Source organism: Chiloscyllium punctatum, chromosome 33, assembly GCF_047496795.1.
Source record: "Chiloscyllium punctatum isolate Juve2018m chromosome 33, sChiPun1.3, whole genome shotgun sequence".
Classification (NCBI taxonomy): Eukaryota; Metazoa; Chordata; class Chondrichthyes; order Orectolobiformes; family Hemiscylliidae; genus Chiloscyllium; species Chiloscyllium punctatum.
Window position 1 is genome coordinate 22,174,678 of NC_092771.1, and position 72,089 is coordinate 22,246,766.

General features: G+C 43.8%; 1 protein-coding gene across 1 annotated transcript in view; it reads left to right on the forward strand.

Annotated features, from left to right (window-relative positions):
• Nucleotides 1-70,446: 70,446 nt before the first annotated feature.
• The window catches only part of LOC140458481 (nuclear receptor ROR-alpha A), a 915,004-nt gene continuing 913,361 nt past the window's right edge, over nt 70,447-72,089 (forward strand). Inside the window, exon 1 of the mRNA XM_072553141.1 lies at nt 70,447-70,776. Within this exon, the coding sequence (XP_072409242.1) occupies nt 70,620-70,776 (157 nt within the window). The 5' untranslated portion in view covers nt 70,447-70,619. The remainder of the gene's footprint in view (nt 70,777-72,089) is intronic.

Genomic DNA, 72,089 nt, shown 5'->3' on the forward strand with positions numbered 1-72,089 from the left:
CGGCACATTTTCGGAACAAATTATTCAAAACAATTCTGAAAGATAAGAGGAACTGTCACTTAGAAAGGCACCGATTAATCATGGCTAGGCAGCATCATTTTGTTCAGGGAAGGTCATGTCTTACCAACTGAATTTTTTGAGGAAGTAACTAAGGGAGTTGTGGACAGTGAGAGTTGAAATTGGGTATATGAATTTTACTAAGGGATTTGACAAGGTCCTGGAGGACAGACTGATCAGAAAGATGAAAGCCCATGGGATGAATGGTGGACTGGTGAATTGCTAATTGCCATAGTGACAGAAATTAAAAAAAAGTAATGGTCAATGGATGTTTTTTCAAACTGAAAGGTGTTTGCAATGGCATTCCACAGGGCTCTAAGATGGGTAACTCATTGTTTGTTGTATATATTAATGACTTGGACCTAAGGATTCAGTTTAAGGATACTGGATCAGCCATTTAGGACTGAGATAACTTTGATCTGATTTGTTATTACAGCATGTATTGAGATAGAGTGAAAAATATTGTTTTGTGTGCTAACCTACCTTACCTAAGTACATCAGGGCAATGCAGAATATAGAGGTACAGCTACAGAGAAAGTGCAGAGAAAGATTTACTCTGATATATAAAAGGACCGTTTATAAGCCTGACAACAACAGGGAAGAAGCTGTTCTTGAATCTGTTGGTACAAGTTTTCAATCTTTAGTATTTTCTGCCCAATGGAAGAGAGTATAGCTGGATGGGATGGGTCTTTAAGGATGTTTCCTGAGTGGGAAGCATGGATGGAGCCAGTGGATGGAAGGCTGGTTTGCATGATGGACCAGACTGTGTCCACAACTCTCTGTAATTTCCTGTAGTCTTGGGCAGAGCTGTTGCTATACCAAGCTGTGATGCATCCATGTAGGATGCTTTTTATGGTTCATCCTTAAAAATTGATAAGAGTTGTTGTGAATGTGCTGAATTTCCTTACCCTCCTGAGGAAGCAGAGGTGTTGGTGCGCTTTCTTGACTGTTATGTTGATGTGGATGGACCAGGGCCGATCGTTGGTGTTATTACTCCTAGGAACATGAAGCTCTCTCCACCTCAGCACCATTGATACATTCAGATTAGGAGAAATTTCTTCAGTGAGAGTGGGGTGTCTGTGGAATTCTCTGCCCACAGGAAACATTTAAGGCCAAAATATTGAAAGTTTTCGGGAAGGAATTAGACTTAGTTCTTAGGGCTAAAAGGGGAGAAAGCTGGAACAGGGAACTGAATTGGATGATTAGCCATGATCATATTGAATGACAAAGCAGGTTCTATGAGGCAAAGAGTCTACTCTTATTCCTTTTTTTTTGTTAAATGTGTGAGACATAATTAGGAAATTTGCAGATAACAAAACGATTGGTCCTGTAGTTGATGGTGATGAATGTCATGTTGATGGACTGCTGTACTGTCAGAGGTTCTGTCTTTCAAATGAGGCACTGAAGCAAGGTACTCAGATTGGTGTGAAAGATCCCATGGTTTCAACAATGAACCTAGGTATTTTCTCCAGTGTCTTGGACAATATATATTTCTTAAGCAACATCACTGAAATAGAAATGACTATCTGGTCTTTGTCACGTTGTTGTTTATGGGAGCCTGCAGTGTATAAATTGGGAGGTATGTTTCCTATATTACCCCAGCTTGGCCCATATCCCTCAAAACATTTCCTATTCATGTATTTATTCAAATGCCTATTAAGTGTTGTAACTGTACCTGCATCCACCACTGGACATCCTGATGTTGTTGAAAGGGGCAATGTAGGTGCAGGCCTATCTTAATACACGGAGGTAGCCTCAGCCCTTGTACAATGTTGGCAGGTCACCTTGACTTGCATTGTCTACAGTGATTGAATGTCCAGAGCAGATGGTGTGCTCATTCTATGTGTACAGCACCTCTTGCCTTGCCTTAGGGAGAGAATCTGGAGGCACAAGACTGATGCCAAAGACAATATCTGAAAGAATAAAACAGGACATAAATCTTAAGGAGTAGAGGTACCTGGACATCAGTCCATGATCTTAGGGTGTGGTATGGATGCTCAAAACAGCGACACATGGAATTAGTGGTATGATCGGAAAAGTGATCTGCTGACACAACACAAGCTGATCTTAGGTTGATCCCCAATTTTCAACGCGGGCAGAATCACATGAGGACTGAATTTCATTGCTAGTCTTGGCTTACTGCCTCGGAGTGGGGAGAAAAATATCTAGCCTGCATCTTTTATTAAGGGGTGCCAACTCCAAGATGGCATTCTTACCCGAATGAGCCAGTGGACTGAGGGGTTTGAGTCCCACCACCGGGAACTGAGCACAGAATTGGAGGTAAGATTCCGGTGCAGTATTGAGAGAATGATGCACTGTCAGTGGGTGCAGATGGGAGTTTGAACTGATGCTGCATTTTCTGTTCCAGTGGACATTAACGATCCTGTGACACAGATGAAAACATAGGAGAATCCTTTTTTGGTGGTCTGACCAATATTTATCCCTCAAGCAACATCACCGAAATGGTTGATCCAGTCGAGAACTGTTTGCAGGCACTTGCTTTTATGTTTCTGACATCACAAGAATAAATAAAAGCACTGAAATGTCTGTGCATTGATGAAGCCGCTTTGTTCTAGCTGTGAAAAATTTAAATATCTGTGTCAATCAAAGGGTAGCAGCCAATTACTGTGGTGCAACTGCCTTCATAGTTCTAATACGAAAGATTGCCCAAAAATGTCAAAACAAAAGGTGGAACTTGAAAGACAGAAGCTCAGCAAATGTCTACACTGTGTTTTCAAATCAGTCATCTGTCAAAGAGTTGTGAGTTCAAGGTATACTCCAGAGATGAGTCTATAATCTAGATTGCCTCTACAATACGGCATTAAGCAAGGCCTTGGCTCATGGATTAGACCAGGCTGCATCTCCAGGTTCTTGGTTTGGTCTCAGAGAGCTCACTTACCCTGAGTCCACCTGGATACCTACAGTATCACTGCCTTGCTTGGTTTGCTGTGAATTTGTGTGCTTTGCACTCCCCCATCCCTGTCCCGGGCAGAGAGGAATGTGCCTTTGCAAAGGAAGTCTGGAGAGAGATGCAGTGGATTTTGTCCAGGTTCATCCCAAGCAGCTCCATGATACAGTGCTCTATGATCTGTTCCCCAAGTCAAGACGCACACCAAGACAAACATCAACTCCACCTGGAGGACCATCAACTGGGTAAAGACACTCTTTGGTTCTGCCCGAAACTTGTTGGTTTTCCAGAGCAAGGGGTATAACTCAACTGAGTGTAGCAGACTGACACGTTTCAAGGTCCAGGACTATATGCTGAGGGATGCACTACAGCTTGGGGCATTGCTGCTAAGGCTCAGTGGAGAAAGACCACTGTCTGAGGTCTTCCTGCTGAAGTTAAAAGGGGATCCGTTCAGTTGTCAGACCCTCCCAGTGCCTAGACCATATGTAAATATAATCTTGCATAGTAGGAAATGTCTTTTATTGTTTGCTGGATAAATTCAAGCTCCAATGTTTGTTTCTTCATATTTTACCAGACAGAACAAAACTGCTTTAGTCACTATGTGTGTGTGTGTATATAAACATATTTTATTATAAAATAAAGTTTACTTTTGATATAAAAGAAAGAGATACCTGGCTCTCAGTACTGCCATTCAATGCAGACACAAAGCCAGGAAGTTTGTTCTGGTTATCTGCAGATCTCAGTCACATCAAGGGAGATAGTCTTCAGCCAGGAGTCCTCCTACTGTAAGTCAATGACAGCCTCTGATACCAGTCTTGAGGGGTTGGACATGGGTCAGTCAGCTACTCAGGCCAGTCAGAGTCAGGATGCTCTCAACAAAAGATGTGAGACAGCTTACCACCCATCTTAACGCTCTCTTCTTGGCTTCTTTTGTAGAATGAGCAAGGCAGGGAAGACCGGAGATAAATGTGGGTGGTACCAGTTTGCCAACTCAGGAGCAATTGGCAAGAATCATGCAGGGTGGCTCTGGATTGGCAGAGCGTTGTTTGGGTCCACAACATGCTGTTAAAGATGGCAAGGGTGCAAGGCATTCTGGTAAATTCCAGAGGGTGGCGTGCTGTTTCAGGAACTGTGAGTGATAAGATGTGGCTGGAATTGGCTTTGAGGAATGCCATTGGGGCAGGATAGGTAGTTAATGAGGCGAGCTCGGCAAGATATGGTCAGGTCTCACAGCAGAAAGTCCCAACTCAATTTGTACTTCACCAATAAAAAAGATAAGATTCAGCCCACCAATTGTGTTTCTCTCTTCACAGATACTCCCTGGTCAGTTGGACATTTCCAGTATTTTCTGTTTTTATTTCAGATTTCCAGCATATATGGTATTTTGTTTATGTGCTAACTGGTGTACTATTTGGAGTGGAAAACCAGAAATGGTCCATGAGAGATTGTAAGACTTTCTGACATCAGTGCAGCTAATGTTGCATTTAGGTTTAGTTACATTCTCCTGGAATTACAAAGAACAAAGAAACTTTACAGCCCAGGAACTGGCCCTTCGACCGTCCAAGCCTGAGCCGATCCAAATCTACTGTCTAAACCTGTTACCCAATTCCTAAGCAGCTGTATCCCTCTGCTCCCCACCCACTCATGCATCTGTCCAGAAGCATTTTAAATGAATCTGCCGTACCTGCCTCTACCACCTCTGCTGGCAACGCGTTCCAGGCACCTACCACCCTCTGTGTGAAGTACTTGCCACGTGTATCCCCCTTAAACTTTCCACCTCTCACCTTGAAAGCGTGACCTCTCATTACTGAATCCCTCACCCTGGGAAAAAGCTTGTCTCTATCTACCCTGTCTATACCTTTTATGACTTTGTAAACCCCAATCAGGTTCCCCCCTCAATCTCCTTTTTTCTAATGAAAACAAACCTAACCTACTCAACTTCTCTTCATAGCTTGCAACTTCCATACCAGGCAACATCCTTATAAACCTTCTCTGCACCCTCCCCAAAGCGTCCACATCGTTTTGGTAATGTGGCGACCAGAACTATGCACAGTATTCTAAATGCGGCTGACTTGCCAGCTCTTATACTCCAAACCCCATCCAATAAAGGCAAGCATACTGTATGCCTTCTTGACCACTCTATCCACCTGTGCAGCAACCTTCAGTATACAATGGAGCTGCACTCCCAAATCTATCTGCCATCAACTTTTCCCAGGGTTCTTCCATTCATTGTATAATTCGCTCTAGAATTAGTCTTACCTAAATGCATCACCTCACATTTGTCTGGATTGGAAACCATCTACCACTTTTCTGCCCAACTCTCCAGTCTACCTGTATCCTCCTGTATTCTTTGACGCTTTCTGCTACTCCACAAGTCTTCATGTTGATTAATCTTTTGCAGAAACAAGAGCTTGCAGTCATTTCTGTCCCCTTTAGAGCGAGTGATTGAACGTCAAAATGATTTAGGTGCAAAATGTGGGATGGAAAGAACAGCTGATGAAGAGCTTATGCCTGAAACATCGACTGTCCTTCTCCTCGGATGCTGCCTGACCAGCTGTGCTTTTCCAGCACCACACTCTTTGACTGTGATCTCCGGCATCAGCAGTGCTCACTTTCTTCCTGGAAGAACACCTTGACAGGAATCAGTTAGGGAGATATGCAATTATAGGCTATGGTGCCTCAGTGGTTAACACTGCTGCCTCACTGCACTATGTACCTGGGTTCAGTTCCAGCCTCGGGCGACTGTCTGTCTGGAGTTTGCATATTCTGCCCATGTCTGTGTGGGTTTCCTCCCAAAGTCCAAAGAAGCACAGTTTAGGTGGATTGGCCATGGGAAATGCAGGTGAGAGGGATAGAATGGGGTGCTCTTTGGAGGGGCTGAATGGCCTGCTTTCACACTGTAGGGATTCTATAATGTCTATGTAATATTTTACTTTAAGATGAGCTTCCAACCAAATATCATCTAGACCTCCTACTTTCCTAACATCACCTGATTCCGATTCTGCTAAATCTCACATACTGATGAAACCTTTTTACATGCTTTTGCTATCTCTACACTCAGCTATTCCCCTACCTAGAGAAGGTGAGGACTGCAAGTGCTGGAGATATTAGTCGAAGAATGTGGCACTGGAAAAGCACAGCAGGTCAGGCAGCATCCGAGGAGCAGGAGAGTCAACGCTTCGGGCATCAAGTCCTGATGAAGGGCTTATGCCTGAAACGTCGATTCTCCTGCTCCTCGAATGCTGCCTGACCTGCTGTGCTTTTCCAGTGCCACACTTTTTGACTCTATTTCACTACCTGTCTGGGATAATCCCAAGAAACCTTTTAAGATCCACCCTCCATAAAACTGAGTTCATCCAAACCTCTACCGCTTCTATTCTAATTCATATCAAATCCCATTTGCCCTTCTGCTTGTTGACCTATATTGGAACCCAGCCCTGCAGTTTTCAATTTTAAAATTCTTACTATTGTTCACCAATATCTGTCTGCCGTATTCCCCAGTTTGACAGCTTTCAGTAATGACTGCTCTCCTTCAACTCTGCCCTCCCTAAGTAATCACCTCCACTGATGGACAGTGTGATTTCAGCTTGCCTAAGTCTTGAATAGCCTCCCCACACCTCTCCGTCTCTTTGCCTCACCTTCCTTCTTCCTTAAAACCTACTTCTGTGATTAAACACCAGCCCTCCTACCTTCCTAACTGGCTCAGATTACACTCCCGTGAAGTACCTTGCAATGTTCTGCTGCATTTAAGGCCTCACATAAAGGCAAGGTGTTGGTGTTGGAGCAGTTTCTCATTTAAATCTCCTTTACTTTCTAAAGTAATTTCATTTAAAAAAGCAGAAGAATTGATATTTCACCATTTCCAAGACCTTAATTCATTTTATTTGGATAGTGTTTCTCTTTTATTCACTCACAGGATGTCAGCCAGCCAACATTTACCGCCATCCCTAGCTGCCCTTGGGAAGATGCTCTTGAACCGCTGAAGTCCATGTGCTGTAGGTCGACCCACAATGCCCTTAGGGGAAGGAATTCCAGGATTTTGACTCAGCGACACTGAAGGAACGGCGATATATTTCCAAGTCAGGATAGTGAATGGCTTGGAGGGGAACTGGCAATCAATAATCTTCCCATACAGATCATTCTGCTATAACACACGTTTCATTAATTCAAATTCACTGTAACGTAATTGATGAATTGGGGACACTGTTTTTAAAGTGGGTGTTGGCTGTATTGTGATTATATTGCCAACACTTTAAACGCTGTTTCTAAACTGTGATTTTCCTATAATGTGGGGTAGCACAAGAACACAACCATCATGTTATAAAAGAACTACCTGTATATCTGCTGTCCTTGTCCTTCGAGATGGAAATGGTCGTGAATTTGGTGCAGTCTAAGAATCTTTGGTGAATTTCAACAGTGCATCTACTGTCGCTACTGAGCATTGGTGTTGGAGTGTTTGTGGATGTGGTGCCAATCAAGCGGGCTGCTTTGTCCTGAACTTCTTGAGTGTTGTTGGAGCTGCACCTATCCCGGCAAGTTGGGGGGGGGGGGGGAGTATTCTATCACACTCCTGACCTGTGCCTTGTAGGTAGTGGACAGTCTTTGAGGAATATGGGAGCTATAGCTGCAGGATTCCTAATCAAAAATCATTGGTCAAAGTCTGTGAATTTAAAATACTTTTGATGATTGTCTACAGATGCATTTTGAGAATCTGCACATCGAAATGTGCTGTGATCACAGATAAACAAAAGGAAACAGCAGCCAGGTACCTTATCCTTAGAAGTAACTATACTTAGAGAGTATAATTAACTCTGTGTGCATTAACTCATTGCCAAGTTGATAAACAGTAAAGTGAAAGTTCTACCAAACTATAGTAACAGATACAGAAACAGAAAGTGGTGCAGAAATTCAGCAGGTCTGGTTTTTCTCTTCGGATGCCAATGGAGTTCCTCCAGCACTTTCCAATTTTGTTTCAGATCTCCAATGTGTGTAATTTTTTGCTTTATTATAGAAGGAGAGGTGGCCGTGTATCTGCATTACTAACCAGGTTTGGTGGGTGAACTTAAAATGAGCTCAATCGCATTGCCATCTCTGATTCGGGTATCACAGTGTCGGAATCTCTCCTTGCTTTATTAACAGTGTAATTAATTGGCTGCTTCACAACACCCAGATAATTGAGATAGCTGCAGGCAGATCCAAATTAGAACTGAATCAATCATCTAGTTTTCCTCTGTGTAGACCTTTTTTTTTAATGATCTACATTTAACTGTCTATTAACCAATAAATGCATTCTGGTATGTAGACTGACTAGTTCAGGAAAAGAGCATTAAAGATAGTATTCCCCACAGAAATCATTCTTAATCATTACCATCAAGCTGAATGTGAAAATAATATCAGGCCTAGGGATTTTCATTCTCAGTAATGCACAAGTCAATTCCAGATTGGTTTTGCATAATCTAAATTAAACTGTGATATCTCTACAGTAATATGCTAATTTAGATATGTGTCCCACTGCAAAGAGGTTATTGTATTATACCCATAAACAGTCTTGAATATGTTATAGACTTAATAGTTCAAAAGGACATATGATAGGGTAAGGAGTTATGTTGGAATGCAGAATAATTGGGGTCTCAATTTTAAATTTCTTGTCTTTGCACTCAAGTTGCTAAATCTGTAACCTGCTCCAATGCTACAACCTTCTGAGCTCTCTACAGGCCTCCAGTTCTGAATCATGAACATCTCTGGTATTAATCACTCCACCACTGGAGGCTGTGTCTACGCTTGCCTGGATCCTAACCCCTGGAGACCCTCCACAAAGCTCAACGTCTCTCCTCCTTTGAGAAACCTCCCCCACCACCAAGGTTTTGCTCAGAAGTCTTAATGTCTCTTTATTGTCAGATTTTGTCTGGTCATGCTTTTTATATTCTTTCACATAATGTCACAGAGTTCTTTTACTAAGGAGTCATACAGCACGGAAACTGATCCTTCAGTCCAATGCCGAACAGAATCCCAAATTAAACTGCCTGTTCCTGGCCTACATCCCTCCAAACCCTTCCAATTCATGTACTTATCCAAGTGTCATTTTAATGTTGTAACTGTGTCCACCAGTTCCTCTGGAAGCTCATTCCACACACGAACCAACCTCTGTGTGAAAAGATTGTCCCTCATGTCTTTATTAAATCTCTCTCCTCTCACCTTGAAAATATACTGCAAGTCTTGAAATCCCCCATCGTAGGGGAAAACACACCTACTATTAACCCTATGTTAAAGGATGCACTATAAATGCAGTTGAAGGAGATAATGCTGGACAGAAGAGAGTATAAATGTCTATGGGAAATGTGCGAAAAGTGCCAAGAATTGCAGGATGAGAGAAAATAGTTGTTAACTGTTATTTAAGTAGAACTTCTCTTATCCGTAAAAATGTACCTGGAAATCTATTGTCGGGCTGTAATGTTGCGGCTAAACAAGACATTGGTGAGGATCCATCTGGAGTATTGAGTACAGTTCTGGTCACCCTGCTATAGGGAGGATGTTATTACATTGGAAAGGGTCCCAAAAAAATTTGCAAGGATGTGACCGGGACTGGAAGGTTTGATTAAAAGGAGAGGCTGGATAGGCTGGAGCATTTTTCCCTGGAGCATCGGATACTTCGGAGTGACCTTATAGAGGTTTATAAAGTCATGAGGAGCATAGATGGGGTGAATAGCCAAGGGCTTCTCTCTAGGGTAGGGTAGGCTGAAACTGGAGGGTGTAGGTTTAAGATGAGGAGGGGATAGATTCAAAAGGGACCTGAGAGGCAACTTTTTCATGCACGGATTGGTCCATACATGGCACAAGCTGCCAGAGGAAGTGGTAGAGATGGGTACAGTTACAACATTTAAAAGACATTTGGTCAGGTACTTGGATAGGAAAGTATAGGATAGTTTAGAGGGATATGGGCCAAATGCAGATAAATGGTACCTGCTTTGGCTTTCTTGTTAAACACTGGTAGGCATGGACACATTGGGTTAAAGGGTCTGTTTCTGTGTGCATGACTCTATAGCTCTCTGCAATTTTATCTGAGAGAAGACAAAGGCCTTCAAATCAGGTCCAGCACAAGTTGACAGAATATAGGGTAGAGCCTCCAAGATGAAACACCTTACTCCCAAAGAATAACTAGCAGTTAATTAGAATGGCCTCAATTTTACTCTAGTACCTAATGCAGTAATGTCCCAGCCAATGAGGCAAAGAAAATAATGTCTGATTCTCGGGCAATAAAGTTAGTCAAAATAGAACAAAAAGAAATGTAAATTGAGAATAACGATTGGGCTGCTATTCCCAGTGCACTACGAAGGGTATGCTGCATTGTCAGATGTTCTGTCGTTCAGGGGAGACAGCAAACCAAGGTCCCTGTAAAGGATGCTATGGCAATATTTCACAAAATTGTAAGGGAGAGTTCCAAGGGCATATATCAATGTCTGTCCCCCCTCAAAACTATCATTAACATCGATGATCTCACTTTGGATGGAATCTTATAGAGACCTAAAGCACACCGATTGCAGCAAGATTTGTGGCAGAACTACGCGAGAAGTCATTGAGCGCCATTTTATCTTTGGGAGTAATCTCCTGCATCACTTACATGTTTGTCGAGCAGTGAGGCACGTTTCTGGCTGAAGTTTTAACATGAGTTTAAAATTAAGGAGGATTAAAACTCATTAAGCACCTTATTAGTTTGCATCATTACTATTCAGCTTCCTACCTTACTAAATGCATTGAACTAGTGAATTGTTGAGAGTGTTTAACAAGGAAGTCAAAGCAGGTACTTGGCTACTACAGCTTGCTGTGAGCTATGAACCTCCACATTGGATATCATGCAGCAACAATCTCATCTGCACCTTCTCCAGTGCAATCCCATCCTTCTGATTGGGTGGCAACCAGAACTGCACACAGTATTCCATCTGTGACTGAATCAATATTTTGCAGAGAAGTAACAAGACTTGCTTGTTCCTATATTCTACGTGTTAGCTAATGAAGGCAAGTTTCCCATATTCCTTCTTCACCACCCTGTCGACTTGTACTGATTTGGAGGTGCCGGTGTTGGACTTGGGTGGACAAAGTTAAAAATCACACAACGCCAGGTTATAGTCCAACAGGTTTGTTTGTAAGCACTTGCTTTTAAAGTGCTGCTCATTCATCAGGTGGTTGTGAAGCTATAGATTCTGTGTCTTATGAGCCTGTTTTGCAACCACCTGATGAAGGAGCAGCACTTTGAAAGCTAGTACCTCCAAATAAACCTGTTGGACTAGAACCTGGTGGAATGTGATTTTTACCTGTACTGACACCTTGAGGGATCTCTGGACTTGTACACTCATGTTCATTTGTTCCTCAGTACTCCTGAGGAGCCAACCATTCAATGTGATTTTCCACCCCCTATTAGACCTCCCAAAATACATCACCTCACACTCATCGGGATTAAATTCCAACTGCCACTGTTCTGCCCAATTTACCAGCACATCATTGTCAGCCTGAGATCATCCTCCTCACTATCAACAACATCAATTTTTGTGGCATCTGCAAACTTGCTAATTATAGCTTTCGCATTCACATCCAAGCCTTCAACATGCATAAGAAATAGCAAGGGTCCCAGCATCAATGCCTGTGGTACACCGCTGTCACAGGATTCCAATTTGCCATTCTCCAGTCATTTGCCATTTCACCTGTAGGTGGCGAAATACTAAATATCTCTTCCAGGTCCCCAACAATCTCTTCCTTGCTTCCCATAGCAGTCTGGGATACATCCCATCAGGTCCAGGGGATTAATATACTTTGTGCCCACTAAAATGTCTAATACTTCCTCTTTACTAATCCTATCATGCTCTAGAATCTCACCATCTCAGCTGAAATCTCGAGCTACATTGTCTCTCTCCTTTGTGAATACAGATGAGAAATATTCATTTCAGGCCTCACCCCATGTCCTCTGGCTCCAAGTATGGATGCTCCTTTGGTCTTTAATAGGCTCCAGGCATTCCCTGGTAATCCTCCTACTCTTAGTGCAATTATAAAATGCCTTGGGGACTTTTCCTTGACACTGGCTGCTAAAGATATTTTGTGACCCCTCCTTGCCCTTTTAATTTCTTTTGAAACATGCCATACACTCATTATGCCCCTGAACAGCCTCCCCTGTTTTTAATGCATTATACCTGACACACACTTCTTTCTTTTTCTTTATCAAACATTTGATATCCCTTGACATTCAGAATTCCCTGGATTTGCTGCCCTTGCCTGTCACTCTTAGAAGAACACACCGGCCCTGAATTCTCATTGTACTACCTTTAAACAAATCCCACTTTCCAAATGTTAAGTTATCTGCAAGTCTATGTTTGCCGGATCCTGCCTAATAATTTTGAGATTGGCCTTCCCCCATCTTAGATGCTTAACTTCTGCACTATCCTCATCCCTTTCCATCATGACTTTAAAACTTACAGAGTTATGATCACTATTCCTGAAATGCTAGCCATTTGACACTTCGACCACTTGACCGGATTCATTCCCTAAGATAAGGTCTAGTGCTGCCCCATCTTGAATAGCCATGAGGTGGAGGTGCTGGTGTTGGACTGGGGTGGACAAACTTAAAAATCACGCACCACCAGGTTATAGTCCAATTGGTTTATTTGGAAGTACAAGCTTTCATGGCACTGCTCCTTCCATCAGGTAACTAGCGGCACATAGAACTTACTATAAACTGTTTACTATGACAATGATTCTGGATCACTAGCTACTCAACAAAGGAGCAGCACTCCAAAAGCTTGTACTTCAAATAAACCTGTTGGACTATCACCTGGTGTTGTGTGATTTTTAACTGTCTCTTTTAGGAAGATCTACTGATTTTTAACCATCTCTGTTAGGAAGATCTATGTACTGGCACAAAAACTTCCACTGGATGCACTTTAAATATTCCAGCCTGTCTAATCTTTTCACACTAAGGTGGTCCTACTTAACGCCAACAAAGTTGAAATGCCCTTCGGCCACAACCCTACTTTTCTCACACTGTTATCATTTGCCTCCATATCTGCTCCGCTATCTCCCTCTGACTGTTGGGAGGCTTGTAGTATAATCTCAGCAAAGTAATCGCCTTTCCTTTATTTCTCAGCTCTACCCAGATGGCCTCATTTGAAGAACCTTCAAGGTTTTCCTCCTTATTTACTGGAGCGATGGTTTCTGTTATCAATAATGCGATCCCCCACCTCTCGTATATGGCCATTCCCTCCTGCCTGAATATTCTATACCTTGGAATGTTGAGCTGCCAGTCTTTTGCTTCCTTCCTTCAATGGCTGTAACAGTATCATATTCCCATGTGCTGATCAGTGCTATAAATTCTGCTGCCTAACCAGGCAGGCTCCTTACATTAAAAGGATCCTCCCATGTGCTTTATCCTGCTTGTGTGCTCCTTGCCTACTGGACTGTCCTGGTATTCCTTCTGTAAGTGATTGGATCTCGCTCCCGACTTTACATCTACTCTGTGGCCCATTCCCCTGCTGGGTCAGTTTAAAACCTCCCTGACAGTGTGAGGCAAACCTTCCAGCAAGGTATTAAAGCCATTCTGGTTCAGGTGAAATCCATCCGGCTTATAAAAGTCCCACCTACCCTAGGCACTGTCCCAGTGATCAAAAAATGTAAGCCCCTCTCTTCAATACCATCCCTTTAACCATGCTTTCTGTCTTCTTATTCCAACACTCAGGAGAATGTGGCATTGGAAGTAATCTGGAGATTACAACCTTAGTAACCTTTCTCATTAATCTAACTCTCTAAACTCCTGTTGCAGGACTTAGTGTCATAGAGTCATTGAGATGTACAGCATGGAAACAGACCCTTTGATCCAACCCGTCCATGCTGACCAGATATCCAAACCCAATCTAGACCCAGCTGCCAGCACCCAGCCCATATCCCTCCAAATCCTTCCTATTCATATACCCATTCAAATGCCTCTTAAATTTTGCAATTGTACCAACCTCCACCACTTCCTCTGGCAGTTCATTCCATACCCGTACCACCCTCTGTGTGAAAAAGTTGCTCCTTAGGTCTCTTTTATATCTTTCCCCTTTCGCCCTCTAGTTCTGGACTCCCATGCCCCTCATAATTTTGTAAACCTCTATAAGGTCACACCTCAGCCTCTGACACTCCAGGGAAAACAGCCCCAGCCTGTTCAGCCTCTCCCTGTAGCTCAAATCCTCCAACCCTGGCAACATCCTTGTAAATCTTTTCATTTTCCTTTTTCCCTCATGTCGTTCAAACCCGACTGCTGACTGTTCACCATCCCCCTTCAGAACGTCCTCCAGTCTCAGACGTCACTAACATTGGCAGCAGGGGAGCAACATACTATTTCAGAGTCTCGTTTGCTGCTACAGAATTGCCTGTCAGTTCTCCTTACAAACAAGTCCCCTATTGACAAGGAGCTCCCGGTTTTTATTTGCCCCTGCTGTGGATCACAATGGCTGTGGCTGCTGAAGGGCCACTAACACTATCCAACATGGTCTATCAGTTTGAGAGGGGAATGCCCATAGGGGCATCCTCCACTGCTCGCCTAGTTTTGCTGGTGGTCACCCAACGTTTTTCTGTAGTCCGTACTGGTGGTACGACCAGCTCACTAACCATGCAATCCATGGTGTTCCCAGCCTCAGGGATGCTCCATAGTGAGTCCATCTGCAACTCCACCCCTGCATACATTGTCACCATGGAGACTGGAAGTGTCTCTCATTGTCCACAGATTGCAGGAGCATTCCATGGAACCAGGTTCTCTGCCATTGTGAACCTTAACAAGTACAAACAATAAACTCGGAACCAATTACTCAATTTTACCCATTCCTCACCAAATTGCATGCTCTGCTCTTTCTCTCTCTCCCTAAACTAGCTAGAACAACAAAAAGTAAGGACCTTAATCTCTCTCTCTCCCAGAACTACCTCACTTCATCCCTAAAGCTGGAGCCTAAACAGCCAACCCTCTTGCATTGCCTCAGTTTTTGAGTCCGGATGTCACCTCAGGAGCTCTGCCTCTGGATTCAGTGGAGGATTGCTCTGCTCTGCCCCTATTGCTGCCCTGACTGAGCTTCATATGGGCCCTTCCCCTTCAGGCTTTTATCTGAAGCTGTGCTATCACTGTTCACCCCAAAGTGCTCCAACTTGTTGTAGAGTCATAGAGATGTTCAGCACAGAAACAGACCCTTCAGTCCAACCTACCCATGCTGACCAATATCCTAAATTAATTTAGTCCCATTTGCCAGCACTTGGTCCATATCCATCTAAACCCTTCCTATTCATATCCCATCCAGACGCCTTTTGAATGTTGTAATTGTACCAGCCTCCACCACTACCTCTGGCAGCTTATTCCAGACACACACCGTCCTCTGCATGAAAAGGTTGCCCCTTAGGTCCCTTTTATATCTTTCCCCTCTCACCTTAAACCTACGCCCTCTACATTTGGGCTCCCTTACCCTGGGGAAAAAGTCTTGACTATTTACCCTATCCATGCCCCTCATGATTTTATAAAGCTCTATCAGGACACCTCTACTTCCAATGTTCCAGGGCCTATTCAGCTTCTCCCTATAGCTCAAATCCTCCAACCCTGGCTTGGAGATGCCGGTGTTGGACTGGGGTGTACAAAATTAAAAATCACACAGCACCAGGTTATAGTCCAACAGGTTTAATTGGAAGCACATGATGAAGGAGCATCGCTCTGAAAGCTAGTGTGCTTCCAATTAAACCTGTTGGACTATAACCTGGTGCTGTGTGATTTTTAACTTTGTCCAACCCTGGCAACATCCTTGTAAATGCTTTCTCACACCTTTTCAAGTTTCACAACCTCCTTCCTACAGCAGGGAGACCAGAATTGAGTGCAGTATTCCAAAGGCAGCTTAACCAATGTCCTATAAGCCACAACATGACATTCTGCATCCTATACTTAATGGACTGGCCACTAAAGACAAGTATATCAAATGCTTTCTTCACCACCCTGTCTATCTGTGACTCCACTTTCAAGGAACGAAGAACCCCTTGTTCTTCTGGGTGGTCGAAACCAAGGATTTGAAAGATGCCGTGAACAGAGTCTTGCTGAATTGCTGCAATGCCTCTTCTAGATGATACACACAGCTGCCCCTGTGCATTGGTGGGGAAGACAGCGAAGATTTATTATGGTGGATGGGGTGACAATCAGCCTACTTTGTCCTGCACTAGGTGGAGGGTTGCTGGAAATGCATTCATCTGGCACGTGGGTAGAATCCCTTTACCATCTTGACTTGTGCCTTGTGTTCAGGCTGAGAAAGTGAGTTACTGTGGGCAGGATTCCTAGCTCTTTTAGTTATAGTATTTATATAGCTAGTCCAGATCAGTTTCTGACTGTGGAAGTTGATTGGAACAAAAAGACCAGCATGGATAAGTTAGGCTGAATGGTCTGTTCTTGTGTAATGCAAATTCTGAATATATCATTTCTATCAGATTCCCTCTCCTCTACCTTCCTTCACTGGCAGTGTAAATTGGATACCTTTCTCTAACTTGCTGCGTTCACTGTGCCTGTCAAAGAATCCTTGCTACAAGTCTCAACCTTGGGATTAATGAGAGTGATTCACACACAGACCTTAATTATTCCCTGATTTTAACCACTGTTTGCTGCAGATGGAAATATTTGGTACAGGCGCCTGCCAATAAGACTTGCAGTTAACATGTTACCTGGTTTTCAGAACACTGGGTGGCATTGTTTACTGTTAGAGCCAAGTTTTGAAGAGAACGACCTTAACAGCACAGGCTGTAAGATCTATGCAGCAAAAGTCATAACAGTGAGAGACATGTATATTTGCTCCACATGCAGTATGCAACGATAAGAATGAGGCAGAGAATTCTAAACGTTTGGGTCCAGTAGCAACACTTTAATTGTGCGCTCCTTTATGGTATCTGAGAGCTGGTTGCTATCCCCCACGGCTTAGAACATAAGAACCAAAAGCAGGCCTAGGCAATTCAGCGCTGAAAATGTGTTGCTGGAAAAGCGCAGCAGGTCAGGCAGCATCCAAGGAGCAGGAGAATCGACGTTTCGGGCATGAAACATTTCTGAAGAAGGGCTCATGCCCGAAACGTCGATTCTCCTGCTCCTTGGATGCTGCCTGACCTGCTGCGCTTTTCCAGCAACACATTTTCAGCTCCGATCTCCAGCATCTGCAGTCCTCACTTTCTCCTAGGCAATTCAGTCCCTCAATTCCGTCCCTCCATCTGATATGATTATGGCTGACCTCATCTCGGCTTCAACTCCACTTTCCTGACCACTCTCCAAAACCCTTCAACCCATTACTAATTAAAAGTCTGTTCATCTCCTCCTTAAATTTACTCAAATGGACAAGTGAATTCCACAGATTCATGACCCTTTTTAACAATAATAAATCAAATCAAATGTAAAAAATTGTAACATTTACACTTGTTACATAAATTTTAAAAATGGTGTTAGAGCGATCGACAGCGCAGAAAAAGGCCCTTAAACCCATCGGATCAGCGAGACTTACGGATGTCTAGCTCTCTCGCGCTGCATAGTAGGATCAGAAGCTGCATATCAATGAGGTGAGATGTGCTGTTGATGAACCGATCAAAAGCCATAGCCCCCATTGCCAGGCATCTCACTGCTGCCTTAGTGAGAGTCTTGTCTCAACATCCGCAACGTTGTTGGAAAATGCAACGAGTTGCTCTCGATGTTGAGAGTGGTCTCCCTCGACTTCTCACGCAATTGTCCCAATTTCCTCCATAGCACCATAGCATGCTGGCCCTTCTCACCCTGCACATTCACCAAGGAAAACTACAAAAATCTACACACTCGGTCTGTTTAGTACGAGTACATAGAATGCGATGAACTGTTCAATTTCAATTATTGCAGTTGGTCCCTCGTAACACCACGAATATCAAAATGAGCGTGTGGGGTAAAGTATGTTGTTCTGTGTCAGATAACTTGCTCTTACAAATGTTAAATTTTAAAAAAATCTGTTCTAAACAAGCTCTAATTGGGGGAGTTGGATACTCCAGTGTTGAAACACAATTCGTTGGCAAACAATGCAAATGACAGCTTTCAAGTTTTGAGGCTAAACGTATTCGATGATCTATTCTTGGTTGGGACGTGACTATTCAATAGACCAGATGTCCTTAAAAAAACAACTTTATTTTTTTTTCAACAAAATATGCTTTTCAAAGTTTGGCAGGGTTACTTTCACTTTAGTTAGCAAGATTTAAGTTAGTCATCCCTCATACCAAGAAGATATATTAAAGACCATCCAAATAATACTGTCAGTTTACAGGGGAACCCCATGCTGAACCTTGGCTGACTCAAATTTTCTCTCATGTCAATGACTATCATTGCTGTTACTCCTACTTTTTATCTGTCCCAGTGGAGATGTAATCGATTGCTGAATATAAACTCTCTGGAACGGGTTCATGTGCCACACTAGTAGTGACACTATTTCTGAGCTACAAGGCCTATGCTCTAGTTCCACCTGCTCCACAAGTGAAACAGCAACTCTGGGCAGATTGATTAGAAAATGTCTATAATCTCTCTGAGTTAGATTAGATTGAACATTTATTCAGTTGAGGGCTCAGGTTTGGATTGAAACGTATACCTGGTTAAGAGCTTATGATCTCAGGCTAACGTTTATCGCTTGGCCTGATAGTTAGAAGAGTCCAAAGTTAGAGGGCATGGGTTTAAGGTGAGAGGGGAAAGATTTAAAAGGGAGCTAAGGGGTAACATTTTCAGACAGAGGGTAGTGTGTATATGGAATGAGCTGCCAGAGGACATGGTGGAGCCTGGTGGGCATCTCGGATTGGTGTATGCATTGGAAGAGTTTGCCCCAAATGCTGGCAAATAAGTGTAGATTTATTTGGGATTTCTGGACGGCGTGGCTGAGTTGGACCGAAGAGTCTGTTTCAATGCTGTACATCTCAATGACTCTATAACAGCTTCAGCTGAAGATTAAAGTCAGTTGAATGTTAGGATCAGATCCTGGAGTGAGGGCAAGTATCTTAGTAGTGTTTTGGAGTCACCTACCCTTGTTCTTTTTGAAGTAGGGAATTACATCTGTTGATGCTCCACATGTAAATGTGGTGGTGAGGAGAAAGAATAGAAATGGAATTGATGCTTTCATTTTTCTATCAAATGCATAATTTCTAAATCTAGAGAACTTTAACAAATATGACCAAAGTCAAAGAGCGTTTTGCATTTGGAAAGCACTTTTCAAAAGCTTGGTGTATCCCAAATGTTTAGTCTCCTTGTAGCTGGTACTCAGCAACTCTCACTGCAGATGGATGTGAAGACTTCCTGATGGACATTAAGGAGACTGCAAACTCTCAAAGGCAAATGCAACTGCGTTCAGGGCCAGGCTGAACATATCACCACACGAAGTTTCAGTAACACCACAATCCCTCTTGAAAGCTCCTTCAGGCTGCAGATTCCAAAGTGAAGATGGTCAACACAGACTCAAGTGACACTGAAACTGGCACAACTGTTTAATTGTGTTCTCTTTGTGTAATTGTTTGTTCATTATTAAACCTAGTGACTATAACATGGGATCACCTTTAACCTAATCCATCTGTCAGAAAGCTGATAGGATTGATTACTTTATTGGCCATGCATCTGCCTTGCTTTCAATGGAGAGCAAAATCCGAATGACTGTAACATCAGCATGCGTTCAATCCTGCAGGCTTACAGAATGCTGAATCAGGTTAAAATTATTCCTTACACTGCAACATTGTTCATTCTCATTTGCATATGTTGGAATGAGCTTCTCGCATCCTTGAAGAACTCACATGAAAGACCTCTGATCACATCAGGTTAAACCACACAGTCATTACAAGTGGAAATTAATTGGAAATCGACCCTATCTGAAGATCCACTCGACAAATTACTAGCCCACTAGTTGGACTGCTGAAGTTTGCCAAAACAGACAGAGCTATTTTGGACCAACAAACTGTAAATCCCTCAAACTTTCTTAACCCTGACTAATGCACCTAACCCCATCCCTGAATACTATGGGCAATTCAGCATGGCCAATTCACCCTAACCTGCACATCTTAGGAGCAGCCAAAGGAAACCCAGGCAGACATGGGGAGAATGTACAAATTCCACACAGACAGTCACCCGAGGCTGGAATTGAACCCAGGTCACTGGCGCGGTGAGGCAGCAGAGCTAACCCCTGAGCCACCGTGCCGCCATCTTTAGACTGTGGGAGGAAACCGGAGCACCTGGAGGAAAACCACACAATGTGCAAACTCCGCACACAGTTCCCTGAGGGTGGAATTGAAACTTGGTCCCTAGCATTGTGAACAATGTTATTATTGTATGAATCAGGCAGCACTGCTAATCACTGAGCCACCATCCTGCCTGATCTATACTGATATGTCTGCCTTTTTATAAATTCATTCATGGGATGAGGGTGTCACTGGTTTGGCCACCATTCATGATGAAGAGCTTTTGCCCGAAACGTTGATTCTCCTGCTCCTCGGATGCTGCCTGATGTGCTGTGCTTTTCCAGCACCACTCTAATCTCCAGTATCTGCAGTACCCACTTCCACTCAGCATTTATTGCCCATCCCTAATGGCCCAGAGGGCAGTTAAGAGCCAACCACATTGCTGTGCGTCTGGAGTCACATGTAGGTCAGACATTCCCTTCCCGAAATGACATTAGTAAACGGATAGTTTTTTTTTCCAAAAATTGATTCGTGGTTATCATTAGACTCTTAATTCCAGATACTTTTTGAATTCAAATTCCACCATCTGCTATAGTAGGTCCACAGAATATTGCCTGATTCTCCAGATTAATAGTCCAGGCATAACACCATGAGGCCATCATCTACCCTTTTCTCCAATGCTCCCCTTCCAAACCATGGCACCTCCATTAGACTGCTTCATGCTTATGGGCCAGGCCTTGTAGTGATTTGCCATTGCCTTCTGCAGGTTGGCTGACTCTCCTGTTCTTGCTATTTATACTGACCCAATTCTCGCTCCCAGGTCACATAGTTTCCAATTGCCTCCCCCTACTATCTCTGCAGTACCATAACTTATTTTTCCTAACCATGATTCCTGCTGGTTAACCAACTTTCTAATCATGCTGCTATATTTTCTCTTGCACTCCAGGCCTGAATATTTAAAACAAACACTTGTGGGAAACCTTCTATTGAAAGTCTTCTGAAAGCCCATCGACTCTCCACTTACCTGTGTGGGTGCAGCCCCATCAATATGCAGAAGCACAAACCAGGACAAATCAGCCTGCTTGATTGGTATATTATCATCGCAGTGACATCACTGAGTATCATCTACAAGATTACCAAAGCTCTTCCAACAGCATCTTCCAAACCCATGAACTGTACCATGACCTATAGATACACACGAACACCACCACCAGCAAATTCCCCTCCAAAACACACTTGGAAAGATATTGCTGTTCCTTCACTGTCACTGGGTAAAATCCTGGGACTCCCTCCCTAATAATTGGCACTACTACACCTTACGTACTGCCAGAAGATTAATGGAGGCAGATCACCACCACCTTGTCCAGGGCAATTAACAACTGGCCAGATATGCCAACCCAGCCAGCTAATTAGCCATCTCTTTTTTTTAAAAAAATGCTGTTAAAATCGATAAACTTGGGTTTAGGATGAAATGATATCTGTGTTGACTAGATGTATTAGTTGGGTTGAGGGAGAATCGAGAACAGGGTCAATTTGTATTCATGACGCTGCCAAGAATCAACAACGGTTTAATATTGATGGGTATAGGGTTCCTCGCAAACTTCAGATGGCTGAAATTAATAAGGCCCGACAGCTCATAATGGCCTCAACAGGTCTATATGCAGCAAAGCGCAGAATCTAAGCTAACGCCAAAAATGTACTCTTTTTATGCAAGAATCATGGAGTCATAGAGATGTACAGCATGGAAACAGACCCTTCAGTTCAACCTGTCCACGTTGAGCAGATATCCTAAATTAATCTTGTCCCATTTGCCAGCACCCGGCCCATATCCCTCCAAACCCTTCCTATTCATATACTCATCCAGATGCATTTTAAATGTTGCAATTGTACCAGCCTCCACCACTTCCTCTGGCAGCTCATTCCATGCACATGCCACGTTCTGTGTGAACAAATTGCCCCTTAGGTCCTTTTTAAATCTTTCCCCTCTCACCATAAACCTCTGCCCTCTAGTTCTGGGTTCTCACACCCCAGGGAAAAGAACTTGTCTACTTACCCTTTTCATGCCCCTCATGATTTTATAAACTTCTATAAGGTCACCCCTCAGTCTCTGGCACTCCTGGGAAAACAGTCCCATACTGTTCAGCCTCTCCCTATAGCTCAAATCCTCTAACCCTAGCAACATCCTTGTACATCTATTCTGAACCCTTTCAAGTTCCTCAATATCCTTCCTTTAGCAGGGAGGCCAGAATTGCACACAATATTCCAAAAGTGGCCTGACCAATATCCTTTATAGCCACAACATGACCTCCCAACTTCTGTACTCAATGCTCCGACCAATAAAGGAAAGCATACCAAACATCTTCTTCACTGTCCTACCTACCTGCATCTCCACTTTAGCATAAAAAGTTAAGGAATCTCAGTCCATCAGAAGGGTACAGCCCCATGTCAAAATTAGTGGACTTTACAACACAAGAATGAGCCAGTGAACCAAGTTGTCCATGTTTTCCATTAGCACAAGCAGGTGGTGTACTCACTGGAGCTTCCATGAATGAGAGGCAACCTTATTGAAAAATATGAGATTCTTAGGCATCTTCACAGGGTAGATGCTGAAACACCTTTTCTTCATGTGGGAGAGTCTGGGAACCAGAGGGTCCATTTTCCTAGGGCGAGAGGGGAAAGATTTAAAAAGGACCTAAGGGGCAAATTTTTCACACAGAAAGTGATGCGTTTATTGAATGAGCTGCCAGAGGAAGTGGTGGAAGCTGGTGCAATTAAAAGGCATCTGGATGGGCAAATGATTAGGAATGGTTTGGAGGGATATGGGCCAAGTGCTGGCAAATGGGACAAGATTTAATATAAGATATATGGTCAGCATGGACAGGTTGGACCGAAGGGTCTGTTTCCATGCACATTTAAGACTGAGATGTGGAGGAATTTCTTCTCTCAGAAGAGAATCTGTGAAATTCTTTACCACAGAAGGCTGTCAAAGCTGGGTTATTCAAGGCTGTTTGAATGGAGTTTTAATCAGAAAGGGAATCATGGGTTCTGAGTAAAGGCAAGAAACTGGAACTGAGGTCTATCAGATCAGTCGTGACCTCATGAACTGGCAGAATGGATTCAATGGACTGAATGATTGACTTCTACTTGTAAATTTTATAATCATCACATCTAGCCACCTGTTTCCATGCACCTTGCATCAGTCTTGATCGACAAATTTGCTTTAATTTCTGTCTCAACTGCTAACCCTGAAACTGAATTCTCTAGCCTCACAAGTCTCCAACTTGTTCTAAGTTGCTCATATTTAATCTGGTGCCAATGATACTTTTGTTGTAGACAAATAGCCTCTTCCTAAACCCTTTCATGCATTTAAACATCTCTGTCACATCACTTGGTCGTCTGCATTGTTCAATAGATGAAGGACTCGGCTTTTCAAAACGCACAATACAGCAGATGCTGAAGATCTCAAAGAGAAACAGCAAATCCTTGAAACATTCAATAGGTTAGGTTGCATCTGCAGAGAGCAGTAGGTGAAGTTAACATTTCAGATTTACAGAGTTTTCCAGTATTGATTTTATATTTCTATTTCCCATGTTACAAAATGTTAATTGCACACCTCTACCCTCTCACACCAGTGACCATGTTCTACACCCTTTGCAGAGCCTCCGAGGGAACATTGCTTCCGATATATATTTGTTCAATGAAGGCAAGCGATGAAGGACAGAGGCAACAAAGAAGGAAAGAAAATGAAGCAAATCCTGCATTCCAATTTCCACTCCTTCTGTCCCAGTGACTCACAGATTCGTGGGTCACAAAATGGCCTGTCCATGAAGACCCATGTCAGGAAATGAAGACCCAGAGTAGAAGCCACCCTCAAATTACGGTATAGCTATGACAAAAGCCAGGAAATTACACTAATCTATAATAAATACCAAGTTACTCCCCAGTGGAATTATTAGGCAGGCTTTTCCAGTTCAGGATGTAGCAGGGCCTAAGCTGGGAAAGTAACGTAATTAGGCAGGGATTGTGGTATTCCAAAATCCCACTGCCCTTCCACCTTCACCTGAATTCATTTCTGCATCACTTTCCACTGTGAGAGAAACCAGAGCACCCAGAGGGAACCCACACAGACATGGGGAGAATGTGCAAACTCCACACAGACAGTCACCTGAGGCTGGAATTGAACCTGGGTTTGTGGCACTCTAAGGCTGCAGTGCTAACCACTGAGCCACTGTGCCACCCAGTGAATAGCGATCCAGAGACCTCAAACATTCCTCTCATGTTAAACCTATCACACCTGGGACCATTCTCATGAACCTGCTCTGAACACAGTACAGCCTTCCTGAGATATGGGGCCCAAAACTGCACACTATAATCCAAATGTTGACTGACCAGTGCTTTATAGAGCCTCATAAGTGCATCCCTACTTTTATATTCAACTTCTCTCAAAATATATGCCATCATTGGAATTGCCTTCCTAATTACTGACTCAACCTGCAAATTTACCTTGAGAGAATCCCAGACTAGAACTCCTAAGTCCCTTTGCACTTCAGACTTTTGAATTTTCACTCCATTTAGAAAATAGTCCATGCCTCTATTCTTCACGCCAAAGTGCATGACCTCACATTTTCCCATGTTGTACTCCATCTATCACGTCTTTGCCCACTCTCCTAACCTGTCCAAATCCTTCTGCAACCTCCCTGCCTCCTCAATGCTACCTGTCTCTCTACCTATCTTTGTATCATCTGCAAACCTAGCAAGAATGCCCTCAGTTCCTACATCTAGATCATTGATGTTTAGGGTGTAGGTTTGCTTGCTGAGCTGTAGGTTTGATATCCAGACGTTTCATTACCTGGCTAGGTAACATCATCAGTGGCGACCTCCAAGTGAAGCGAAGCTGTTGTCTCCTGCTTTCTATTTATATGTTTGTCCTGGATGGGGTTACTGGGGTTTGTGGTGATGTCATTTCCTGTTCGTTTTCTGAGGGGTTGATAGATGGTATCTAGATCTATGTGTTTGTTTACGGTGTTATGGTTGGAATGCCAGGCCTCTAGGAATTCTCTGGCATGTCTTTGCTTAGCCTGTCCCAACCTCAACCGTAAACCTCAACCTGAGCTACAAACCTTCACAAACCTTGCAAAAATCATTGATGTATAAAGTGAAAGGTTGTGGCTCAAACACTGAGCCTTGCAGAACACCATTTGTCACTGGCTGCCATTTTGAGACGGACCCTTTAATCCCCACTCTCTACTTTCTTGTTTTACAAGAGTGCTACCAGAGATGGCAGATACTAGAGAAGCTGCAATGTTCGTCATAGAGCAGAGAAATATTAGACTTCATAGGGTGTTCAAAATCATATATAGTTTTGATATAGTAGATAAGGAGAAAATGTTTTCAGTGCCGATAAAGTAAATAAGCAGAGAATACAGAACTAAAGCCAAATAAAAAAGATGAGATGAGAAACATTGTGTTTTATTCTAGGCAGAAAATGTTTGTAATTTAGAATGGGCTGCCTGAAAAAGCAGTGGAAATAGTTTAATGCTACCACTGTTAACGACTTGAAGAGGAAGAATTTGCAAGGCTAGGGTAAAAGAACTGGAGTGTGGGACTAAAGCTCCAAAGAGCAAGCAAGATTAAGGGGTGACCTTATAAATGCTTATAAAGTCATGAAGGGTATAGATAGAGTTAATGGTAGGGGTCTTTTTCCCAAGGACAGGAAGTTTCAAGATGAGGTGGGGGGGACATTTTTAAGGTGAGAGGTGAGAGATTTAAAAAAGACCTGATGACCAATTTTTTTTTACACAGCGTATGGTTTGGGTGTGGAATGAACTTCCTGAGGAAGTGGTGGATGTGGGCGCAATACATGAATAGAAAAGGTTTGGAGAGCCAGGTGCAGGCAGGTAGGACTAGTTTAATTTGGGATTAAGTTTGGCATGCACTGGTCGGACCGAAGGGTCAGTTTCCATGCTGTATGACTCTATCACTCTATGATCTCTGTGGGATAAATGAATTCTTTCATCGTCATAAGATTTGGTGATTTAATTTGCCAACACCACCTTGAATAATTCTGCTGTTTCTCCAAATGAAGGTCCATTATTTGCCTTTGAGTGTGCAGTTTTATTGACTAATAAATGACACGTACCAGCTAATGTGCTTTGGTAATTGTGGTATTCTCATTATACAGTTTTGATAATTGTCTTGTAAGGGAATGTATCTTTGTATTGTTCTCGTTCTGACGGCTGTATGATTTGGGACAAGGTAAAGTGATTGAGCTGCAGCAGGTGTTGGAAACAGCTGCTAACCTCAAGCATTAAGAATACCAGCGATGTGCTGAGAGTGAACTCCCCTTTGGCGGTTGTATGTTCTGGTTAACTTATCAAAACTGGGTAACTTTTTGACTTTTCATCCTGTGGAAACTTTATCTGACAGACTCAATGATTGATGTTACTTTGGCTCGTGTTTTCCAGCCTCACCTCAGACATGTCCTAGTATCTGTGTAACTTCCTGCGTATTTTATCGAGTTGAAATATTGTCTTCCACAGTAAAGAAGAAAAATGGCTTACCGGCACATTCCATTGCTGTTGTCAGGATAATCAATCATTTTAAATACGGGGAAGAAGGAAGCACAACCACTTTATACCAAATCTTTCTTGTACTTGCAGGCTATGCATAGTAGCATAATATATTATAGTTGTTACACGATAACTTTCATTTTTAAGTGGAGCTTTGCTTTTGTGTTTTACTGCAGGGAGCTGTTATTTCAAAAGCCTACTTTTTTATTCCACCTACTTTTCTATAATGCATAATAAATCACAAACTTGGCTCAAGTCAAAGCTCTCAACTTGGAAAGTCCCACTAATGGTTATTTGTTTCTTTTAACACTTTTTTTTTCATCTCGGGAAGTAGAAACAAAACCATTGTAATGGCAGCAAGCGTATTTCTGGTGTGGCGTGTTAGAGTTCACATTGTCTGTGGAAATGTGTATTTTTACATGCATATTATGTGCTGCACTGTTCTACATTGCAGTTTGGAGCACTGGGTAATGAATGCAGGAGATCCAACTTTCTTTCCATCATATAATTGACCAGGGGATACTCCCATTGGAAGAGTTTGCAGGTTAATGCTTAGCCTATTTGGCCACATCATATGCATCATCCTTTGTTATTAAGTGGTTGGGTATGTGACAATACCAAGGCTTTAAGAGGTGGATTTTATCCTGGGTTTTTTAAAGGGAGGTTTTTAAGGCAGGGGTCTATTTGCAAAGCCAGTAAAGTAAACAGCTTGTGAGGTCTTGGGTTTCTTTAAAAGTTGAAACAATAGAAGCAGCCTGAATGGATGGGGTCAATCTCCCACAGAACAAGGAGTCTTAGCTTTAGGCTTTCAGCAGTTATTGCTGGGGTCTCAGCAGGGTTTGGAAGCTACAATTCATCTCTCTCTGCTAGCTTCTCTTTCAGTTTTCTCTTGATGTTTTTAGATTACTTACAGTGTGGAAACAGGCCCTTCGGCCCAACAAGTCCACACCGCCCCGCGGAAGCGCAACCCACCCATACCCCTACATCTACCCCTTACCTAACACTACGGGCAATTTAGCATGGCCAATTCACCTGACCCGCACATCTTTGGACTGTGGGAGGAAACCGGAGGAACATGGGGAGAACGTGCAAACTCCTGGGCTGCTGGAGTTGCATGTGAGACAACCTATTTTATTGACTTTGCATTTTCCAAGGGTGTGTTTATGGGATGTTACTATATTGGAACAGTTAATTAGCAATAATTACTGTATCTATTCTTTTGTTAAGCATTTCAATAGAGTTACAGCTAAGCCAATTCTTTCCCTTTCTTTTTTCTTTTGTTGTATTTTAACGGGAGTAAATTGTGTTTTGCTTAATATCAAGTAGTTTGACCATACAAATTCCATCTGGAATGCAACACCTTACACTTAACTTTAAAATAAGAAAAAACTATGATGTGGAGGTGTTGGTGTTGGACTGGGGTAGACAAGGTCAGAAGTCACGCAACACCAGGTTATAGTCCAACAGGTATATTTGAAATCACAAGCTTTCGTAGCACTGTTCCTTTATCAGGTAAAGTCAGAGACGGTGTCTTGGATACCATCTTTATGTATTTTGAGGGGGTTTGGTCTGGTCCATAACTTTGGGATGCTAATCTGGAGGTTCTAGTTCAGAGGAAAGGACACTACCAAGTGTGCCATAAGACCTTGGGATATTTCTGAGTAGCTGCGTCCAATTTAGTTTTAATCACTCCCTAAAATGTCCCACGTAAAAGTACATACACCGCAATAAACCAGAAGGTGCTGAACACAGCTAGCAGGTCAGTCGGTTTACTGTACTTGAGAGACCATAGAAATTAAACTTTCTGAAATATTTGCTATTTGTTTGAAATAAAAGAATTGCATCATAGTGTTCTTGCTTGGGTGAAACCAAATTCTCTTGAAATCAAGTAACCAGTTGAAAAGATTGTAGAATGTCACACTCAGAATTCAAGTGTATTCAATCTTTCATTTATTGATATAAAAACAGACACCTGGAATTTTCTCTATCCACAGAAATATCCATGTCGTACTGAATCAATTCAATCCAAGAGGGAATTTTCACTAGTTGTGCTCATTCGTGGACCTTTGAGAAGATTGCAAAGATTAAGATGGTTCTGGGTGTAAGGATATCAATAGTCGAATTTCAAAGCTTTGGGATGTTCATTCTGTTATAATTTGCCAATAAGTTGACTAATGCAATGGGTAGAAAGCCCTGTGTATATTTCAGAAGTAGTTCCCAGTTAAGTAAAACTAGGTTGCAAATGGGGAATGCTAAAGTGGAACCTTCCTGGGAACTGAACAATACGGATATGGGTAAAAATGTTGGGAAAATTCAGTGAGATGGCCAACAAGGAGCTTTTTGATGTAAAGAGGAAAAGGTCCCTTTATCCAAGCAAGTGTTGAACTGCATGATGGGATTTCCACTAATGAGTAATGGGAGGCCTATTTTCACGTATTAGCATTATCTCATCTTGTTAATATACACCTTCCCACCGGCAGAGAGGAACTCAATGCTAACAGTTTGCAACATGAAAATTAGGGCAGCTGCCTGGTGACTCAGACTGGCCACTTGTTTTTTTAGTCCTCCATTTTAGATAACAGCCACTGACATCTCAGGGCCCACTTCCTGGGCACTAGGTACACCCCAACCTCATACAAGGATCTTGGCATCAAATATGTGCCAGCCTCATAGCATCAAATGGCACATTTCCAATCCACTTTCAATATGCCTCTGCACTTGGGCGGCACAGTGGTTCAGTGGTTAGCACTGTTGCTTCCCAGCGCCAGGGGTCCAGGTTCGAATCCACCCTCGGGTGACTGCCTGTGTGGAGTTTGTATATTCTCCCTGTGTTTGTATGGGTTTGTTCCCACAGTCCAAAGATGTGCAGGTTTGGTGGGTTGGCCATGCTAAGTTACCCTGTCATGGCCAAAGATGTGTAGGCCAAGTGGAAAGTTGTGGGAAAATGCAAAGTTACAGGTATTGGGTGAAATGCTCTTTGGAGGGTTGGCATGGACACAATGGGGTAGGCATCATGTTGTGTGGCAGTATGCTTCATCAATCTTACAGTGTCACCAGTTAGGGGAGTGGGTCACTCTCAATTCTCCAGCCCCAATGCAAACAGTCCACAATAGGCTGAATGGCCTGCTTCCAAATTCTATGTTTCAATGCTATACTTTGGAGCGCACTATCGCTTCCCAGTGTAATGCCTCTGCCCGGACACTTTGTAAACAGGGACAGACATCAATTGCACCAGGTTGCAATGCAGGGCTCCTTGCTTGCTCTCTTAGCACTCACTCACTTTGACCTAACTCAGATGCTGACAGCATCTCTGTCTTGCCTTGCTTTTTTGTGCTTTTCCCCCTCAGCTAAAGACTCACTGTATGTCTGTGCTGCTCTACAGACACAAAACCCCAGGCAACTTGTGGTCATGCAATGGGGTGGGCATCATGTTGTGTGGCAGTATCCTATATCAATCTTCCAGTGGCACCAGTCAGTGGAGTGGGTCACTGTCAATTCTCCAGACCCAATGCAAACAGTCCTGGGGTTTGTGTTAATCAGGTGGGAGCTACACACCATTTAGTCAGGGGTCTGATCACTTGGCAGTCAGGGCTGTCCATCACTGTCAGTCCTGGGGATCAGTTCAATGCAAGTCCAATGGGGTCATCGGGTCCACCGTTGTGGTCAGGAAATAGGGAAATCGATTGTGGGGATTGGAGGGCAGCATGCTGGGAGTCAGAAGGGGCAACAATTGTGAGGTGGGGGAGCTGCATGGGATACCATGAGGTGGGGGTGAGCGACAACCCCCTCCTCCCCGCCCCCCACCATGATAGGCATTACTCAACTGTAGGGCCGGCCCTTAGGGGAGAGCTAAAGATGGAAGTCCATGTGATGTGTGGGATCCGATGGAGGGTCAGTATTGAAACATTCCTGAAGAAGGATTCATGACCGAAATGTCGATTCTCCTGCTCCTTGGATGCTGCCTGACCTGCTGTACTTTTCCAGCAACACATTTTCAGCTCAGTGTAGATGGGCTGGTCAGAGAGTCCCATGAGATAAAGGGACAAGGAGATATGTTGTTGGGGAGAGTGCTTGTTTACCAGACTGAACCTATGACTCTCTGTGTCAAATACAACCTGCCTTCCACGCTCGTGCGACATGTCAACGTCCACGACATACAGAAAATGGCTGTGACCCCGACGAGAGTGGATGGAGTCAGTATTTGTTTTCTGTCTCGGCCCACAGGCTGTAGTCATGAGTGATGTGAGGTGCTTCAATGGGCAATTGCATTAATCAAGCACTGACACAGAACAAATTGAACTCATCTGTAATTACAGCTTTGTGCATGTGAAACTCGTGCATTGAGCAATTGCGTGGGGTAACAAATGCTGGTCACAGCAATCTGGACCATGTCTTTGCCATTGCAGATTGGAAATGGTCATCTCTGTGAGGCAGAAGTGATCACAGGAAACCTCAAAACTGGCAGCTGCCAGCCACAAAGATAAAACAAGATCTCAAAGCTCGCTCAGGCACAGAACTGATTCCTACTGACCGTCACAATATCCCACATTCTGCACAAAGGTTTCTCACTTTATTATGATGGACTTGGATTTTTTGATTTTCACCTCCTGATTGGAATGAGGTCAGCCTCACAGAATATGAGTTCCTTGATTGGGACTGTGAATCTGATCCAATCAAGGAGCCCTGGCTGAGAGATATAAAGAGGAGTGTCAAGGGCTCTGCTCACTCTAGGAGCTGGCTCTGAGCTCGCTGGATCAGTGTCATGCACTATGCGCATGTAAATAAAGGGTGACTTTACGGTGACTCAGTGGTCAGCATTGCTGCCTCACAGTGCCAGGGACCTGGGTTCGATTCCAGCCTTCGGCACCTGTCTGTGTGGAGTTGCACATTCTCCCCGTGTCTGCATGGGTTTCCTCTGGGTGCTCCGGTTTCCTCCCACAATCCAAAGATGTGCAAGTTAGGTGGCCAAACTAAATTGCCCATAGTGTTCAGAAATATGTAGACTAGGCGTATTAGTCAGGGGCAAATGTAGGGAATGGGTCTGGGTGGGATACTCTTTGGAGGGTCAGTGTGGACTTGTTGGGCCAAATGGCCTGTTTCCACAATGTAGGGGTTCTATGATACCAGCCCTTGTGGAGTTATTTCACCACCCTCGGTACTTTCCATTCTATAATTTGCAGAGAGGATCTTGGGGCGTTCTGGCTGTCCCTTCTATCCCCTGGCTACTTGCCCTGCTTTCACTCTCCCATCCTTAATCCTTCTTGGTGATGGTGGAAAAATATTTTATTTTTTTGGATCAACTCATAGCTATCACTGCAGGGGATAATTCACTCAAAAAACTGTGGTTAGATTGCAGCAGTTATGAGTAATATCTCCAAACGCTCATCTAAGTACTTTCTGAAGGTTGTGGGGTTTCCTGCCTCAACCTCTAAAGGTGTACATTCTAATTTTTCACCACACTTCGGGTGAATTGCTTTTCCTCAAATGCTCTCTAATCGTCCTGCTTTTCATCTTCAAATTATGCCCCTTTTCAATGACCCTTCAATGAAGTAGTCCCCAATTCACCCTTTCCATGCCCCTCATAATCTTATGTACCTCATTCAGAACCCCCTCTGCATTTCCTGTTCCAAAGAAAACAACCCAAGCTTATCCAGCCTCCCTTCATAGTTAAGCTGCTCCATTCCAGGCAACAGCCTGATGAATCTCTTTTTCACCCCCTTCATTACAATCACGTCCTTCCTGTACAGTCATTGAGCCATACAATACGGACACAGACCCTTCGGTCCAACCAGCCTGTGCCAACCATAACCCCGAACTATACTAGTCCTGCCTACCTGCGCTTGGTCTATATCCCTCCAAACATTTCTTATTAATGCCCTTATCTACATGTCTTTTAACACTGTAACTGTACCCGCATCCACCACTTCCTCAGGAAGTTCATTCCATACACAAACCATTCCTTATGTAAAAAAAGTTACCCCCATGTCTTTTTTAAAATTTTTCTCCACTCGCCTTGAAAATATACTAGTCTTGAAATTCCCCACCCTAAGGAAAAGACACCTGCCATTCACCTTATCTACAGCCCTCATTATTTTGTAAACCTCTATACAGCCACTTCTCAACTTCCTACGCTCCAGTGGAAAATGTCCCAGCCTATCTAGCCTCTCCCTATAACTCAAACCCTCCATTCCTGGCAGCATTCTGGTAAATCTCATCTGAACTCTCTCCAGTTTAATAATATCCTTCCTATAACAGGATGACCAGAACCGTACACCAGAGAGGCCTCACCAAAGTCCTGTACAACCTCAACATAACATCTCAATATTTATACTCAAAGGTCAGAGCAATGAAGGCCCACGTACTAAATATCTTCTTTACCACCTTACTTATATGTGAACAGGACTTCTAACAAGGAGGTCCCTGAACCCCTAGGTCTCTCTGTATACAACACAACCCAAGGCTCTACTTTTATTTATATAAGTCTTGCTTTTGTTGTTTTATCAGAATGCAATATTTCACACTTATCCAAATTAAACTCCATCTGCCACTCCTCAGCCCATTGACCCAATTGATCAAGATCTCTTTGTAATCTTAGAGAGTGTTCATCACTATTCATTATGCCACCAATCTTGGTGTCATCCACAAACTGACTAACCATGCTTTCTATGGTCTCATCTAAGTCATTTCTATAAATGACAAACAAAAGAGGACCAGAACAGTGTAATGACCAGAACAGCTGACAGTACCCTAGTTGTGACTTCGCCAAAGTTTTGTATTGCTCCCTGCTCTTACAATCTAATTATGAACTCATGCAGTGATCATTCATTGTTCGTGTTGGATCGGCAAGCAGCCCCGTCTGATTCCAGAGGGTAATGCAGGTGCTTCTGTTTGTTTCTTCATTGCTCCCTTTTACTGCTGCTGAGAAGCTGGGAATGTTATGAATTCTTTCCACAATGTCTTGATCCCACGTCCAACAACAAAAAGATGCCGAGCTAGACTGGGCATTGAAGAAAGAGTAACACTCACTGAGAGTTTTTGCATTCATTCATGGGATGAGGGCATCACTCGCTGAACAGCATTTATTGCCCATCCCTAATTGGGGTGGCACAGTGGTTAGCACTGCTGCCTCACAGTGCTAGAGACCCAGGTTCAATTCCCACCTCAGGCAACTGTCTGTGTGGAGTTTGCATGTTCTCCCCGTGTCCATGTCGGTTTCCTCCCACCCCGTTAGGTGAAGGGGTAAATGTAGGAGAATGGGTCTGGGTGGATTGCTCTTTGGAGGGTCGGTGAGGACTTGTTGGGCCGAAGGGCCTTTTTCCACACAGTAAATAATCTAATCTAATCTAATTACCCAGAGGGCAGTTAGGGGCTAATCACATTGCTGTGGGTCACATGTACACCAGAACAGGTAAGGACAGCATCTTCTGCCCTAAAGGAAGCTAGTGAATCCGACAGTTTTTCCTTCACTATCAACAACAGTTATCATTAAGCTCATAGATTTAGATATTAGATTAGATTACTTACAGTGTGGAAACAGGCCCTTCGGCCCAACAAGTCCACACCGCCCCGCCGAAGCGCAACCCACCTATACCCCTACATCTACCCCTTACCTAACACTACGGGCAATTTAGCATGGCCAATCCACCTGACCTGCACATCTTTGGACTGTGGGAGGAAATCGTAGCACCCGGAGGAAACCCACGCAGACACGGGGAGAACGTGTAAACTCCACACAGTCAGTCGCCTGAGGCGGGAATTGAACCCGGGTCTCTGGCGCTGTGAGGCAGCAGTGCTAACCACTGTGCCACCGTGCCGCCCTCATAATTGCAGAAATTTTCTTTCTTGCATTCAAGTTCAATTATGTCGGGATTTGAACCCCGATAGCCAGACCATTACCTCGCTCTCTGGATGAATAGCTTCTTGATATACCACCAGACCATCCTCTCTCTCTGAGATGGGAAGAGGCCAAGGGTTGGTGAGCTGTGTGGCTTCCTCCTTAAGAAGTAATCGATGTAAGAATGGGTGTCTGTATCTGCGTTGAAGTGTCAGCTGTGACACCTGTGTGCCCTAGGAAGCTTTGGTTTGTGGTTGATCTCCCACTGTGTGCATAGTGAAGGGTAACCCCAGACCTGCAGTGCCTGACCAGGTGTATTGCTGGGCTTTAAGGATGGCCAGGCCTCCTGAGACATCCAGGCAGGGGCAGGTTTGTCCACCTGCAGAAAGTGGTAAAACATGATGAATGGGCATAAAATATGGTGAATAGGAAATAAAACAAGTTAGGAATAATGGCATGAAAAAAACCCAACAATTCCAGCACAGGGAAACCCTCCATGAAAGTCAGTAAAATTGGCACTGAGCTGATTTCTGGTAAAGTTCAGCCTCTGATTTCAAATGCACACTTTTTTGCAAAATATGCCATCCTCATCTTTAGTCAAACTGCATCTGATTGTCTCTTTTAATCATAAATGCTTATAATGCAAATTGTTCAAAAGGAATTGTGTTTTAAATATTGGCAATTGCACTGGTTTCTGCAAAATTTTGCACTTGTTGCCATGCAAATAAGTTTAAGAGGAAGCTTTTTGAAGATATTTCTCACAACTATTGCAATTTTAACCACAAGTTTTGCAGAATCATCCAATGCACTGATGGTTATGAGGTTATCTGTCAAACGGAATGGTCTTTCATTCACGCCCAGAAAGCTGAGAAGGATTTGGGAAGGTGAATGGAAGGTAAGTAGCTGGTGTAAAGAATGCCCCAAGATCCCACCCCTCAGATTAGAGAAGGAAGTACTGAGGGCTGAAATGAAAATCAAAGTCCATTGCAATAAAGCAGGATACCTTCGTTTAGAATGTGGGAATCAGTGAGGGAACCATACAGTGATTGGAATGCGGTCAACTAGGTGTACCGCATCGAATATGAGTTCCCTGATTGGGGTTGTTAATCTGGTCCGATCAGGGAGCCCTGGTTGACAGATATAAACAGGAGTGTCTGAGGTTCTGCTCACTCTGAGAGCTGGCTCTGAGCAAACTGGGTCATTGTCAAGTACTAGGCATGTGTGAATAAAGGGTGACTTGGTGATGGGTTACAGGTCTCTGTGGAGTTACGTCAAACCACATGGGGTTTGTTGGGCTTCTTAAGAATGAGTCCAAAAGGGGAACTCAAATGGAAAATACCACAGGGTTAACTCTAGCTTTAACTATGACTGGTGATCCAGTGGTAAAGAATTTATGGTGAGGTGAATAGGGTAGATGAAAGATACAAAGGGGTTTCGTCGAAAGGGATAAGTCATTCAGTTCAACACATAACTATATAAAGGCTCACAAGAACTAGTCAAATTCTTTTACTGAAGAAGGATTTAGCTTTCTGTTCAGAGAGTTCACTGAAAGCCAAAGTGTTAGTAACTGGAATAGGTAGAGAGCATATCCCAATTCCATTGTACAAAGTGCAATTGGGAAGTGACTTGTTATCAGACAGGGCTAGTTAAAAAAAAAATCCTTGTGAATGGAATGGACTTACCCTTGGGTAATGGTTTGGCAGAAGTGAAGTTTTCCCAAGATCACAGAAAACCCGAAGGATGTTAAAGAGACAGAACAGCTACAAGGCTTTTCATTCACCACCACGTGTGGTGACCAGAGCTACAGCTAAACAAAATCTGTCACAGAGTCAAAGTAAATCAAAGGCAGACGTTCGAGCAGCTGAAACTTTTCTTCAAGATGAGGACAATTTAAAGTAAGCATTTGACATGTCTTCGTTAATTGAAACTTAGAAAGCAGATCCTGCATTCAATGAGGTCGAGCTGGGCTGAGGCTGAAGGAGTTCCAATGTGAAAGTTGAATTTAAATAAGGAAGTGGAGACATTTTCACAAGGAATGAACAGTTGTTCATCAGTGTTACTTAACAGATATCAGAAGAAGATATTGTGAGCAGCACATGAAATTCCTATCACATGACATGTAGGAATATTGAAACCTCAACCATTGATGAAGAGGTATTTTATCTGGCTCAGTGTTCATGAGGATATGGTGTAGTACTGTAAAATACGTCATACAATTTAGAGATTACAGAAACCTCAACAAATAATCAAGCTGGCACCTTTAATAATCATGCCAGGTTTTGGTGAACCTGGGTCAATTCAGGAGAAAATTTGAAATGTAATAATGAAATCACTATTTAAGCAAAGGATAAAGCTAATTGGAAGGTCTAATGCAGGAGTGTGGATTGCATTACCCTGCCATAACAAAAGGTAGACAAGCAAAATCTATTCAGTTCAAACAAAAAGTGACATGAATGTTCAGTATCCAACTGGATATTCATCAAAACCATTGGGTGTAAATTTTGATTCAAGACCAGAGTGGTGCTGGAAAAGCACAGCAGGGAAGGCAGCATTCAAGGAGCACGAAAATTAACATTTCGGACAAAGGCCCTTCATCAGGACTTTGCCCGAAACGTCAATTTTCCTGCTCCTCGGATGCTGCTTGACCTGCTGTGCTTTTCTAGCAACACTCTAATCTGGACACCTGATCAGGGTACACCTGATCAGGTGTACCCGAGAACTCTGTGGGAATCTAGAGAAGTGATTGCTGGGCCTCTTGCTTAGATATTTGTATCATCGATAGTCACAGGTGAGGTGCCGGAAGACTGGAGGTTGGCAAACGTGGTGCCACTGTTTAAGAAGGGCGGTAAAGACAAACCAGGGAACTATAGGCCGGTGAGCCTGACCTCGGTGGTGGGCAAGTTTTTGGAGGGAATCCTGAGGGACAGGATGTACATGTATTTGGAAAGGCAAGGACTGATTCGGGATAGTCAACATGGTTTTGTGCGTGGGAAATCATGTCTCACAAACTTGATTGAGTTTTTTGAAGAAGTAACAAAGAAGATTGATAAGGGCAGAGCAGTAGATGCGATCTATATGGACTTCAGTAAGGCGTTCGACACGGTTCCCCATGGGAGACTGATTAGCAAGGTTAGATCTCATGGAATACAGGGAGAACTAGCCAATTGGATACTGAAGTGGCTCAAAGGTAGAAGACAGAGGGTGGTGGTGGAGGGTTGTTTTTCAGACTGGAGGCCTGGGAGCAGTGGATTGCCACAAGGATTGGTGCTGGGCCCTCTGCTTTTTGTCATTTACATAAATGATTTGGATGTGAGCGTAAGAGGTACAGTTAGTAAGTTTGCAGATGACACCAAAATTGGAGGTGTAGTGGACAGTGAAGAAGGTTACCTCAGATTACAACAGGATCATGACCAGATGTTCCAATGGGCTGAGAAGTGGCAGATGGAATTTAGTTCAGATAAATGCGAGATACCGCATTTTGGGAAAGCAAATCTTAGCAGGACTTATACACTTAATGGTAAGGTCCAAGGGAGCGTTGCTGAACAAAGAGACCTTGGAGTGCAGGTTCATAGCTCCTTAAAAGTGGAGTCGCAGGTAGATAGGATAGTGAAGAAGGCGTTTAGTATGCTTTCCTTTATTGGTCAGAGTATTGAGTACAGGAGTTGGGCGGTCATGTTGCGACTGTACAGGACATTGGTTAGGCCACTGTGGGAGTATTGCATCCAATTCTGGTCTCCTTCCTATCAGAAAGATGTTGTGAAACTTGGAAGGGTTTAGAAAAAATTTACAAGGATGTGTCCAGGGTTGGAGGATCTGAGCTACAGGGAGAGGCTGAACAGGCTGGGGCTGTTTTCCCTGGAACGTCGGAGGCTGAGGGGTGACCTTATAGAAGTTTACAAAATTATGAGAGGCATGGATAGGATAAATAGACAGTTTTTTCCCTGGGGTCAGGGAGACCTGTACTAGAGGGCATAGGTTTAGGGTGAGAGGGGAAAGATATAAAAGATACCTAAGGGGCAATGTTTTCACCCAGAGGGTGGTGTGTGTATGGAATGAGCTGCCAGAGGATGTGGTGGAGGCTGGTACAATTGCAACATTTAAGAGGCATTTGGTTGGGTATATGTACAGGAAGGGTTTGGAGGGATATGGGCCGGGTGCTGGCAGGTGGGACTAGATTGGGTTGGGATATCTGGTCGGCATGGACGGGTTGGACCGAAAGGTCTGTTTCCATGCAGTACATCTCTATGACTCTGTGACTCTATGATTCTATGACTCTGATCTCCAGCATCTGCAGTACTCACTTTCACCTGTAAATTTTGGTTGCTGTACTCAGGAAGTAGTAATTTTGTACTATGTACTAAACGTCCAAGGAAATTCAGGTGCATTCTGTACAACTAACTGTAGTCAATATCCTTTACAGTGTTCACAGTAGAATCAGATCCAAACCTTTCAAACTGTGCTCTGGAGTTTCCAATATTGTCCAGTGAAGGGGAGAGGAAGACAATCCAAACAGCCCCTGTACAGCTAAAAGAATACAAAATGGTTCTTGAACCTCCTTTAGGATCCAATGTGGATCAGTCTAAGAAAATGCCAATGTTTCTCAGAGTGTTTGATGCAGGTTTTGAAGTGAGGATCAGGACCTACATTCAAATAAAGCAGGAAATCTATTGAATGTAAGGTGCAGGAAATTAATATGCAAGTAGAATGATCATAGAATTCCTACTGTGCAGACAGAGACCATTGCCAACCCTCCACTTTATCCCCGCATTTTCCACGGCTTACCCACATAGCCTGCACATCTTTGGACTGTGGGATGAAACCAGAGCAAATTCACACAGACATGAGGAGAATGTATAAACTCCACTCAGACAGCTACTGAAGGCTGGAATTGAGCCTGGGTCCCTGTCACTGTGAGGCAGCAGTGCTAACCACTGAGCCACCATACTGCCCAATCCTGAATATGGATCCTGGGAATCAAATTCCTCACCCTGATTGTTGCTTTGATATTCAGTTTAATGAGAAAAATGATTTGATAGATTTTGATAAAGTCAAAGGGTTAGAAGTTTTAAATTCTGTTGCTTCAAAGAAATGAATTTATTAGCTCAGAACAACAACTAGAAAGTGGACCTTTGAAAATAGTTTTTGGAGTCTGATGTGATGATTTTGAATAATAGATGTGCCACTGAATCATAGAATCCTACAGCGTGGAAGCAAGCCAGTCAGCCCAACAAGTCCACACCGATCTTCCAAAGAGCCACTAACCAGACCCACACCCCTAGCCTATCACTGCTAACCCACTTAGCCTGGGCACTATGGGCAACTTAGCACAGCCAATTCACCTAACCTGCATAATTTGGACTGAGGAAGGAAACCGACACAGATACGGGGAGAACGTGCAGACTCCAGACAGTTACCTGACAAGTGGAATTGAACCCGGGTCCCTGGCACTGTGAGGTAGCAGTGCTAACCACTGAGCCATCGTGCCAGCCCAAGATGTGTTTTCTAACCCAAATACTGATAAGCTGCTTGAAGCAATCAGTCTTCTAATCTGAGCAAGCAGACCTCAGTGAAAGCTGTGACAGGACCAGCGTAAAGTAGGGGAAATGGGCCTGAAGGCAGATGTGAAGTAAAATGTTTCTCGCTCATATCTTGACTATGGCTTTATTGATGTAGGAATGCTAAAGTATTTACAAGAGTTAAAATCACAGGAAGAATCCAATTAATTTAATCCAAGAGCATTGATCTGGGACCCAGGAAAACTCAACTAATTTTAGACACTGAACAGTGGAATTCACTGCCGAACCAAATTAGTTATTTTTTTTACCATTTCACGTGCAGATTTGGATATAGATATTGAGTGTTGGTTTATTAGATTAATGTTATTTTTATTTGGACTATATGCATAGACTAGATAGAATTTTTTCTTTTTGAGGACATGTTGGAAAATTTGAAACTTAAATTGTAAGATTGTTCAGGTAGATTCTATTGCTTTAACCATTGCTGGCAAAAATAATGAGCTAGTATGTACTTTGCCCTGAAGGCAAATTCATAGAATCCCTACAGTGCAGAAATAGTCCTTTCAGCCCATCAAGTCTGCACCGACCCTATGAAAAGCATTCCACCCAGAATCTGCCCTTCCCATGGCTAACCCACCTAATCTGCACATTCCTACACAGATTGATAAGGGCAGATTGATGTGGGCAATTTTAAATGGCCAATCCACTACACCTGTACATCTTTGGATTGTGAGAAGAGACTAGAGCACCTGGAGAAAACCCACGCAGACGCAGGGAAAGTGTACAAACTCCACACAGTCACTGGAGGCTGGAATCAAACTCAGGTCTCTGGCACTGTGAGGCAGCAGTGCTAACCACTGAGCCACCGTGTAAAACATCAAGGACTTTAGAGTTGATAACAGATACTTTGACTTGTACAAGGGAGGGTAAGCATGAATGGATGCAATTATTATTATGTTTTGCTTTCTGTGGGTTATGTATTGGTTGATGAAAACATGTTTTTTTGAAATGTTTCCCAAGGATGGAGACATGTAAAGAGCATATCTTTTACTTTCTTTATTTTAGCACTGTGGATTAATAAAGGAACATATTGCTTTAAGCCAAGGAGAAAGGAGAAAAATCTGCTGTTTCAAAAATCATGTTCCATGGAGCAGATAGTGAGTTGTTTAAAATGTTTTTTTCTGGAGCAGTGAGAGCTGAGAGAGATGCCAATTTGTAAGTGGTGCAAATTTTCCCTAATGTTATAAAATTATCACTTGATTTGATTTGATTTGATTTATTATTGTTGCATGTACCTAGGTACAGTGAAAAGTTTTGTTTTGCATGCAGTACAAGCAGATCACACCATACAATGTGCATCAGGGTAATAGAACAGAGCGAGGAATACAATGTTTCAGTTTTAGAGAAGATGCGCAGAGAGAGAGATCAATATTAGATTTGAAATTTAAGTGGTCCATTCAGGCAGCTAATAACAGCGGGGAAGAAGCTGTTGGTCCATTGGTTTAAACTTCTGTATCTGCTGCCCAATGGAAGAGGTTGGAGGAGATTATAACCGGGGTGGGAGGGGTCTTTGATGATGTTGGCTGCCTTCCAGATGCAGTGAGAAGTGTAGATGGAGCCAATGGATGGAAGGTTGGCGTGGGTGATGGACTGGGCTTTGGGATGAGGTATTGACATGCTTTAAGTGAAAGGCAAAGCTGTGGTGACTGTCATAAATCCCAATGTCCAAGCTGCAAGTTTATGTACAATAAGCATTCAATCCACAAGGAGTAATTGTAATGGCAAATTCAAAATGATCTTGCCAAGGTCTTTATGTTTGTTTGAATTCCCTTTTTGGATATGGGTGTTAATGACAAGGCCAACATTTATTGACCATCCTCAGCCTCCTGAGAAGGTAATGGTGAATCAACACCATCACCATTTTCGAGGGCAGGTAGAGTTAACTGTTTTGGTAAAGACTCTGTTAGCTTTACAGCCTATTTGCAAGGCAGAGTGACACTAACAGTGGGAGCTCTATTCCCACACTGGTTAAGGTTACTGTGAAGAACTCTGCTTCTTAACCACTCTCCTTGCCTGTAGTGCAGTGACCCTCAGATGAAAACATCACCAGTCATCTCTCAGTAAGGGGCCAGTCCTTTGTTCCCATATTCTGGGTTAGTGGTGCTGGAAGAGCACAGCAGTTCAGGCAGCATTTTACTGCTCCTCCGATGCTGCCTGAACTGCTGTGCTCTTCCAGCACCACTAATCCAGAATCTGGTTTCCAGCATCTGCAGTCATTGTTTTTACCTTTGTTCCCATATAGCTATGGTGCTTTTACATTTAGAGCTGAAGTGAGGTTTATATTAGCATAGGTGAATATGGAAGGTTCATCTGTAAAGGGTTGCAATCTGATATCTTCATGGTCACTTGCACCAGGGTTTAATTCATCGCTTTTTCAGAGGATTGAATCCAAATTCTCAAACTTTCCTCTTGGGCTTGTTCTTTGGATTATAAGAGAAGGTTTCTGGACTGCCAGGAAAACAGCACAGCCACTATACATCGTACACTTGGCCTAATATAGGAATCTGCTGCTCAATCTCGGGCAGTCCTTTGGGACTCAGAATGTCTTATTTCCACTCTGGGTCAATGGCTGATGAGTCCAGGTATGTCCTGTGCTCAAAGAGCAGGCCAAACCATTCCAGCCAATTCCATCAGTCTACTATCGATCATCAGCAAAGCATCATTGCCTGTGCTATCAAGCAGCACTAACCTAGCAATAACCTGCTCACTGATCGATTTGGGCTACTTGGCTTCTGACCTTCTTAAAATATTGGCCCAAACATGTTCAAAAGAGTTTAAATCAAGGGGTGATATTGGAGTGATTGCCTTTGCCAGCATTTAACTGGGTGTGACATCAGAGAACCCCAGCAAAACTAGAGTTGAAGGAAATCAGGGAAAACACTCCATGATAGAAAGTTGTTGTGGTCATTATCTGTCAATCATCTGTCGCAGTACATTGCTGCAGAATCGTGTTCTAGATCTAACCATCTTAAGCTCTTTAATCAATCATAGAATCATAGAATCCCTATAGTGTGGAAGCAGGCCATTCGGCCTATTGAGTTCACACTGACCCTCTGAAGAGCATTCCACCCAGACTCCCCACCCCCTCACCGCCCTATCTCTGTGACCCTATGTTCCCCATGGCTAGTCCACCTAGCCTGGACACTTTTGACCAATTTAGCATGGCCAATCCACCTAACCTGCACATCTTTGGACTACCCTCCAATGTTAGGAAAGAATTGATAAGACTTGCTGATGATAGCGCAATGTCCCGGCACTGAAGATGTCCATGTCTATCATCATAGAGGCCTACAACACAGGAAAAAGGCCTTTGATCCATTGAGTCTGTACCAGAAAAAATAACCATCACACTATTTGAATCCCATTTTCCAGCACTTAACCCACAGCCTTGATTACTTTCACAGGTGCACATTTGAACACTTCTTCAATGTTATGGGGGTATCTGCTGCCACCACCCTTACAGGAAGAGTTCCAGATTTCAACTGCCCTCTGGATGAAAGCATTTTTCCTCACATCCTCTCTAAACCTTCAGCCCCTTCCCTTAAATCCCCGGTCATTGATCCTTCCACCAAAGGGAAATGTTCCTTTCCTGTCCACCCTCACAATTGTACACGTCTCAATCATGTCCCATCTCAGTTTCCTTTGCTCGAAGGAATACAACTCTGGTCTGTCCAATCCCTCTCCATAACAGAAATGCTCCAGCCCAGGTAAATCTCCTCGATACCCTCTCCAGTGGGATTGCATCGTTCCTATAATGTGGATTCCAGAATGGCACACAATACTCTAGCTGTATATAGCAGCAAGACTTGGGCAGCATTTGCAGCAAGAAACGATTGCACCACACAAGTGTCAGTCTATGACCCTCAGATGCATAGGGACACTACCAGCTGTAAGTTTTCCTCTAAGCCGCTCACCTGTCCCAACTTGGAGCTTTATCGCTTTTCCTTCATAGATCCAAGCTCAAAATCCTGGAACTTCCTTCCAAGTAGCACTTCGGGTTCAGCTATAACCAGATGGACTGCGGCTATTCAAGAAGATAGCTCACCACCACATTAACGAGGGCAATGAGGGAAGGGCAACAGACACTAGCTTAGCTAACAATGCCTGATGAAGGGCTTTTGCCCGCAACGTTGATTTTACTGCTCCTCGGATGCTGCCTGAACTGCTGAGCTCTTCCAGCACCACTAATCCAGAATCTGGTTTCCAGCATCTTGCAGTCATTGTTTTTACCTAGCTAACAATACCCACAACCCATGGAAGAATGAAAGAAATGCCCAACCAAACAGAATTGGTCTTGATTGATATGAGGCTCAATGTTCGGCGCGTTGGTTTGGGAGGGCTCAATGCCTCTTTTGGCAGTAGATTTGGATTAGCTAGTGAAGGCACCACTGATGGTACTTTCTTAGTGTTTTAAGGTGTCTGCTGCAGGTTGTCCAAGTCTCTGAAGCATATAGCAATGCTGGGTAACTGATGCTTGATAGACCATAAACCTAATCTCATTTTGAGACCCTGATCCTCAAATGCTATCTCCTTGAGGTAGCTAAAGGCTGGGCTGGCACTTTGGAGGTTTTGGTGAATTTCGTCATCTCTGCCTGCCTTCATCGATTTTGATCCTGAGCCAACAAAGGAATCGTGATAAATCTCCAAGTCAGGAGGATGTGTGGCTTTGAGGGTACCTTACAAGTGGTAGTGCTTCTGAGGATTAAAAATTAGTCCACAGTTTCCAAGACCTTGTCAATGATCTCAATCCACAGAGAGAGGTGTTGGAGCTGGTTGGAAGAATCATATAGTCATAGAGTCATAGATTTCTATAGCACAGAAACAGATCCTTCAGTCCAACTCGCCCATGCCAACCAGATATTCTATATTAGTCTACTCCCACTTGCCAGTACTTTGCCCATGTCCCTCTAAACTCTTCCTATTCATGTGCCTATCCAGATGCCTTTTAAATGTTGTAATTGTACCAGCCTCCACTCCTTCCTCTGGCAACTCATTCCATGCACGTGAAAGTTTTACCCCTTAGGTCCCTTTTAAATCTTATTCCCTCTCACTTTGAACCTATGCCCTATAGTTTTGGACCCCTCTGCCCTGAGGAAAAAGACCTCCATATTCAAACCTCCGACATTCCAGGGAAAATAGCCCCAGCATATTCAGCCTCACCCTATAGCTCAAACTGTCCAATCCTGGAAACAGAATTGAATGCAGTATTTCAAAAGTGGCCTAACCAACAAGGTTTCTAATTGTCTAGATAATTATTGAAAGGCCCACTTTCCCAAAAGCTTTGGAAAAGGAATCAACATTGACTTCAAGCTCGGTTTCTGGGTGAATACTGACACAAGTTTTGCAGGCATGCAATCAGAAACTCAAAGAATAACACTGGAGTGAAGTTGGTTTTGGAATGAAGCTAGCCTAGGTTGTAGAGTGTCCCATCTATTTTCTTGATTATTTCCACGTCTAAGAATATTTTTCTGTGAGGTGAATTGCAAGATTGCAGCAAGGCAAAAGGAGCTGAAGGTTGCTATTGTGGTATAACCTTGGTTGGCCTGGGTTTGGGCTGGTTGTGTTTGTGGTGAGGACCATAGCTTGCAGATGGAGGACGCTGATAACTCTCTAAGAGGCTAGCCAAACATGAGGATCATCCAGAAGCAGTTAAAAATCATACAACACCAGGTGATAGTCCAACAGGTTTAATTGGAAGCACTAGCTCTTGGAGTGCTGCTTCTTCATCGGGTGGTTGTCCTGATCAATGGTGCTCCGAAAGCTAGTGCTTCCAATTAAACCTGTTGGACTATAACCTGATGTTGTATGATTTTTAGCTTTGTACACCCCAGTCCGACACTGGCATCTCCAAACCAGAAGCAGTTGGCAGAGATAAAAGCTTTTGTGAGGTGGAGAAATGGTCGTTCAGAGCATTTGATGCAGTTCCTTATATTTCTCTTGGGTTTGCCACATAGCGAAGGTCTTGTTCCTCTTGATGTGTGTGAACATGCAAATGTGAAAGGACCTCTCTGATCACTGGGAGGAGGGAAAGCTGCTTGGGGACTATCCTTGCAACGATCTTCCACCCTGCAAACAACAGGAAGGCACCTCCGCAGTGACAGCGATCTCTTTCTGAATATATTCACGATCACAGTATCCACAAGAGATTTCACCATGTGTTTCTCTTTCCAGTGAATGGATGTAAGGTTGTGTAGGAATATATCTTCTTCATTGTAAGAAGAAGGAAAGGAAATAAACCATCAAACTGTCTGTGACCTTAATCTAATTAAGTCAAATCTTGTTTGGTCAGGCTCTGTGCGAGGTGAGATTGTTTACACTGGTGGATTTCCTTTGTCTCTGTTTTTGCCACTGCAGGAAGTATTTCAAAGTAGGTCAGCTTTAATTAATCGAGAATCATGTCTTCTTACAATCTGTCTGCTAGCTGGGACATTATACAAGTGTATAACAAGGCTGGGACCCAAAGTTCTTCACTTTCATATGTCACAATGATGTGCGTTAAGGGTTTCTTGGTCTTCATGAAGTTTCCTCTTCATAACGTTTCCAGAAACTGTGATGTCTTGAAACATGGAATGATGAAGATGTCCCTTCTCAATCATGAAGCACTCCGCAAGAAGTAATTCTACAGCAGAAGGTTAATAAGCTAATCAATCAAATCAGATTTCATGGCAGCATACCCCTCTATGAATTTCGCATAGAGTTGCAGGATTTTCCCAAGTGCCGACTAGTGGAGGCAATGGTGAGACAGTTGGGAACTGCCAAAATTCCCAACATCCAGAATTCGTTTCTTTCCAATTTTATGCCGTAAGGTTCAAGCAATGATATCTGAACCTCGTGAACAAGCAGTGACAACACACTACTTATGTGCATTTGTGTCTCTTTAATAATTAAGCTCACTTCATTTCCATGCATTCCCCACTCTCCCCAACTTCCCCAAGAAACTATATCGAGCCAGTTTACAAGGTGAAAGTCAGACCACTTACTTGGTGGTGACAACTCTCCACTCTGATCTCCAGCTCCGTCATCTCCTGCACCTTTCATGAACACCGTCACCTTCTACCTTTCCTCCTCACAATTGGGAATTGCCAAACCAGCAGCCTTGCTACATCATCGTGGCTGCTTCCAGAATAGCTTGCACACCATTTCAGGCTGAGAAATGGCAGATGGAGTTCAACCTGGATAAATGTGAAGTGATGTACTTTGGAACGTCAAATTCAAATGCTGAATATAGGATTAAAGACAGGATTCTTGGCAGTGTGGAGGAACAGAGGGATCTGGGTGTGCAAGTACATAGATCCCTCAAAATTGCCACCCAAGTGGATAGGGTTGTTAAGAAAGCATATGATGTTTTGGTTTTCATTAACAAGGGGTCGAGTTTAAGAGCCACGAGGTTTTGCTACAGCTCTACAAGTTCCTGGTGAGACCACATTTGGAATATCGTGTCCAGTTCTGGTTGCCCTACTATAGGAAAGATACAGAGGCTTTGGAGAGGGTGCAAAGAAGATTTACCAGGATGCTGCCTGGACTGGAGGGCTTGCCTTATGAAGAAAGGTTGAATAAGCTCGGATTTTTCTCTCTGGAGAGAAGGGGAAAGAGAGAAGACCTGATAGAGGTGTACAAAATAATGAGAGGAACAGATAGAATCAATAGCCAGAGACCTTTCCCCAGGGCAGGATTGTCTGGTACGAGAACTCACAGTTTGAAAATATTAGGAGGAAGGTATAAAGGAGACGTCAGAGGTAGGTTCTTTACGCAGAGAGTTGTGAATGCATGGAATGCATTGCCAGCTGTGCTGGTGGAAGCAGAGTCACTGGGAACATTTAAGCGACTGCTGGACATGCGCATGGATAGGGGAGCGGAGGTTAAATTACTACATTTGACATTAGGATTAAATCTCGGTACATCGTGGGCCAAAGGGCCTGTTCTGTGCTGTATTTTTCTATTTTCTATGTTCTATTTCAGCCCTTCAGCACTTCCCTTCAGGGTTGACCCAACACATACGCTTGGCGTGTATCTGCCAGGTCACCTTGCATACACATGTGTATCTCATGCCTCTTAGATTGCTTTATTAATTGTCATTTGCTCACTTTCCAGTTCCATTGAAATTCACACCAACTCTGACTTGCATTGCCTTTTGGTGCATCGGATACTCAGTGGAAACTTCCAGGCATGTTGCACTTGCACTGGCTGTTAACAAAGAGAAAGGCAGGCAGTCGCATATTGCAACACTGAACAGTCAAGGGACAGAATCATTGCTGTACAGTTCCATGTTACATCAATGTCACATCCTACAACATGTGCCAGTGGCTAATGCAGCTGACACACTGCATGTACTTTAACCACTGGCCATGCCTGCAAATTATATGGGATCAGTACTTAATGGGGTCAAGGCAAATTATTCTCAGTCACAGTTTATTACCACTGTAGGTCAAGGAGCTTTTCAAGTATGGTCCAGGGAGTCGGCCATTAGCAGTCCTATTGCTGTCCAGCATTCACTGTCTCTGCTCTCTGGATTTGGGCTATGGCAAGTTCTGCAGGTCAGGTCCAACCAGTTCAGATATTACAGCTAATTCAGTCAAGGGGCATGTTCAGTCCTGGTTATTTGAGCAATAATGGTCAGGGACTTTTTAAATTCAGTCTTGGGATGTAGGCATTGCTGTCCAGCTGGCATTTATTACCCGCCCCTAGTTGCCCTTGAGAAGGTGGTGGTGAGCAGCCTTCTTGAATCACTGTTGTCTACATAGTATAGGTTGGCCCAAAATGCCCTTAGGGAGGGAATTCCAGGACTTTGACCCAGTTACAGTAAAGGATCGGCAATATATTTCCAAGTCAGGATGGTAAGTAACTTGAAGGGGAATTTGCAGGGGGTGGTGTTCTCATGTATCTGCTGCCCTTGTCCTTCTAGATGGAAGTGGTCATGGGTTTGGAAGGTGCTGTCTGAGGATCTTTGGTGAATATCTGCAGCGCATCTTGAAGATAGTACACACTGTTGATACTGAGTGTCGCTGGTGGAGGGAGTGGATTTTTGTAGATGTGGTATGGGCTGCTTTGCCGTAGATGGTGTCAAACTCCTAGAGTGTTATTGGAGCTGCAATCATTCAGGCAAGTGGGGAGTATTCCATCACATTCCTGACTTGTGCCTTGTAGATGGTGGACAGGCTGCAGGGAGTCAGGAGGGAGTTACTTGCTGCATCTGACCTGTTCTTGCAGCCACTGTGTTTATGTGGTGAGTCCAACTGAGTTTCTGGTCAATGATAACTCCAAGGATGTTGATAGTAGGGGATTCAGTGGTGGCAACACCATTGAATGTCATAGGGTGGTGGTTAGATTGTACCGTATTGGTGATGGTCATAGTCTGGCATTTGTGTGGCATGAATGTTACTGCGTATTTGTCAACCCATGCATGGATATCACCCAGATCTTGTTTCATTTGAACATGGACTACTACAATGTCTGAGGAGTCGTGAATGGTGCTAAACATATAGCAATCATCGGCAAACGCCTCACTTCTGACCTTATGATGGAGGGAAGGTCATTGATGAAGCTGCTGAAGATGGTTAAGCCTAGGACTCTATTTCAAGGAACTCCTGCAGAGATGTCCTGGAGCTGAGATGGCTGACCTCCAACAATCACAACTATTTTCCTATGTGCCAAGTATAACGCCAACCAGCAGAGAGTTTGCCTCCAATACCCATTACTAGGGCTCTTTGATGCCACACTCGGTTGAATTAGATTTTATTACTTACAGTGTGGAAACAGGCCCTTCGGCCCAACAAGGTCCACACCGACCTGCTGAAACGCAACTTACCCATGCCCCTACATTTACCCTTTTACCTAACACTATGGGCAATTTAGCATGGCCAATTCACCTAACCTGCACATCTTTGGACTGTGGGAGGAAACCAGAGCACCCAGAGGAAACCCACACAGACACGGGGAGAATGTACAAACTCCACACAGTCGCCTGAGTCGGGAATTGAACCCGGGTCTCTGGCACTGTGAGGCAGCAGTGCTAACCACCGTGCCACCGTGCCGCCCACAAGCCCACAAGGTGAGTGCAGCCTTGATGTCAAGGATTGTCACTTTCACCTCACCTCCAGAATTCAGATCTTCTGTCCATGTTCGAAACATGTTGTGAGGTCAGGAGTTGAATGACCCTGACAGAACACAAACTGGTATCACCGAGCAGGTTATTGCTGAGCAAGTGCTTCTTGTTAGCACTGTTGATGACACCTTCCATCACTTTACTGATGATCAAGAGGGGACTGACGGGGCAGTAACTGGCCGGATTGGATTTGTCCTGCTTTCTGAGTGCAAGACAAAACTGGGCAATTTTCCACATTGTTGGGTAGGTGCCAATGTCGTAACTAATAAAAGGATTGGATATGAATATGGGAAGCCTGAAAGCTGATGGTGCTGATTGGGACAGCAACACAGAGCACACATGTAAATTGGAAGGCAGGGGTTTAATCCTGACTCTCATTTAGAACCTGCAACTCACTCACAAGAGCACAAACTGGATAATGTGCCATTTTCAACAATCATCAACTGCATAACAGAGGAGAAAATTGACTGTGAAATACTCACAATTGTCTTGAATGATTTTAATTTTGGTTTTCAGGGGCAGGAAGGACATGTTCACAACGTGCTAGAGGCAATTGCATTGATCAGGGATCCATGGAGTCAGTGATGAGACATATCTGCCAACAAACTACACTTGAAGTATAGCTCATGCATTGACCAACAATGTACAATAAAAATCTTGGCCTCAGGTTATTGTGGCCATGTTAATCATAATTGAATCTGGTCATCTCTTTGAAGCTGATGTGATCATGGGTGAACTTAGAAGTGCAGTCTGTGGTCGCCAATTCATAAATATATACCACAGACCTCATTGATGCACAGTGCCTCAGAGCTGCTACCATTATCCATTGAACTGTAAATATGTAAGAACATAATTGAATATAGTCAATGGCACATTTCTTGGTTGTTGTTGGTGGTGAGGGGGAGATGGTATCTATGAGGGTGTAATCCTGCAAGACGTATACCCTCTTCATGTTGTTTGGTAAAAATGTCTTATACTACATACATCAGAATAAAGTAAAATTACTTAGAGGACCATATATCTTTTATTCACTCATGGGTTATGAGCATCATTGCTTGGGCCAGCATTTATTGCCCACCATAATTGCTTTTGCGAAGGTGGCGATGAGCTGCCTCTTGAACTGCTATAGTCCATGTGTTATAGGTTGACCTACAATGCCCTTAGGAGGGACATCCAGGATTTTTCCCCATTGACGCTGAAGGAACACAGGAGCATTACATTAGATCCTTCTGGTTGATACTTACCCTGGTGGGGTGTAGAAGACCATTGGCTCTTGCCCGCCCTGCTGCAAGTTTTGTTTTCCTTGAAATAGGGTGTAAACCAGCCCTGCTATCCAAGGCTAGGCCAGGTTTGGTCTTGTAGTGAGGCCTTATAGACTGTTCTGCATGATAGAGCAAAGTCTTCCTCTCCACCACCCTGTCCACCAGTACCTCCAGGGCACTGTCCAAAAAGCAGGACTGTCCAAAAAGCAACTTTCTATTTTGGGCCATGTCCTCAGTAATTACAGCTAAGTACCACAGTGTGACAACCAGCTCCTGACTTGCACCTTTAAATATTTTGCCAGTGGTGTGAAGATCACCCATGACTACCTCATGACGACATGCGCCAGGCATCAAAGAGGCTGTGTGGATAATGAGAATCGATGTTTCAGGCAAAAGCCCTTCAGATGATGTTGCCTGATCTGCTGTGTTTTTCCAGCACCACACTCTTGACTCTAATCTGCAGCATCTGCAGTCCTCACTTTTGCCTGTGTGGATAATGCATGAGCTGAAGATTAGACTATGATGTGAAAAAGTTAACATGGACCATGTTGGGACTTTCAACATGAATCTCACTTAAAATGACACTTTGTCAATAAATGGGAGAACTCACCCCATACAGTCATTATAACCAACTTGGTATTTTGACAATATTAAGAACAATGAAATGATCCGATGTTTTGGAGTATAAATAATAAGCAAATTGAATAGTTGGGGGAGAACTGCCAAGCCACCAACATATGCAGACTGTCTGGAGAGTAGCTCTCTTAAAGGTACCTTTATCTATAATGTGCCCTGTGAAACAGAAACCCAGGAAGAAGAAAAGAAGACTGAGGAAGATGCAAAGAGAAGATTCGACAGCTGGCTGGTTTTGAAATTTGAATTTTTGGTAAATCACAATCGGGGGTTTTATTGGATCAGTATTGTCGAGGGGGATAGTAAATGATAGGTTAGGGAAAGGAGTTGTAAGTAGATGTTAGTTAATTATTCTATGTTAGACTTAAAGAATAAAGTTCTTACATTTTTGTACATTGGGGAAAGTTCTTTGCCTCTGGAATTTTCACTGATTACAGCATGGGGTGAATGACTCAGGAGTCCATAGGACTATAAGATTTAGAAACAGAATTAAGCTGTTTGGCCAACTGAGTCCACTCAACCATTCATTCATGGCTGATATATTTCTCAACCCCATTCTCCTGCTTTCTCCTTATAATGCTTGATCCCTTTACTGATTAAGAATCTATCTCCGTCTTAAAGACACTCAATGACTTGGTCTACACAGCCTTCTGCGACATTGAGTTCCATAGACTTACCACCCTCTGGCTGAAGAAATTCCTCCTCATCTCAGTTCTAAATTGTTACCCCTTCACTTTGAGGTTGTGCCCTTTGGTCTTCATCTCTCCTACCAGTGGAAACATCTCCCTCAAAGGTTTGAAGCCTTTCTCCCTTTGGAATATGCCTCTATTCTTCCTACCAAAGGACATAACCTCATACTTTCTCACATTGTCTTCCATCCGCACTTCTTTTCCCACGCTCCTAGCCTATCCAAGTTCTCTTGCAATCTTCCCTTCCTCAACACCACCTGCCCATCCATCTATCTTTGTGTCATTTACAAACCTATCAATAATGCCTTCAGTTCCTTCATCCAGATTGTTTATGTATAATTTGAGTAGCTGTAGTCCCAACATTGACCCCCTGCAGGACTCCACTACTATCAGCTGCCATCTTGAAAAACACCCCTTTATCCGTACTCTCTACTATGTCCCAGTCAACCAATCTTCCATCCATGGCTATACCCTGCCCCAACACCATGGGCTCTTGTCTTATTTACCAGCTTCCTGTGTGACATATTTTCAAAGGCCTCCCAGAAATTCAACTAGATCATGCCCATTGCTTGCCATTTGTCTAACCTCCTCAAAGACTTGGAACAGTTTTGTCAGGCTCAACCTCCCCTTGACAAAGCCGTGCTGACTCAGTCCTATTCCCTATTTTACCATGCACTTCCAAGTACTTTGCAACCTCATCATTAATATCGGAATCTAAAATCTTAATAGCTGCAACACTTACCTCTGCCCCATGACTCTTTTGAAGTCATGGTATGCTACTGGTGTCTTCCAACCTGAAGACTGATACAAAGTACCCGTTCAGTTCCTCTGCCATTTCTTTGTTGCCACTATTACTTTTCAGCCTCATTTTCCAGTGGCCCAGTATCCAATCTTGCCTCTGTGATGATGTTATGGCTTTAAGGTGTGTATTTTGTTCTGGTTTTTTGATTAAGAGAAGTTGAGACAAAGGTGATGAGTGGTACATTCCAAGCCAATACAGTAAACAGCTTGTGCGGCCTTGGATTCCTTTTCAAAAGTTGGAACAATAGAAGCAGTAAAGAAGGGGTGGGATCAAGTTCCCACAAAACCAGGATTTTAATTTAGAGGTTTGCTATATATCTCTCCCTGCTACAGAAAAATGCTTGGGTTCTCTCTCTCTCTCTCTCTCTCTCTCTCTGAGTTTTCTCTTGATGGTCTTTCCTCCTGGACTGGAGAATTGCATGTGAGACAATCTATTTTACTGAATTTGCCTTACCAAGGGTGTGTTTATCGGATGTTATTATATTGGAACAGTTGCTGTTTCGTAATTAAATCATCTATTATTCTGTGAAGTTTTCCAACACAGATAAGGTATTCCAATTTTTCTTTCTTTTGCTTGTATTTTAATTATAGTGTAAGATTAAAAGTGTGTTTTGCTTCAAACCTGGTAGTTTGACCAAACAAATTGCATCCAAACACAATGCCTTACACTTGTCTTTAAAAATAAGAAAAAGTTGGGGTTTAGGCTATCTTCTTAATATATTTTGAGGGATATTTATTCTGGACCACAACACCTTTCATAAAGGTAAAAAGAAACTCTTGCCAACTTCTTTTATATTACAAGCAAACTTACCCTCATACTTCATCTTCTATCTCTTTACTGATTTTTAGAATTATCCTTTTTTTTAAAGGCTTCCCAATCCTCTAGTTTCCCCTATTCTTTACCCCATTGTATGTTTTTTTCTTTTGTTTTTATACTGTCCCTGACTCCCTTTGTCAGCCTTGGTTGCCTCATCCTCCGCTAAGTCTATTTCTTCTTCCTTGGGTTGAATTTCTGCTGAGCGTCCTGAGTTATCCCCAAGAAGCTCCTGCCACTGCTGCTCCATCATCTTCCCTGATGGACTCCCCTTCCCGTCAACTCTGGCTGGCTCCTACTTCATGGAGTTCAATTTGGATAAATATGAAGTGATTAATTTTGGAAGGTCAAATTTGAATGCTGATAGCAAAGTTAAAGTTAAGGTTCTTGGCAGTGTGGGGGAACAGCAGGATATTGGGATCCATGTCCATAGATCCCTCAAAATTGCCACCCAAGTTGATAGGGTTGTTAAGAAGGTGTATGGTGTTTTGGCTTTCCTTAACAGCGGAATTGAGTTTAAGAGCTGTGAGGTTTTGCTGCAGCTCTATCAACCCTAGTTCGACCATGCTTGGAATATTATGTCCAGTTCTGGTCGCCTCATTATAGGAAGGATGTAGATGCTTCAGAGAGGATGCAGAGGAGGTTTACCAGGATGCTGCCTGGATTGGAGGGCTTCTGTTATGAAGAGAGGTTGAGTTAGCTTGAGCTTTTCACACTGGAGAGAAAAAGGAAGCAAGGTGACTTGTTAGAGGTGTACAAGGTAATGAGAGGCATAGATAGAGTAGATTAGATTAGATTCCCTACAGTGTGGAAGCAGGCTCTTCAGCCCAACCAGTCCACACCAACGCTCCGAAGAGTAACCCACCCAGACCCATTTCCCTCTGACAAATGTACCTAACACTATGGGCAGTTTAGCATGGCCAATTCACCTGATCTGCACATCTTTGGACAATGGGAGGAAACCAAAGCACCCAGAGGAAACCCACGCAGACACAGGGAGAATGTGCCCATGAGTGGAATTGAACCCAGGTCCCTGGTGCTGTGAGGCAGCAGTGTTTTAACCACTGATCCACTATAAGAATGAAAGGTAATGAAATCTCTCTTCAAACATAGAAGAGAAAGGGAAAGATACACAGCCAATGAGCAGGTAAAGGTCTGCTAAAATTAATCACTGGACAGAGACTGTGAGTCAGATATCCAGTTCCTAAAACAACAAATTCTAGAGATCACAACGGGTCAGACAGCATCCATGGAGAGAGAGCAAGCTACTGTTTCGAGTCTAGATGCCTCTTCATCAGAGCTGAAGTGAAGTATGGAGGGGATAGTATTGATGCTACAGTTGGGTGGTGGGAGGGTGTGGTGAGTGTGTGGGTGGTGGCTGAAAAGTGCTGGGAGAGAAAAGATGTTGATGGTTCAGACTAAGTGATTGGAACGTGAGAATGGCAGAACAATGGTAACTACCAGACTGGAAAGAACAGACAGTCCCTCAGATGTTGGGGGGGCGGGGGGAAAGGGGAGAGAGAACACATGTTGACAGAGAATGTAACAAATAAAACTAAAACAAAGGTTAGAAATGGGAGTTGGCTCACAATCTGAAGGGTTTGAACTCAATATTAAATCCAGAAGGCCGTCAAGTGCCTGGTCTGACGATGCATCATTGTTCATCCAGTTTGTGTTGTGATTCACTGGAACATTGCAGCATGCCGAGGATGGACAAATCCAGGATACCAACAAAGATTCCTAAGATATACCACCAGCTTAGATTGTACAAAGTCATTATAAATTGCAGTACTACATTGTGAAGGAACAGAGGCCAATACAGAGCAATGTATCACAGGCCAACCACGTACACCGGAGGCAAACTCCAACAATGACGATTGAAGGATGAAGCTGAGGGACAGCAACCAGTAACAAATCAAACAAGTTGTCAGAGTAACTTGCACCCCTCCTGATCAGCAGAATGTATTGTCAAACCTCCAAGCTGTTATCAAAGTTCAAATTATTAATCTCATTGACTCTGTTTTACATATTGACATGGCTGCTGAAGTAATGACATGTGCCTATGTACAACAATGTGTAATAGTTTGATTAGTTTAGATTCCCTATAGTGTGGAAACAGGCCCTTCAGCCCAACCAGTCCACACCGACCCTCCGAAGTGTAACCCATCCAGACCCATTTCCCCTCTGACTAATGCACCTAACACTATGGACAAGTTAGCATGGCCAATGCACCTGCACATCTTTGGACTGTGGGAGGAAACCGAAGCACCTGGAAGAAACTCATGCAGACACGGGAGAATGTGCAAACTCCACACAACTCCAAGGCTGGAATCAAATCTGGGACCCTGGTGCATTGAGGCAGCAGTGCTAACCACTGAGCCACTGTGGGATTTCTTTACTTTGGAAATGGTAGGATGTGGTCTTATGGCTCATAGCAGATATGTAATTTGACTTTAATGGACATGTTTGTAATGTTATCACTATATCATGGCATGTGGCATAAAGCTCTTAGTTTCCATCCTAGTGAATCCTCTTGCAGAATGACATACTGAGGTAAGTTTGTTGCAGTACATTCAAATTGCCTACCTTGAGCCCAAACAGACAATTTCTGTGATGGTAATGCACATATGTAGATGATTTGATTTATTGTAGTCACATGTACCTAAGTACAATGAAAAGTTTTATTTTGTGAGCAGTACAGGCAGATCCGAGCAAATCGGCACATACTGATCATACAAGGTTAGAACTGCTCAGGAGGTGCGCAAAGCAAGACCAACATTTGCAAGATAGTTTGAAATTATTCACCAGTCTATTAACGGTGGGGAAGAGGCTGCTGTTGAACTTATTGGTGCATGGGTTCAAGCTTCTGTAACTTCTGCCTGACGGAAGAGGTTGCAGGAGAGCATTACCAGGGTGTGATGAGACTTTGATGATGTTGGTTGCCTTTCCACAACAAGGAGAATTGTAAATGGAGTCCATGGATGAGAGGTTAGTTTCCGTGATGGTCTGGGCTGTGCTGTACTGGGAACTGTAAAAGAAGTTAATTAACCGACAACATAAATTAGTGGAAACAACTCTAAAGAGATACAGGAGCAGAGGGATCTGAGCGTGTATGTATAGAGATCATTGTAAGTGGCAGGACAGATAAAGAAAATAATAATTAAAGCATACAATACTCTCAGCTTCACTAATGGAGCATAGAGTACAAGATCAAAGAGGTGATATTGAATTGTATGTGACACTTGTTGGACCTCAGTTAGAGTATTCTGTACAGTGCTGGACACCACACTATAGGAAGGATGTGAAAGCATTGGAGAAAGTGTAGAAGTGATTTACAAGAATGGTTCCAGGCATGTGGAACTTCAATGATGAGAATAGATTGAAGAAGTTAGAATTGTTCGCCTCAGAGAGAGAAAGGCTAAGGGGAGATCTGAGAGAGATAGAATGGTATGTAGCGATATGGGAAAAAAAAGCAGGATTGGCACTATGTAATGATGCACATTTAATGGACTTGTGCTGGCACAATAGGCTGGCTGGATTCCTTCTACATTGAAACATTTCTGAGATTCTCTGACTTAAATTCATAGAGATGTATAGCACAGAAACAGACTCTTCACTCCAACTTGTCCAAGTTGACCAGATATCCTAACCTAATCTAAGCCCATTTACTAGCATTTGACCCATATCCCTTTAAACCTTTCCTATTCATAGGTCATCCAGATGCCTTTTAAACATTATAATTGTAACAGCCTTCACTACTTCCTCTGGCAGCTCACTCGAATCACAGAACTGGAATCCGGGTTTGATTCCAGCTTTGGGAGACGGTCTGTGTGGAGTTTGCACGTTCTCCCTGTGTCTGTGGGATGTGCTCTAGTTTCCTCCCACAGTCCAAAGATGTGCAGGTCAGATGCATTGGCCATGCTAAATTGCCCGTAGTGTCCAGGAACGTTAGGTGCATTAGTTGGAGGAAATATCGAGTAATAGGGTAGGGAATGAGTCTGAGTGGGATACTCTTTGGAGGGTTGGTGTTGACTTGTTGGGCCAAAAGGCTTGTTTCCACACTGTAAGGATTCTGTGAAACCCTCCAGCCCTGGCAACATCCTTGTAAATCTTTTCTGAACCCTCACAAGACTGCTTCAGGACTCTACCTGAGACATGTCGCCTTCGTACATTACAAGTACATATGGCAATGGATCAGAACTCTGAAGTATTCATCAATTATTTTTTAATTCCTTAATATGTTGTTTTAAATTCCTTAATATGCTGCTATGAAAAAATAAAGCCACAGATTTGAATTCAGTGACTTTCTGGTGAAGTTCTATTTGAATACCATGGAAGCCTTAAACAAGGAAATTTGAAAAGGTCACGGGAGAGGCTCACTGCCTCTCCCCTCACGGCATAAATCTTTTGTATTCATTCTAGACTCCAAAAATACACATGGACGGGGTTAAAATGTCAGTTTCGACTCTACTGCAGTATACTAGTGAATTATCTCGTGAGCACTTGGCTGGATTTGAGCATGGGCTTGCTGTGAGGGTTACATTAAAAGAACTATCTCCTAGGTTCCTCCCCCCAGTGTGTTGTAGGTTAAGGCCATCTCTAACACTGTGCTGCAAACCATTTTCAACAGGAATCAGGACAAAGGAACTTTAGACAGGCACCAAAATCAAGGATCTCAAAGATTGTCTGTTCAACTTGCAATGTAACCTGAAACCACCACCACAACAACAGTTTGGAAGTGAAACTGATCCATATACCTGTTTTTAAAATTCATTTTTCAAAGGTTCCATACAATGTGGAAACAGCCTATTTGGTCCCTTGAGTCCACACTGAACCACCAACTCCCGACCCTATCTCGGTAACTCTGCATTTTCCATGGCTAATCCATCTAGTCTGCACATCCCTTGACACTATGGGGAATTTAGCAGAGCCTAACCTGCATATCTTTGGACTGCGGAAGGAAACCCAGATGGAACGATAACAGACACAGGGAGAATGTGCAAACTCCACACAGGCAGTCACCTGAGAGTGGAATCAAACCCAGGTCCCTGGTGCTGTGAAGCAGCAGTGCTAATGACTGAGCCACTACGCCACCCTTATCATGTCAAGCTCACCTGTTATCTGTTCATGTGCTTGGTTGGTATTTCATCTCATGTTTAGTAATTTGGGTCTGGGAAAAGATTTCCAGAAGGGAAATCTCATCCCCTCATCCTTTGCCGTTCCAATGAGAAAAGGCCTAGCACTCTCAACCTATCCTCGTACGACCTATTCTCCATTCCAGGCAACATCCTGGTAAATCTCCTCCGCACCCTCTCCAAAGCTTTCACATCTTTCCTAAAATGAGGCGGCCAGAACTGCACATAGTACTCCAGCTGTACAGGACCTTGGTAAGGCCACATTTGGAGTACTATGTGCAGTTCTGGTCACCTCAGAAGTGTATCCCACCCATACACATTCCCCTAAATTTACCCCTGACTAATGCACCTAACCTACACATCCCTGAATACTATGGGCAATTTAACATGGCAATTTCACCTAACCTGCACATCTTTGGATTGTGGAAGGAAACCGGAGCACCCGGAGGAAACCCACACAGACACGGGGCCGCAAATGTGCAAATGCCACACAGACAGTCACCCAAGGCTGGAATCATACCCAGGTCCTGTGAAGCAGCAGTGCTAGCCACTGAGCTACCATGCCACCCCTATCACTGTGTTTGAGACTAATGAGACTCGAGGTGGATCCTAGAATGCTGAACATGCCCTCCTGTCTAACATATTAGTTCAGAAATTGTAACTTCAGATATTTCAAGCTTTGCTACATTCAGAATTTTCAGTTAAGATGCATCTTGCATATTGATATTGGTTTCTGACGGGCTACATCATAGACTCAGAACCCAGGATGTAAATTGGACGCTTAAGCATTTACTGTGTGCAAATTGCTGGCATTAATTTTCCCAGCAATTAGAGACTGGGAGATATGAATTAGATTTTAAAATGACTTTCTTTTGATTCCTAACTACATCAACTGAAAATAAATAACAACGTTATGTCAATAAAAACCAAAGGAATGACGGATGCTGTAAATCAGAAACAGTGTTCTAAGGAGAGGTGACTCAACCCAAAACGTTAACTCTGATTTCTTTCCACAGATGCTGCCAGACCTGCTGAGCTTTTCCAGCAACTTCTGCTTTTGTTAACTCTATGTCAATGTTGTCTGTCATGGGTGCCACAGCTGTACATTACACAAGTGTAATTCTGTAGTGGAACTGCAAACATCCAGATGGATCACAGTGGTCATTTTAAATGGCAACATCCTTCACCTGAATTGGGAGCACACATGCTGACCTATTATGTCCACCTAAGCAAGGAAGTGGCACCTCACTTCATGTCCAAGTAAAATACTTATTTTGGCACTCAAAATGAGACTTAAACCCTGAACACTGATTGAAATGGGAGTTCAATGGCTGTTGGACCCCATTATTTCCGCACACACTGTATTAATGTGTGTTTAAGGTTTAGGATATGATGATGACTCACTTTCAGCTGGTAATGAATATCGTCCAGAACTAGAGGTTTCGGGTGACGGGGGATAGATATAAAAGAGACCTCAGGGGCATCTTTTTTTACGCAGAGGGTGGCTTGTGTATGGAATGAGCTGCCAAAGGAAGTGGTGGAGGCTGGTACAATTACAACATTTAAAAGGCATCTGGATGGGTATATGAATAGGAAGGGTTTGGAGGGATATGGGCCAGGTGCTGGCAGGTGGGATTATATTGGGTTGGGATAACTGGTCAGCATGGACAAGTTGGACCGAAGGATCTGTTTCCGTGCTGTACATCTCTATGACTCTATTGTTACTCAAATGCAAGAACCATACCCACTAAGCTATAGCCATTAAGATACAAAGTTAGAGCAGAGGTGAACTCCTTTAACCTTCTCCGTCATTCAATGAGATCATTGCTGATCCATTTTTATTTCGACTTCCATATTCCCATCTGCGCTGATAATTTTGATATGCTTGGGCCCTACCAGGAATCCACTCATTTCTGTCTTAAATATGTTTAATGATCCTATCGCTGAGACAGACAGTCACACAACCTTCTGAGGGAGAAAAAGGTTCTCCTCATCTCTGCTCTAAACAGGTGACCTCGAATTCGAAAATAATGCCCCCTAGGTCTGGGCCTAACCACATGAGGAAACATTATTTCCACATCCACTTTGCCAAGATCATTCAGGATCCTGTATGCTTCAATCAAGTCGTCCCTCACTCTTCTAAACTCCAGTATAAGTAATAAGCCCGAAACGTCGATTCTCCTGCTCCTTGGATGCTGCCTGACCTCCTGCGCTTTTCCAGCAACACGTTTTTCAGCTCTGAGCTCCAGCGTCTGCAGTCCTCACTTTCTCCCAGTATAAGTAAGCCCAGTGTGACCAATCTTTCCTCATAAGACAACCTACTCATTCCAGGTATCGATCTCATAAACCTGTTCTGAACCGACTCCAATGCGTTTGCAGAAACAGAAATTGCTGGAAAAGCTCGGCAGATCTTGCAGCATCTATGGAGAGAAATCAGAGTTAACGTTTCGGGTTGAGGGCCCTCCCTCAGAACCAAAGCGTTTACATCCTTCCTTAAATATGATGATCAAAACTACACACAGTCTTCAAATGTAGTCTCATCAATGCGCTCTATAACTGAAGTGTAACAGCCTTACTTTTAAGTTTAATTCCTCTCATAATAAAGGATAACATCCCATTAGCCTTCTTGATTACATACTGAACCTGCACTATGTGACATCTGCACTAGAACACATGGATCCTTCTACACTTCAGAATTCCACAGTTGTTTCTCAATTATACAATACTCTGCATTTTATTGTTCCTGTAAAGTGAATCACCTATCACGTTTTTGTCCACTTACTCAACCCATCTATATTTTTTCTTCACAACATATTTTCCTTACTATCTTGGCACGGTCTGTTAATTTAACTACCATTCCTTCACTCCCTTCATCTAGGTTATTGATGTAAATTGTAAAAGGTTCAGATCCTAGCACAGACCCATCTTTAACTCCAGTTATCTTGTGTGGTCAATCTATATGAAGATCCAATACTGCACACTCCCTGTTTACTGACAGCCAGCCAAGTAGATATCTACACTAATATTTTACAATCTATACCATGAGTTTCTATTTTCTTATCAAATGTTTTCTGAAAATCCAAGTACAGTATGTCTACAGATTCCCCTTTATCCAAAGTGTGTGGTACTCTGTCAAAGAACTCCAATAAGTCGATTAAACATGATTTCTCTTTTACAAAACATGAAGGGAAAAGGTTTAGAGGGATACGCACCAAATGCTGGCAGATGGGTCTAGATTTATTTCGAAACATCTGTTCAGCATGGACGAGTTGGAGTAAAGGATCTATTTCCATGCTGTCTTGTCCTGATTACCTTGAAGTTTTCTAATTGTGCTGCTATAATTTCTTTCATGATTGCTTCTCAACACTTTCTCCAGTCAGACATCAAGTTATCTGGCCTATGTTTTTTTTCCTGCCTTTCAGATAGAGGGATTTAAACTTGCTATGTTCCAGTCTGATTAAACCTTCCCTGAATCAAGGATATTTTGTAAAATTAACACCAACGCATCTACTAACTCATTTAGCCACCTCTTTTAAGATCACAGGATGATGTCCATCAGGATAGATGACTTGTTAGCTTGCAGCACCATCAACTGTCTTAGTATCACATCTCTCATAATTGTATCTTCACCAAGTTCCTCACTTCACCAGCAACCCCCTCCCCCCCCCCCCCCCCCGCCCCCCCCACCCTCCCCCTCTGATCTACAGCTATTATTGGAATGTTTTTATATCATCCATAGTGAACGCAGAAGTAAGATATTTATTCGTTTCATCTGTCATTTCATTTCCTGATTATCTATTGTTAATACCCCACTCTCACTCTTCGGAAGACTAACACTCTTACTTTTATCCTGTTTCATGGAGAAATGCTTGCTATTTTAACATTCTCATATTCAAACTGCTACCTTCTGATTAATATTTCAGCCATTCTCTGAGCTGACGCTTTTATCACTGAAATATTTTCTCCAAGGTTGGCTGCAACATAGGTTAAAGAGCCCCATACACAATTTATGATGGAGTGTGCCCCTTCTGGACATCAACAAGTATTGTTCTCTGATACTATCTTCTGAGATGGCAAGAGCTATGGGTTAAAGAACATTGGATATCACAGTAATATTGCCGAGAGTGTGGTGCTCAAAAAGCACAGCAGGTCAGGCTGCATCCAAGGAGAAGGACAATTGACGTTTCGGGATATCGCAGTAATATTGTCGAGAGTGGGATGCTGTAGCCCTTTAGGCTTATGCCCGAAACATTGATTCTCCTGCTCCTCAGATGCTGCCTGACCTGCTGTGGTTTTCCAGCAGCCACTCTCGACTCTGATCAGCATCTGCAGTCCTCACTTTCTCCTTACTACAGTAATATTTTTTAATAGGCCAAAATATGAAGGGTAGAATTTAAGTTCAAATTCAGTTGGGATGATAAGAGGGTTGCTGGCACAAGAATAAAAGGGGCTGATAACAGGGGAAGTAAGAACAAAAGATGAGTCATAGAGGTGTACAGTACGGAAACAGACTCTTCGGTCCAACTCATCCATGCCGACCTTGGCACATGGAACATATAACGTTACAGTGCAGTACAGGCCCTTCAACCCTTGATGTTGCACCAATCTGTGAAATTGATCTGATGCCAATCTAACCCACACCATTCAATTATTATCCATATATATGTCCAATGCCCTTTAAACATCGGCGAATCTCCTACTGTTGCAGGCAAGCCGTTCCATGCCCCTATTACTCTCTGAATCAAGAAACTACCCCTGATATGTATCCTAAATCTATCACCTCTTAATTTAAAGCTATGTCCCCTTGTGTTAGCCTTCACTATCCAAGGAAAAAGCCTCTCACTGTCCACCCTATCTAATTCTCTGGTTATCTTCTACATCTCAATTAAGTCACCTCCCAACCGTCTTCTCTCCAATGAAAACAGCCTCAGTTTCTACAGCCTTTCCTTGTAAGATCTTCTTTCCACACCAGGCCACATCCTAGTAAATCTTTTCTGAACCCTTTCCAAAGGTCCCACATCCTTCCTATAATGCAGTGACCAGAACTGCATACTCCAGGTGCGGCCTTACCAGTGTCTTGTACAGCTGAAGCATGACCGTGTGGCTCTGAAACTCAATCCCCCTAACCAATAAATGCCAACACATCATATGCCTTCTTAGCGACCCTATCAACCTGGGTGGCAACTTGCAGGCACCAGGACACCAAGATCTTTCTGTTCATCTACACTTCCAAGAATTTGACCATTAGCCCAGTAATCTGTATTCCTGTTACTTCCTCTGAAGGACCAGATATCCTAAATTAAACCATTCCCATTTGCCAGCATTTGGCCCATATCCCTCTACACCCTTCCTACTCATATACCCATCCAGATGCCTTTTAAATGTTGTAATTGTGCCAGCCTCCACCACTTTTTCTGGCAGCTCATTCCATCCACACACCACGCTCTGTGTGAAGAAGTTGCCCCTTAGGTCCCTTTAAAATCTTTCCCCTCTCACCCTAAGCTTAGGCCTTGTAGTTTAGGGCCTTCCTACTCTGGGTGAAAAAACTTTGGCTATTCGCCCTATCAATGCCCCTCATGATTTTATGATCCTTTATAAGGTCAGCATCCAACACTCCTGGGAAAATAGACCCAGATTATTCAGCTTCTCCCTATACCTCAAGTGTTTCAACCCCAACAAATCCTTGTAAGTCTTTTCTGAATCCTTTCAAGTTTAACAACATTTTTTCTATAGCTGGGAGACCAGAACTGAATGCAGTATTCCAAAAATGACATCCCAACTCCTATACTCAGTGCACTGACTAATGAAGGCAAGCGTACCAAATGCCTTTTACACTACACTGTCTATCTATGACTTCATTTTCAAGGAACTATGAACCTGCACCCGAAGGTCTCTCTGTTCGGCAACACCCCTCAGGACCCTACCATTAAATTTATAAGTCCTGCCCTGATTGGCTGACCAAAATGCCATTCTAACTGAATTTCAACTTAAATTTCACCCTTCTTATTTCGGCCCGTAAAACAATATTACCATGTTATCCAATGTTCATTCACCCACAGCTCTTGCCATCTCATAAGATAGTACCAGAGTTTAATACTAGTTGATGTCTAGAACGGGCACTCCCCATCATAAATTGTGTGTGGGGCTCTTGAACCAATGTTGCAGTCTTGGAGAAGATGCTTCAGTGATAAAAGTCATGAGCAAAGTAATGAGAAATCACCATCATTTTTCTTCCATTATAAATGGTTCAACTGCAGTAACATGCATTTCCATGGAATCATGGAATCTTACAGTGTGGAAGCAGGGTATTTGGCCAAACAAGTCCCCACCAACCCTCCAAAGAGCATCCCACCCAGACCCACTCCCCATACCCTTTAACCCTCTAATTCCCATGGATACTATGGGTAATTTTGCATGGCCAATCCACCTAGCCTGCACATCTTGGGATAGTAGGAGGAAACTGGAGCACCTGGAGGAAACCCATGCTGAAAATGCAAACTCCACACAGACAGCCTCCCAACTGTGGGATCAAATCCACAACCCTGGTGCCGTGAGGCAGCAATACTAACCATTGAATCACTGTGCCACCCCTACAGCTCTATAGTTTCTTCATGTTCATAAAACACCCCAAATAACTTTGCTTGAAATTATGAAATGAAATTTGACACTGATCCACACAAGGAGAAGTTAATGATCAACGAACTAAGAGTTTGGCTTCAAAGAGCATTGTAAAGGAAGGAAAGGAGGTGAAAAGGTTCGTGGAAGGACTTACAGAGGTAATTGCTTGTGGTTCCAATAGATGAAGACACCATGTTCCCTAGGTGGAATATTTAAAACACACATGACGCAAGTTGAAAAATTACAAGCTTTGGAGGATGTCCAATGAAGGTTCACAAGGTTGATCCGAGGTATGGAGGAATTTCCTTATGAGGGGATGTTTAGTATGATGGGCTTAAACTCATTGGAGTTGTGAATAATGAGAGGTGATATTATTAATACATAGAATTCTGGTCTCCCTCCTGTTGGAAGAATGTTGAAAGGGTTCAGAAAAGATGTTGCCAGAGGTGGAGGGTTTGATCTATAGTGACAGGATGGGGCTGTTTTTCCTGGAGTGTTGGAGGCTGAGGGGTGACCTTATAGAGGTTTATAAAATCATGAGGGGTATGTATAGGATGAACAGTTAAGGTCTTTTCCTCAGTGAAAGGAGTCCAAAACTAGAGGGCATAGGTTTAAGATGAGAGGGGAAAGATGTAAAAGGGACCTAAAAGGCAACTTTTTCACACAGAGGGTGGTGCGTGTATGGAATGAGCTGCCAGAGGAAGTGGTGGAGGATGGTACAATTACAACATTTAAAAGGCAACTGGATAGATATATGAATAGGAAGGGTTTAGAAGGATGGTGCTAAGTGCTGGCAAATGGGACAAGATTAATTTCAGATATCTGATTGTCTTAGCTGAGTTGGACCGAAGGGTCTGCTTCTGTGCTGTACATCTCTATGACTCGATGAGTCTAAGTTTCTCAGGGGAGCTCCCCAGGACAGTTTTGAAGAGATTGTTTCCCCTTGTGGGAGAGGTTAGAAACAGAAAGCATCATCACAGGGTACAGGAAAAATAGATATGATTAGATTACTTATAGTGTGGAAACAGGCCCTTCAGCCCAACAATTTCACACCGACCCGCAACCCACCCCCCTACATTTACCCTTGCCCCTAACACAACGGGCAATTTAACATGGCTAATTCACCGTTTAACCTGCACATTTTTGGACTGTCGGAGGAAACCCACACAGAAACAGGGAGAATGTGCAAACTCCACACAGACAGTCACCTGAGGCAGGAATTGAACCTGGATCTCTGGCACTGTGAGGCAGTAGTGCTAACCATGGTGCCACCGTGCTGCCCAGAGAAGAATAGCTAATCTGTGGAATTCTTTATAGCTGGGGTCTGTCAGGGTAGTGTTAAGTATATTCAAAATTAAGAGAGATTTTTCATCAGTAAGTGAATCAAGGATTATGGTGTAAAGGCAGGACAGTCCAAAGATGTGCAGGTCAGGTGAATTGGCCATGCTAAATTGCCCGTAGTGTTAGGTAAGGGGTAGATGTAGAGGTAGGGGTATGGGTGGGTTACGCTTCGGCGGGGCGGTGTGGACTTGTTGGGCCGAAGGGCCTGTTTCCACACTGTAAGTAATCTAACTGTCAGATCAGCCATGGTCCCATAAATAGTGGAGCATAGTTGATGGGCTGAAGAGCCTACTAACACTCCTATATCTAATAAAGGAGTGGAAATCTCAGAGGATTGTAGGGCTAGAAGAGGTTTCAGAGACAGCGAGGGACCAGAACATTGGGAGATTTGGAAACAAGGATGAGAAGTTTAAAAGCAAGAACCTTACTTCTGAGACTTTAGTTAGAACCTTCCAATCAAACTTTGCCTCATAAACATTTGTTGCAAGATGACATGCCAGAAAAATTTAAATTAATTAATTGGAGTTTTTAAAAAAATCATCAAATCTATTCCAAATGTACCAGAAACATTGAATAAATGATAGGGGAAGCTTTACCAACTGTAATTGTGCCTATTGTTAAATTGTCAGTATGAAAATTTCATCGATTTCAATAATGATGATATTAAAGTACATCTGATGAGAATTTACAATAATTCATGCACTCAGTTTTAGTGCTGAAAGATGGTAAACTATTTTAAATTGATTCATGCAAGGGATCAAATTAAATTGTTACTGAGAATACTGGAGGAACTCCAGCAGGTCTGGCACCATCTGCTGAGAGAGAAACAGAGTTAACATTTTGGTGCCAATATGGGGCAGCACGGTGGCTCAGTGGTTAGCATTGCTGCGTCATAGTGCCAGGGACTGGTGTTCAGTTCAACCCTTGGGCAACTGTGTGGATATTCTCCTTATATCTGTGTGGGTTTCCTCCCACAAAGATGTGGGGCAAGGGTGCATTGGCCATAGGAAATCACCCATAGTGTCCAGGGATGTGCAGGCTAGGTGGATTCGCCATAGGAAATCACCCATAGTGTCCAGGGATGTGCAGGCTAGGATGGATTAGCTATAGGAAATTGCCCATAGTATCCAGGGATGTGCAGGCTAGGGTGGATTGGCGATAGGAAATTGCCCATTGTGTCCAGGGATGTGCAGGCTAAGTGGATTAGCCATGGGGAATGCAGGGATAGAGTAGGGTGGCAGGTTTGGATGCGATGTTCTTTGGAGGGTCGGTGTGACCTTGATGGGCCAAATGGCCTACTTCCATGCTGTAAGGATTCTATGAACTGCAGGTTCCAAAGAAGAGTCATACTGGATTCTCTCTCCACAGCTGCTGCCTGACCCATTGAGTTTCTCCAGCATTATACAGTTGTGCAGCACGTTCTCTGTGTTTGACACAGTCCTGCTGTATCTTGCTTTCAGACTTGGCATTTTGTGTGGAGAGTCCCATTGTGTTACAAGCAGCCAAAAGCGAGACATAAATCTTCATCCTGAGACCCTGTAAATTTGTTGCATTTGGTAGAAATCTGTCTGACCAAAGGACGGCGAGTGTTTGGGATTATTATCATAAGGCATGTGTGTGTATATATATCCTTTGTATTACTTGAAAATTAAGTCAATTGACATTTATACATTTAATCAAGTAATTTCAATCCAGGCTTTCACATAATATATTCATGAGGATTTCCTTCCTCTCTGTGTACCTTCTATTTAAAACGACTTTTCCAGAATGTCACGCACCTGAGACAGGTAAGTCTCAGGTGTTCCACAGCTATTGGTGCGGTGACACTGTTTCCCATTCCATTCCAGCTCAGGAACCAACACTGCATATGTCCAAACCAGGCAAAAAAAAAAACCCCTGCAGATGCCCGAATACAAAGTAGACAAGCGGGAGGCTGGGAGAACAACTCTACCTTGCTTTGTTCTTCCACCTTCCTACTTTGCATATATCCAAAAAAAAAGCAGAGAAGGCTGGGGAGACTTCAGGAAAGTGTCCGGGGCGACTCGTCCCCTTTAATAAACACAACTTTATTTTTGTTTTTTTAAAAATGCATTAAAGCTCGCCAGCACCTTTGCGTTATTTTGACTTGGGGTTCGCTCTGTGTTCTGAAAGTCGCTCAGAATCGGCACACCCAGGTGCAAACTATCCCAGAAGAACGGCCAGCAATGTTACCGCTGGTACAAACCATATTTCAACAGATGTTTCTCGTTAATTATTCCTCTCGTGTATGAGAGGGAATACTGCTTCATTTTCAATCCCTGCAGAGGCTTCAGCGCAGACCACAGGTCCCAGGCTTAGGCAGGCGCAAGTTTGAGCTGAATTTGAACTGAGAGTACCACTTGAGAGAGTTCCTGAGGCTGGGTCGCTGATCTGAGAGAGAGAGAGAGAGAGAGAGTGGGACTGACAACTGGAAGCAAGAAGCCATAAGTGGAAACCTGAGCTCAGTTTCCCACCTCCCCTAACCCCACCGAGTTTCTGTGTTTGTATTCGAGAGGGGGAAAGCTTTGTTTTCAAAACAAAAAGGAGGGGTCGGTGTGATTAGAAGGCTGGCAAGATGAAACCTTGTCTCAAACTGATCAAATGAACTATAATGTTCAGAAATAGTTTAACTCCAAGAGGGACCAGACCCTGACATACGTTGTGGAAGTAATTGCATTTTTTAAAATATTGTTATGAAATGCCCCTTTTGTTTCATTTTTTTCTCTGCTACTTGGAGGGGGAGTTAGAGTCTGCGGGATGATGTTGTTTTAAATGGAGCAGATTTTGTATTGCGTGCCTTTCACCCAGTGAGTCGAGATGACGTGTTCCTGGTGCCTATGTAATGCTTTGCTGAGTGCTCTCAGTCTGTTTCTGTAACCACTGTTCCTTCTGCCTGCTCCTACCTGTCAGTCCCCCTCTCTCCCTGCTGTATATAGTCAGGCTGGGAGACTCCAGTCCACCCACTCCCCTCCTGAGTCCTGTCCTGTCCTTCCCCACCCCCACCATCCCCCGGTGACTCCCAGGCTTTAACACCGCGCTTCAGCAGCGACCTGCAAACCGCACACCCAGTAAAACTACAACATGGAGACCGTCCAGCCGGCACCAGCCACAGTCACAGTCACAGCCGCCGCCAGCCTGGAGTCGGCCGGCTCCAGAGGCGGACACAGCGTTCCGAGAGGCGGCGGCGGTGAGCACGGAGCGCCCGCCCGCCGCCACAGCTGCTCCAGCACCAACCGAGGTAACCGAGCCCCCCCCCTCCCCCGGGGGAAGTGGGGGGTGGTCCCCGCATTGAGGGAGGGACAGGAGGGAATCCTAGCCTCCCCACCAACCCAGCTCCTGCAGCATGGGGGAGGGGGGGAGTTCTGTAGGGCGGAGTATACAGGGTCCATTGGGGAGGGGGGCTGGGCTGGGTGTACAGGGTAAAGTGAGGGCGGGGACAGGGGTGAAGGGTAAAGTGAGGGGGGCAGGGTAAAGTGGGGAGGGGGCTAGGTGCAGGGTCCTGATTTGGGATGGATGCAGGACCCTGGGTAGTGGGGTGGGTGTGGGGGTGCAGGGTCCCTGGGCAGTGGGGTGGGTGAGGGGGTGCAGGGTCCCTGTGTAGTGGGGTGGGTGAGGGGGTGCAGGGTCACTGGGTAGTGGGGTGGGTGAGGGGGTGCAGGGTCACTGGGTAGTGGGGTGGGTGAGGGGTGCAGGGTCCCTGTGTAGTGGGGTGGGTGAGGGGGTGCAGGGTCACTGGGCAGTGGGGTGGGTGAGGGGGTGCAGGGTCCCTGTGTAATGGGGTGGGTGAGGGGGTGCAGGGTCCCTGTGTAATGGGGTGGGTGAGGGGTGCAGGGTCCCTGTGTAATGGGGTGGGTGAGGGGGTGCAGGGTCACTGTGTAATGGGGTGGGTGAGGGGGTGCAGGGTCCCTGTGTAATGGGGTGGGTGAGGGGTGCAGGGTCCCTGTGTAATGGGGTGGGTGAGGGGTGCAGGGTCCCTGTGTAATGGGGTGGGTGAGGGGGTGCAGGGTCACTGGGTAGTGGGGTGGGTGAGGGGGTGCAGGGTCCCTGGGTAGTGGGGTGGGTGAGGGGGTGCTGGGTCCCTGGGCAGTGGGGTGGGTGAGGGGGGTGCAGGGTCCCTGGGTAGTGGGGTGGGTGAGGGGGTGCTGGGTCACTGGGTAGTGGGGTGGGTGAGGGGGTGCTGGGTCACTGGGTAGTGGGGTGGGTGAGGGGGTGCAGGGTCCTGGGTAGTGGGGTGGGTGAGGGGGTGCAGGGTCCTGGGTAGTGGGGTGGGTGTGGGGGGTGCTGGGTCACTGTGTAGTGGGGTGGGTGAGGGGGTGCAGGGTCCCTGGGTAGTGGGGTGGGTGAGGGAGTGGAGGGACTAGTTTGGGGTGGGTGAGGGGGTGCAGGGTCACTGGGCAGTGGGGTGGGTGAGGGGGTGCAGGGTCCCTGTGTAATGGGGTGGGTGAGGGGGTGCAGGGTCCCTGGGCAGTGGGGTGGGTGAGGGGGTGGAGGGACTAGTTTGGGGTGGGAGTGGGGGTGTAGGGTCCTGGGTTAGGGTGGGTATTATTATTT